At 44.7% G+C, this 70,982-nt stretch overlaps 3 protein-coding genes across 17 annotated transcripts in view; all 3 read left to right on the top strand.

Annotated features, from left to right (window-relative positions):
• LOC103558255 (extracellular calcium-sensing receptor-like) overlaps positions 1-3,094 on the top strand; it is a 7,390-nt gene extending 4,296 nt beyond the window's left edge. Inside the window, exon 4 of the mRNA XM_070558822.1 lies at positions 1,170-3,094. Within this exon, the coding sequence (XP_070414923.1) occupies positions 1,170-2,140 (971 nt within the window). The 3' untranslated portion in view covers positions 2,141-3,094. The remainder of the gene's footprint in view (positions 1-1,169) is intronic.
• A 1,913-nt stretch (positions 3,095-5,007) lies between these two features.
• Positions 5,008-9,112, top strand: LOC103558254 (zinc finger protein 8-like). The gene is made up of 4 exons (XM_070558821.1): positions 5,008-5,269; positions 6,156-6,282; positions 6,422-6,517; positions 8,488-9,112. Exons 1-4 carry the CDS (start codon positions 5,234-5,236, stop codon positions 8,490-8,492), a joined length of 264 nt encoding a protein of 87 aa, XP_070414922.1. The 5' UTR covers positions 5,008-5,233; the 3' UTR covers positions 8,493-9,112.
• Positions 9,113-20,204: 11,092 nt separating this feature from the next.
• Positions 20,205-50,775, top strand: ZNF606 (zinc finger protein 606). 15 transcript variants are annotated; one of them, XR_011522487.1, is made up of 9 exons: positions 20,205-24,730; positions 25,029-25,136; positions 25,308-25,456; positions 26,077-26,184; positions 26,952-27,110; positions 27,530-27,618; positions 36,180-36,306; positions 36,552-36,647; positions 49,722-50,775. XR_011522487.1 is itself a non-coding variant. In XM_070558804.1 (9 exons), exons 4-9 carry the CDS (start codon positions 26,995-26,997, stop codon positions 44,286-44,288), a joined length of 2,379 nt encoding a protein of 792 aa, XP_070414905.1. In that variant the 5' UTR covers positions 24,705-24,730; positions 25,029-25,136; positions 26,077-26,184; positions 26,952-26,994; the 3' UTR covers positions 44,289-46,298. The 15 variants fall into 15 exon arrangements, 14 of the variants coding, with proteins under 14 accessions (XP_070414907.1, XP_070414898.1, XP_070414903.1 ...); XM_070558804.1 differs by lacking the exons at positions 25,308-25,456; positions 49,722-50,775 and adding exons at positions 28,231-28,304; positions 42,310-46,298 and having other exon boundaries at positions 24,705-24,730; positions 26,952-27,008; XM_070558799.1 differs by lacking the exons at positions 25,308-25,456; positions 49,722-50,775 and adding exons at positions 28,231-28,304; positions 42,310-46,298 and having other exon boundaries at positions 24,705-24,730.
• The last annotated feature ends 20,207 nt before the right edge of the window (positions 50,776-70,982 follow it).

Here is a 70,982-nt window from a genome sequence, read left to right as displayed (position 1 = left end):
CCCTCCCCTCCTCCCAACTTTTAAGGGCTCATGTGATGATTTTGGACCCCTTTGGATAATCCAGGATAGTCTCCCCATCTCAAGATCCTTAACTTAACCACCCCTGCAAAGCCTGCCTTGCCACATGCGGTAACATGTTCACAAGTTCCAGGGATCGGGGTGTGGACATCTTTGGGGGAAGGGGCATTATTCTTCCTCCCACCGTGACCATCCTCACCAGCCCTCTGGGTGTTGGGTCTTTTTATTTCAGCCATTCTGGGTGGGCATGTAGCGCTATCTCACTGTGGTTCAGAGCAGTAATTTTAAGTAATCTCCAAAGGAAGGGGGGCAGAATTGGTGAGAATTGCTGTATTAGTTCGCTGGGGCTGCTATAACAAAATACCACAGACCGGGTGGCTGAAACAACAGACATTTATTTTCTCACAGTTCTGGAGGCTAGAAGTCCAAGATCAAGGTGTTGGCAGGTTGGTTTCTCCTGAGGCCTCTCTACTTGGTCTGCAGATGGCTGTCTTCTCACACTGTGTCCTCACCTGGTCACCCCTCTGTGCATGCCTGTGTCCTAATCTCTTCTTATAAGGACACCAGTCATGTTGGACTAGGGCCCACCCTGCTGACTTTATTTTACCATAATGACCTCACCTCTGATTTACTATCTTCAAATACAGCCACATTCTGAGGTACTGGGGGTTAGGAGTTCAACATGGGAATTTTGGGGGATCTTAAGTCAGCTCATAACACTTGCTAATAAGAACAGTTACTGCTACTACCTGGAAAAAATTTAACTATTTAAAAAATAACATAACTCGTGTATAGGCGTGCATTTTTCCTTGTGCCTCTGGTGCTGACATGGCCCATCCCTGCACTGATGACTATGAATAATTCACAAATGTAGGGGATTTGGTGTAAGACAGGACGAGAATAGTTGATAGCACTGTATAAGTGAAATTTGCTAAGAGAGTAGAACTTAAACGTGGTCACCAAAAAAAGAAAAATATTCGAGGCGATGGATGTGTTAACTAGATTTCACAGTGTGTATGTATATCAAATCATCACGACGCAATATAGTAAATATCTTATAATTTATTTGCCAACTATATGTCATTAAAGCTGAAAAAAGGCAAAACTGCTTCCGCGGCAGTCACCTTGCACGCGGTCCTGTGTCCCCGCAGACATGGCGCGCTGCCTCCCGTGCCCCGGCGAGCAGGCGCCCAGCCCGGCGCGGGACGGCTGCCGGCCGCTGCCCGAGATTTTCCTGAGCTGGCGCGAGCCGCTGGGCCAGGCGCTGGCGGCGGGCGCGGTGGCGCTGGCGGCCGCGGCGCTGGGGACGCTGACGCTGTTCCTGCGGCGCCGGCGCGCACGCGCGGTTAGGGCGGCCCACGGCGCGCTCAGCCGGGCCCTGCTCGGCGCGCTGGCGCTCTGCTCCCTCAGCGCGCTGCTCTTCCTCGGCCCGCCGCGCGCCGCCACCTGCCTGCTCCGCCGGGCCGCCTTCGCCGTGGTCTTCGCCGTCGCCGTGTCCTGCGTCCTGGCCAAGACCCTGGCCGTCGTGCTGGCCTTCCGAGTCACCAGGCCAGACGACCCACTCCGCGTGTGCCTGGGCCCCCGGGCCTCCGCCGCGGTCGTGCTGGGCGCCTCGTCGCTGCAGGTGCTGCTCTGCGGGCTCTGGCTGAGCATCTCCCCGCCGGTCCCGCAGAGGGACACGGCCTCCGAGCCCGGCCACGTGGTCGTGCGGTGCCAGGAGGGCTCCGGCGCCGCCTTCTACTGCATGCTGGGCTACCTGGGCCTCCTGGCGGCGGTCACCCTCTCCGTGGCCTTCCTGGCCAGGCGTCTGCCCGCTGCCTTCAACGAGACCAAGCTGCTCACCCTCAGCATGCTGCTCTTCTGCAGCGTCTGGACGGCCTTCCTGCCCCTGTACCACAGTGCGCGCGGCAAGGCCACCGTGGCCGTGGAGGTCTTCTCCATCCTGGCCTCCACCGCAGGGCTGCTGGGCTGCATCTTCCTCCCCAAGTGCTACATCATCCTGCGGAGGCGCGAGCAGAACGTCCCGGCCCGGTTATGGCGTGGATGCGGGCCAAGCGGGGAAGGCAGAGCCAGGAGCTCCCGGGCAGCTGTGTCCCCAGGCCCCTGCCACAAACCCTCCTGAGCCTGTCCTCGCTGAAGAAGCCAGGGCCACAGGATCTGGACTCATTGTTTTTCTGCCGCTTAAAAGAGATTAAGAGATGAAGCACAGAAAGCGGGATGTTAATGACTGCTAGATCAAGATGTGAGCAAGTGGATGGTCACCGCCTATTCTCTTTGTCTATATTGTTTAAATTATCCACAACTTAAAAAGTTTGAAAAAAGCCTATGATGCAATAATGATAATCTTAAAGATAATAACAAGTGTTGGTGAGGATGTGGGGAAGTTGAAACCCTCATCCACTGCTGGTGGGAACGTCAAATGGTGCAGCTGCTTTGGAAAACAGTCAGCACTTCTCCAAAAGGGTCCAGGTAGAATTAGCATATGACCGAGTAATTCCACTCTTAGATGGGCAGACGAGAGAAATGAAAACGTACGTCCCCACAAAAACTTGTGCACAAATGTTAAGAGCAGCCAAAAAGTAGAAACAACTCAAATGTCTGTCAACTGATGAATGGGTAAACACAATATGCCACATCCATACAATAGGATGTTATTTGACAACAAAAAGGAATGAAGTACCAACACAGGCTATACCAAGGATGAACCTTAGAAATATGCAAGTGAAGGAGGCCTGTCACAAAAGACCATACACTGTATGCTTTCATTTATATGAAATGTCCCAAAGAGGCGAATCCATACAGTTGGTGGGTGGTTGCCTAGGCCTCGGGGGAGGAGGGATTGGTTGGTGATGGCTAAGAGTGCAACCTTTCTTTTTGGCATGAAGAAATAATCTAACATTGATTGTGGTTTATGGTTGCACAACTGTCTGAATATGCTAAAACCCACTGAATTTACACTTTAGGTGAATTTTGTGGTATGTGAATTATATCTCAATAAAGCTGTTACCAAAAAACAAAAAGAGGATCAATTACAAAGTGTGGTCTTTCGTTATATCCTAATTTTTAAAAAGATGAAACTATTAAAAAAATTGAGATAATTATAAGTTGGAATACTGAAGATTCAATGGAGTAAAGAAATTATTTTTCTAAAATTTTAATGGGATTATGCTTATGTTAGAAAACAGTCCTTATCTTTTGGAACTATGTATTGTAGTTCAAATGGTATAGTGTTTGGGGTTTGCTTGCAAATGATACAAAATGGCAGAGTGACTGGGGGAACACTAGCCCTAGGTGGATGGTCATTGGGACTACATTATGGAGACCTAGAGGCTCAATGTTCTCCGCTGTCTGCTTTTGTGTGTGTCCAAAATTCTCTATAATAAATGGTTTTGAAAATTCCTTAAAGAACCACAAAGAAGAGCATAGAGAACACGGATTGGTGAATCCACCTTGTACAGAAAATGGCTGTACAAATGCATGGGATCCACAGTCATGCAGGGTGTGAAAAGTGTGTGGGAACCATCTCCCTTGAAGCACTAGGTTCAGACTCAGAGCTCTGGGAGACGCCCCATTCTGAGCAGAAGAAATGCCTCACTTCCAGCACATACGCCCAGCCCAGAGGGGCTCCTGCTCAGAGACGTGAGAACAGGCCTACAAGAAAAGGTAGTCCAAGGCTCCATCTCCAAATCCGTTCCCAAATCTAGATTTTGCTTTCAGAATTGTATTGACAGTTCTAGTTGTTAGCAGAGGAAAGTTCTCCAAATTTAATCATCATCATCCAAGAAAAAAGTGACCCAAGCAAGGTTATCCAATTTTACATTATTGCCAAGAGAACATAAATGATGTGAAAATCTCGATTATAACAACATAATTAGTGATTTGGCTGGAAAACCCCATAAATTACATTTTACGGAAGAAATATCTGATGATTTATGAATGATGCCTGCTGTCACCACCCACCCAAGAAACAGAAACACCCGGACGTGGACATAACATTTAAGTACCGTCTTTGTCCCATATAAAAAGCACATCGCGTGGGGGGCCAGCCCGGTGGTGTAGTGGTTACGTTGGAGTCCTCCAATTCGGTTCGCAGGTTTGGGCACCCCGGTGTGGACATACACACCGCTCACCAACCCACGCTGTGGCGGTGTCCCATATACAAAATAGAGGAAGATTGGTACAGATGTTAGCCCAGCGACAATCTTCCTCACCAAAAAAGAAAAGCACATCGCGACCTTTACTCTTATTTCATCCCCAGGAACGTGTACTGTGAATGAAGCATCTTTGACAGCAGCGCGGACGACCGGTGCCCTCAGATGCCCCACGCGCTGCTGCAGAGCCTTCTGAGAGGTGTAGTCCCCACCTCCAGCGCAGGACACTCCCAGGGCCTGGGGACATGGACTACAGCTCCCAGAAGATCTTGTTCCTAGGCAACGCCGACTTTCTGGGGCCTCCCACTGCTTCCCTCCATCGGCCGGAGAACCGCACCGCGGAGCCTTCTGGGAGATGTAGTACTAGGCTCTAGATGTCCAAGCGCGCCGCCCGCTGGACACGACTAGCGTAACTCTAAATCCCTTTAAGTCCTAGAATTCTCATCCCGAGGCTTCCTGGATTCTTGGAACCGCCGACCGCGCGCTTCTGGAGGTCAGGACGGCCGCTCAACGGTAATTTCTTGGAATCATAGTGAGATAAATCTACCTGAGCCCAGCATAGGCCAGGCCGGGGACCCTGCACTACAATGTAGTCCCGGAAGGCCCCGTCCCCAGAACTGGCCCAGTTGCGCACGCCCATTGGAAGGCCACCCTCACCGCCGCGCCTTCTGGGAAATGTAGTCTGGCTCCTCCGGCCCTCAGTGGCTGGACAGATCTAGGGCTCGGGCCGTAGGTCTACAACTCCCAGAACCGCCACCGCGGCTGCGTCCCCACGCTCCAGGCTTCTCGCCGCGCACTCCCATTGGTCAGAAGGCCGCGCCACGGGGCCTTCTGGTCACGGTAGTTCCGCTTCCCGCTCGGCACGGGGATCCGGCGGAGAGGCTTCGCTAGGTCAGGACCATCGGTTCTGTCCGAAGGCGACGTGCCCCGGGTCTCGCTCCAGGTCCGCCAGGAGAGCTGCGGGCTCCAGGCCGCGCCAAGCTGCGGAGACGCTGGACCGCTGCGGGTCGGGCCGTTCCTACGCGCCCTCCAGGCCTGCCTTGGGCGCGACGGGGCGGGCGGAGATGACAGCCGCGGGGCCAATGGCACCGCGCCACCCGGTGAGTGGCGCTCCCCCTCCGCCGAGCGGGTTCGCGTCTCCTCCATGCCGGGCGCGGTGACTCCTCCACCCGTGAGCCTGGGGCCGACATCGCGCCTTCCTCCAAGCTTCCCCCCGGCCCGCCGTCTGTCCCAGGAGGGACGCAGACGAGGGGAGACCTGCCTGGGCCTGCGACCCTCAGTGGATCAGTCAAGTCCCGCAACCACTAAAGGTCCCATCACAGACCTCCGGGCAAGAAAGTGCCTGGCCTGGACGGCTTCAGCCGCCACGCCGGCAGGGACATGGTTCCGGCCGCGACGGCGTCCGAAGCGGTTGCCTCTAGCAGGGAGCACCTCTCAGTTGGTTCTAAGGGAGACGGCACGCTGCTCCGAGCTCAGCTGCCTCATGTGAAAATCCAAAAAGCAGACCCCGGGAGGTGGGAACCGCTTCCTGACTGTGGTGAGGATTCAGCGAACTTCCGTGAGGCAGAGAGCTTAGTACCGTTCCCGGCCAGCCAGGGAAACCCGGGGCAAACGTTAACGTGGTTAGCGGCAGATGTTAACATTTTCATCCTTTTGTTCCTGGTGGTGTAAAAAGGAAGGGGTATCCCAAAGGGGACTGTAGGTGTCCATCTTATGGAAGATAAGTAGGTGATCAAGAAATGGGCGGGATTCTTAGGGGGTAAACATTTTGAGGTTATGGTGGCTCCTGTCTGAAACGGCTGATGCAGACCCCCGGTGGCCCCAGGAAGGCTCAAGTGTATCCCTCGGGAGCCAGAACCCTTTCACGACGTCTCCCTGCACACCTGGGCCTGTGCTCAAGTTCTTTGTGGGCCCCTCTCCCTGCGCCTGCGGGAGCTTTGCGGACATAACGGTCTTGGCTCAGCAGTTAGGGGGCTGACATTTCAGGAGCAGGTAATCTTCGATGACGTGGCTGTGGACTTCACCCAGGAGGAGTGGAGGCTGCTGGGCCCCGCCCAGAGGACCCTGTACCACGAAGTGATGCTGGAGACCTTTAGGCACCTGGTCGCTGTGGGTGAGGCTGGGACCTGTGTGGAATTCTGTCTGCTTGGGGTCTCTGCAGAGTGGGTCTGACCTGGCTGGGAGCGTGGGATCACTGAACCCTAGGAGGACTTCTCCTCCAAACCTGACGGCCTGATCTCTCACTTGGACAGGGCCTGGGATCCCCAAGCCACATATCGTTGCCCAGCTGGAGCTCGGGGTAGAGCCATGGAGGATGGACAGAGGACTCTCTCAAGATCCCTGCCCGGGTGAGATGGGGAAAGGAGCTTTACAGTCAGTGTTTATATTTTCCTTCTTCTCTGCCCTTCCTTGTACTTTTCATTGCCTTTGGCATTTCTGTAATTCCATCTGGGATCATTTTCCTTTTGCCTGAAGAGCTCCCTGTATCATTTCGTTTAGAGTGACAAAATTCCCCCACTTTGTGTTTGCCTGAAAATGACTTTGTTTCCTCATCATTTTGGAAAGACACTTTAAGCAGAGAATTTTAGGTTGGCAGTTGTTTCTTTTTTCAGCACTTGCCACCATGCTGTTGTCTTCTGGGCTCCATGTTTTCTGTTGAGAAGTCAACCCTCCATCTTGTTATTGTGGCTTTTTATTTTTTTGCTAACACAACTTTCTTAAATGCACAAATTTTAAGTGTACAATCAAAAACTTTTGACAACTGTATACACATGTATCATTGTCACCCAAATCAAGCGTGAGGACATTTTCATTATCTCACAAAGTTCCTTTGTTACTTCTTTGCCTTTAACAAAGGCAACTACTGTTCACATTTTTTTTTCCACCATAGACTACTTTGGCCTCTTCTAGACCTTCATATAAAGAGAATCATACATTATTTCTCTTGTGTAAGGCTTACCTTAACATTTCTGAGATTCATCTGTGTTATTGTATGCATTATAAGCCTGTTCCTTTTTACTGCTGAATAAAATTCCACTTTTCGTGGGGTTTTTTTGGTTTTTTGTTTGAGGAAGATTAGCCCTGAGCTAACTACTGCCAATCCTCCTCTTTTTGCTGAGAAACACTGGCCCTGAGCTAACATCCGTGCCCATCTTCGTCTACTTTATATATGGGACACCTGCTACAGCATGGCTTTTGCCAAGCAGTGCCATGTCCGCACCTGGGATTGGAACTGGTGAACCCTGGGTTGCCAAGAAGCGGAACATGCGAAGTTAACCCCTGTGCCACTGGGCCGGCCCCCTCTGTGGATTTCTTACACAATCATATCATCTGCAAATAAAGATTGTTTTTCTTCTCTAATGTTATTATACTGGCTAGGATCTCCAGTACTTAAAAAAAATTAATTTGTAATTAACATACAGTGAAACCTGATGTTCTTAAGAGCAGTCCAATGAAGATTTATAAATGTATATATTCGTGTGACCCATCCTCCAATCCACACGCAGAATATTGCCATTTTCCCATATGTTTCCTTTGGGTCCCTTTCCAGTTAATACCCTGCCATGTGGCAACCATTGTTCTGATATCTGTCACCCTTGACTATCCAGTACAGTATTGACTAAAAGTGATGCGAGTGGACATCCTTGCCTTGCTCCTGGTATTAGGTGATAGCATTCAATACTTCACCATTAAGTATGATCTGATGCCCTTTATCAGAGTGAGGAACTTCTATTCCTAATTTGCTGAGTTTTTTTCATGAATGGGTGTTAAAATATAACATCAAATGCTCTATTTGCTTCTATTAGCATGATTGTATTTTTTTTTTCGTTGTTCCATTGGTTTCCGCTCTTTCTAATTTCCTTTCCTTGTCTTGGTTTAATTTGCTTTCCTTTTGTCTGGCTTCCTGAGGTAAAAGCTTAGGTCATTAATTTTAATCCTTTCTTTCTAATATTTGCAATTATAGCTGTGCATTTTCCTTTCAGCCTTAATTGCATCCTGCCCATTTTTGAACTGAACAATAATGAAAATACAACACATGAAACTGATTTCTTCTTTGGTTTGTGAAGTGCATTGTTTAATTTGATTTCTTTTATTGATGTCTAGATTAATTCCATTGTGGTTGAAGGACATATTCTGGATGAATTCAGTCTTTTTAAATTTATTGAGAAATGTTTTTATCACACCACATATGGTCTATTTTGGTGAATGTGTATTCTGCTCTTATTGGGTGTGGCATTAGGTAAATGTCAATTAAGTCAAGGTGCTTAATTGTGTTGCATACACTTTATTCTTTTTTTTTTTTTTTTTTTTGAGGAAGATTAGCCCTGAGCTAACTACTGCCAGTCCTCCTCTTTTTTGCTGAGGAATCCTGGCCTTGAGCTAACATCCGTGCCCATCTTCCTCTACTTTATACGTGGGACTCCTACCACAGCATGGCGTGCCAAGCGGTGCCAAGTCTGCACCCGGGATCCGAACCAGCGAACCCCGGGCCGCTGAGAAGTGGAACATGCAAACTTAACCGCTGCGCCACCGGGCCAGCCCCCATACACTTTATTCTTATGGATTTTCTTGTGTGCTTCTTCTATCAGCTACTCAAAGAAGTGTTAAATCTCCAACTATGACTGGATTTGTTTATGGGTTTTTTTAAAGTCAGTTTTTGCTTCGTGTATTTTGAAGCAATGTTACTGGGATTAATGACAAGTCAGGTTGTTATGTCTTCCTGTTGAATATACTCTCTTATCACTGTGAAATGTCCTTCTTTTCCTCTGGTAATATCTCCTGTCTTGATGTTTACTTTACTTGATCTTAATATAGCCAACTGGCTTTCTTGTAGTCAATGTACTGCATTATATGTCTTTTTCTGTATTTTTAGTTTTGGCTTATCTGTAGAAATGTTAAAGTAAGTCTCTTGTAAACAGCACTTAATTGAGTTTTGTTTGTAATCCGTTTTGTCTGTCTTATTCTTTAATATGACAGTTTAGTAAATGTCTGTTTAGTGTATAATTACTGATATGTTTGGGTGTATGTGTACCACCTTGTTATTCTCTACTTGTCTCAGCTGGTCTTTATACCTTGGTTTTTCCATTCTACCTTCTTTTGGATTAATTGGATATTATTTAATATTCCATTTCCCCTTTTTTCCTCCTTTCTTAGCTTTATGTCTGGTAATAGAGTCATGCGCCACTTAATGACGTTGCAGTCAACAACAGACGGTATATACAATAGTGGCCCCATAAGATTAGCACCATATAGCCTAGGGGTGTAGTAGGCTAAACCATCTAGGTTTGTGTAAGTACACTCCACGATGTTTGCACAATGACAAAATCACCTAACGACACGTTTCTCAAAATGTATCCCAGTTGTTAAGGAACACATGACTGTATTGTGTAATCTTATATCTTACTTGCTCTAAGGTTAACAATACAAATCTTTGACTTATCAAAGTCTACCTGGAATTAGTATTATGCCACTTAGTGTACAATGTAAGAGTTGCAGTTTTCCCTGTTGCCATGTATTTCACTTCTACATATTATATAAGGCCCATTATGCGTTGTTGTTATTCTTGTTTTATACAGTCAACAGCATTTTAAAGGAATTTAAAAGTAATTCTGTCTAATATTTTTTCCTAATTAATTAGTTTTTGCATTGTTCTTGATTCTTTTCTGCAGATCCAGGCTTCTATCTTTGATCATTTCCATTCAGTCTAAAAAACACCTTTCCTACAGAGCCTCTCAGATAACGTCTGTCATCATTTTAAAGTCTTGGCTCCTTTTGGACTTTCTTCTTCTGTCATTCTTGCCTGGATGAGGCTCCCATGTGTGTTTCAGTGCTGCCTCCAAGGCAGGTCAGTTCACAGACTGTTCTTCAGACAGCACAGAAGATAGACAGGGAACAAATGAATGAAATTAGAACTCATGGTTAAGTTCCCTTGTTCCTTTTTAGTAAGTCTTTAATATGTGCTCGATAAAAAAGTTACATTTTAAAAATTGGAATTGGTTTTCATGTATATCTTTCCCCCAGAGACAGTCGTTTAGAGTGCTTTACTAGCCCTCTTTATCATAACATTGAAGTATGTACTGAAATATTTTAAAAATATGATAACCAATGTCAAAATCATAAGATTTTCTCTATAGGTCGTGCCTTGAACACTAAGTATCTGTTAGGATGAGGTCTGCATTATCACCATTTCTGGCTTCTCTATTGTCAGTTCGCATTACTAACTTGGTAAATATTTATTATGTGCTGAGTTACACATGTCTAACAGATGTAACAGGCGAGATTTCAGTGCTTCACAAATACCGCTACCCACCTTACTCCTCTTAGTAATCGTTCTTGTGCTGATTAGGTTCTAGCTTTCTTACTTAACATCACATATCAGTAATTTCTTCCCAAGACCAGACCCCCATTATCCAGGTTGAGTTTGAGGCAGACAGTTACAATAATTGACACTTTACTTATACACATGGTGAGTGTCAACCATTATGTGTTGATTTTACTAGATGAGCTCTCAGAGGGTGACCTTATTCTAAAGTTTTGAGGTTACCTTACTGTCACCATAGAGTATTAGCAACAGAAATTGCCTGTAGATAAAAAATTAATATTGAAGGTGGTTGATTCAAGAACTGGAAGAATTTTTTTTTGAAAGATAATAAAATTAAAAAGTTAACGTTATAAATTTCAGACCTTAGGGATAGAATATTTGCTAGGAAATACACGTACATACCTACACTCCTGCTATTACAGTTGGTCTGTTATGAAGGATAATGGTGGGTGGGGAGAGGCTTCCAGTTAGACATGTAATATTTTAAAATCCAGGTTATGCAGACGTTTGATAGAAGCCAGCAATAGTAAGAGATATTGGCCAAAAAGATAGAGGGTCAAGGGTTAAAAGACTTAACATCAACTCATGGCTTTTCCACTGGTTAGTTAAATGATCTTTGGTTTCAGGTACCTGCTCCATTGTTCAGTTTCATCATCGGAATGATCTTAGTTACCTCTCAGTTCTAATGTTATTTCATGTGAGTATAGAGTAGAGCAATAGGGAATGAAATACTCAATGTAAAAAAAACACACTGTGGTATTTCTTGTAGTACACTCAGATGGTGAAAAACTCTCTCCACTTTTTTTGGCCTAAAAACGTCTTTTTTTTAGCTTTCCTTTTGGAAGGCTTTTTTCCTGGATATAGAATTTTAGGTTTTTCTCTTTCAGCCTTGAAGATGCTAGTCTCTTGTCTTCTTGCTTCCATTGTTTCTCTTGGGAAGTTAGCTGTTTTTCTTTTTGTTGTTCCATGAATGTAATCTCTTGTTTTTTTCTCATCACTTTTAGGATTTTTGCTTTATATTTGGTTTTCAACAGAGTGATTATGATGTTTTACGTGAGGTCTTCTTTGAAATGATTCTGCTTAGAGTTTGCTGAACTTCTTGGATCTGAAGGATGTTGCCTGTAATCAATCTAGGAAAATTCTCTGCCATTATATCTTCAAATATGTCTTCTGCTGCTCTCTATCTCCTCTCCTGTAACTCTAGCTACACCTTAGTCCAGTTGTCAGATGTTATGTTTTTACATTCTTTTCTCTCTTTTTGTATCATGACAACGTTTCCTTTTACCTGCCTTTGAATCACAGATCCTTTCTTCTCCTGTGTCCAGCCTACTGTTAAGTCCATTCATGGTTTACTTCAGATACTGTATTTTTATTTAGTTTTAGAATTTTCATTTGGCTCTTTTTTCAGTTTTCGATGAAATTATTTATCATGTTTGTAATAGTAATTTTAAAATCTTTTTCTGTTACTTCTGATGTTTGGTATGTCTGTTTTTGTTGACTTTTTTTTCTTGATTATGAGTCATATTTTCCTGGTTCTTTACATGTCTGGTCTTTTTTTTTTTTTTTTTTTTTTTTTGAGGAAGATTAGCCCTGAGCTAATATCCGCCACCGATCCTCTTTTTGCTGAGGAAGACTGGTCCTGAGCCAACATCCGTGCCCATCTTCCTCTGCTTTATATGTAGGATGCCCACCACAGCATGGTGTGCCAACTGGTGCCATGTCCGCACCCGGGATCCAAACTGGTGAACCCCAGGCCACCGAAGTGGAACGTGCACACTCAACCGCTGCACTACCAGGCCGGCCCCATAGTCATTTTTTTATATACTTGACACTGCAGATGATACGTTGTAGAGACTAAGGCTTGTTATCTTCTACCAAAGGGTGTGAATTTTGTTCTGGGTGGCAGTTAAATTACTATGAATCACTCTAATCCTGATGAGGTATGGTTTGAGGATTTAAGTTGGTTTATGGCATGGTTTGAGGATTTAAGTTGGGGTTATTTGGTTTTCCTCTAGTCCTTGGATGTGGCCCTTATTCTTAGGCATGGCCTTTCCTCTTAAGGTGTAGCTTTCTAGGGTCTCAGCTGAAGGCCTGGGGTGCTTACTGAAGTCTTTCTGCCCTAGCTGGGCCTCATGCCTCCCAAGACTGCATAGCTTCTGAAGCCTGTGCCCAGGACTGTAGCAGCTGTTCCTTGCCAGGTCTCAGAGAGCTTTCCCCTGTGCATTTGCAGTTAGGGTCCAGCTAAGGACTCAAAAGAAACCCTCTGCAGATTTCTGGATCTTCTTCTTTGCCCTGCTTGACATTGCAAAGCCCTTCTCCTAGTCAATTCCATAGCCTTCTCCCCATGGTGGGAAACTTAAGGCCTCCCCACCTGGTGGGAGTCAGGCTGCTGGTGAACATGATCAAGTACCCAGTCTGTCAACCTCACAGACGAGTCCCAAGCACTCACAGTGCTCCAGGTGCTGTGCTGGGCACTGAGGACACACTGTAAACAGGACTGATGAGGTCCCTGCCTCTGTGGAGCCTGAGGCCTCTAGCATGTGGTCTGGGGAAGGGCAGAAAATATAGAACCAAAAGAACAAGGTGATGACAAATAGCACCAAACAGTGCTGGGAGGCAAATAGAACAATGATGATGTGGAAAGTGAGGAGGAGCCCATATTGGCTGGGAGGTCTGGGAGGGTCTCTCCGAGGCAGTGACCTGGAGTTGTGACTGGAATGATGAGAAGAAGGGGAAGGGTGTTGACACCTAAGACCTTGGGGATCAAAGGAAGGTTGTCAAGCACCCCAGAACTGTGTATTAATGGGGGAAATGGTCACACACAATGAGAATTAAAGAAACCCAGAAGGAAAAGGGACAAGCATAGCTGTAGTAGTTTGACTCTGATTCTGGGCGCGAGGGGGGCTGGATGGATCTAAAGAGGTGTTCTCTTGGCATTATGAAACTGGTTTGTTGGGAAGATTAATTCGGTGTCAATTACAGGAGGAATGGATGTTAAGTGGGGAGATAGTTCAGAATTTGGAGATATCTAAGCATTCAAGAAAGGTGAATGTGTTATCTTTGGAAATGTCTTCTTATTCTGTGATCTTTCCCCTAATGCTGTCCCCTACGCCTGCTTTGCTGATCACTCGTTTTGTTGATCAGTCTTCCTGTGGATTCCTCTTGTTCTGTGTAGACATTTTGTGGCTTCTCCTCTCACAATCCCATCTCTTCCCTTAGTTGATATTTAAAAACATCTACTCGTGTCATGTACATCTTGTTGCTTTTATCTTGTAATTCTCACTGGAGGAGTTTTTTTCCAAGCACCAAACTGTTTTACTTTCCTTCCAGAATCAAAGAACAGACTTAAAAGCCAAGAGTCACCATCAACAGAGGCCATTTCTGGTGAGGACCTACCCTGCAGCATGAACCTACCAACATCCACAATGGGTGATTCCTGGCACTCTACTGTAGGTGGTGACTGGGAATCTCAGAATGAAGCAGAAAAGCAGAAGACACACAACGGCATTGTGGGGCCAATGGAATGTAAACAAGAGCAAGTAGTGACCTGGGATGAGGATTGGGAAAATGCTAAAGTTGTGGGAAAATGCAGCCTCAGTTCAAACTTGGTTTCTTCACAGAGATTTCTTATCAAAGAACAGTTCTGTCAAATTGACTTAGGAGTTCAAAGCTTACAGCATAATTTTGTTTTAAAAGATCATCAGGAAGTCTTGGTAGGAAAGAAACCTTGTAAAGGCAATCCATGTGGAAAAGCTTTAGAAAAACTGTATAAATTGAATGAGCACGGTAAATATACCAACCAGAACATATACCTTTCTACACATGAGATAATTAGTACAGGAGAGAAATTTTATGGATGTAAAGAAAGTGGGGATTTTTTTACCCAAAGCTCACACCTCTCTCAGGTCATGAGAACTCATAGTGGGGAGAAAGCCTATGAATGTGATGAATGTGGGAAAGCCTTTAAGAAGCTTTCATCTCTTACTCACCATCTGAGAAATCACAGTAGAGAGAAAGCCTATGAATGTAATGAATGTGGGAAGTCTTTCTGGCAGAGCCTTCACCTCATTTTGCACCAGAGAATTCACACCGGGGAGAAACCTTATGAATGTAATAAATGTGGAAAATCTTTTAGCCAGAATTCTCACCTGAATGTACATCAGAGAACTCATACTGGAGAGAAGCCCTATAATTGTGATGAATGTGGAAAATCCTTCAGTGGAAGGTCTAATCTTAATGTGCATAAGAGAACACATACTGGAGAGAAACCCTACAAATGTGAGGAATGTGGGAGAGCCTTCAGTGACCGCTCATCATACACACAACATGAAAGGACGCACACTGGAGAGAAACCCTACAAATGTAATGAGTGTGGAAAAGCCTTTAGCCACAGCTCTCACCTTACAGTTCACAAGAGAATCCATACTGGTGAGAAACCATATAAATGTAATGAATGTGGGAAAACTTTCAGTTTTCATTTATCCTTCACTCAACATAAGAGAACACACACTGGAGAGAAACCCTATAAATGTCATCAGTGTGGGAAAGCTTTCAGTCAAGGTTCTAATTTTATTGGGCACCAAAGAACTCATACCAGAGGGAAAAAACTACATATTTCATTTTAATGTATAAGAGCTATGCGAATATATTTAGATTTTTGACCCATTCCCAGAGAAGGGCTGAGCCTGGGTGGCATTTGATACCTAGGGAAACTGCCAATGAGAAACAATTAGTAAGATCAAAACTCCCTTCAATGATACTAGTTAATACAGTCAACCAGTGTGGGAAAGGCTGTTGCTGAGAATTCAAAATAGGTTGATAATATTAAATGAAAGTACTGTTCCAAAGAGCCAGAGTGCCATTACTTATTTCATTGTTTCCCCACTGCTAGAAAGTTAGACTGCTTCTAATTTGTTTCAAGAAGTTGCTATAGGGGCCACCCCGGTGGCCGAGTGGTTAAGTTCGTGCACTCTGGGTTTCGCCAGTTGGATCCTGGGCATGGACATGGCACTACTCATCGAGCTACGCTGAGGTGGTGTCCCACATGCCGCAGCTAGGACCCACAACTAAAAATACACAACTGTGTACCGTGGGGCTTTGAGGAGAAAAAGGAAAGATAAAAAAAATATTGAAAAAAAAAAAGTTGCTATATGCTGTAATTATGAACACTGTGTAGAAACATGGAAAATGCCTATAATGTGTAGCGAAAGGTGCAGAATTATTGTGGCTAAGATGCCTTGTGTGTGCATTTGGACCAGGGCTTGGAAGGAAACACAGAAATGAACATAGCTAATAAGAGTCTTGGAATATTGAGTGACTTTCTTTTTTTCTAATGTTTCTCTCAAAATTGCTACAATTTTACAATAAACAAAAAGGTGAGAAGAGAGAAGTAGGTCAAATGTGAGTCTGAATCATTGGAGAGAAATGGGTGCACTAAAGTAGCAAAAAGAAGAAGAAATGGAAATAAATTTAGTGGTCAACACAAAAAGTTAGAAAAAGAAATTGTTTCTAATCAAAGCAGAAAGAAGGATGTAATAAAGATAAAAGCAGGAAATACATGGTAAAAGGTGACTGTGAGAAAAAAACACTGTAATTTCCAAACTAACATGATCAAGAACAATGACACACAGATTTGCAACATAGGGAATGAAAAAGGAAATAGAGAAAATAATATCAAAAAGTTTGTACATTTTTGTCTACAGTTGAAAATTTGCAAGGATGCAAATAACAATGATAAAAGTATATACTAGAGCAGCTGTTACAGAGTAGACAATATCCCAAGCACTCAGTCTACATAACCTCCTTTAATAGAAAAGTCTTAGTGAGGGAGATTTTATCTCCATTTTACAGACGCAGAAAATGCAGTCTAAAGAGGCTAAGTGGCAGGTAAAGATTGGCAAAGATTTAAAGACTGTTGGACATAGGCAAAAATAGTGGGGAAGTGGACCCTATTATTCAGCACCCATGCACGGTTATCTGGGTGCACTCTCTTTGTAGGATGTCCAGATGTAAAGGATGCTCTCAAGTTGATTCAGCAATCTCACCTTTGCAGTTCACTCTTGGAGATAACGGCCCACGTATGCAAGCATGCAACACAGGACCTTTGTTACAGCATAGTTCACAACAGCAAGATACTAAAGGCTCATCAACAGCAGAATGTTTAAGTAATTATGGTGCATAAATTAAATGGCAAATTTCTGGGGGACAAAATTAGGTTCATAAAACTATAAATCTCTCCCAGGGGAATTCTGTGGAAGAATGTCACCCACATGTTAACATTGCTTATGGGTGATGCGATTTTAAGCAATATTTGCTCTTTACCTCTTCCAAAATGATTTTAGTTTCTGTATAATGAATGTGTATCATGTGAATTGAAAAGAAAGTTATTTTCATCCAGAAATAATATTAAGATTGTGGAATCTAAAATTTTCATTATCACATGTTACTGGGTGGGAAATGGAATACAAGTCATTTATGTGTGTGTAGCCAGAGATGTGATCAGTGCTAGTATGGTGAGAGGTTGACCCAATATATAGAAACTGGTACATGTGTGTACATGAGAGATAGGGAGAGAGCGAGAGAGATTAAAAGTGAAAATGATTTGGGTCTGGCCTGGAGGTCTAGTGGTTAAGTTCGCACACTCTGCTTTGGTGGCCCAGGGTTTGCAGGTTTGGATCCCAGGCGCAGACCTACACATCACTCATCAGGCTATGCTGTGGCAGCGTCCCACATACAAAGTAGAGGAAGATGGGCACAGATGTTAGCTCAGGGACCATCTTCCTCAAGTAAAAAGAGGAAGATTAGCAGCAGTTGTTAGGTCAGGGCCAATCTTCCTCACCAAAAAAAAAAAAAAAAAAAAAGCCAACACCATACTTCTGTTTCCAATTAAGATATAGGAGTATGTGAATGACCATAGCACCCAAAGTAACAGAGAAAAGCAAGGCAAAATTTTTAAATCATATTCTTTTATGGTACACTGCTGGAGAGGTGGAATCAAGGAAGCCTTGATGAATTCCAAAGAGAGATGTTCCCTTCCCAGGAGAGCATGCTGGGGACAAACACCTGGTTTGGGCGCAGGTGGGCATCGAGTTGGCTGGCCATTGATGGAACTACACTGCACAGTGGAGGAGAGAGCAGCAGAGCCTTTGACAACAGTGGGCAGGCAGGACTCCAAATACAAAAGTTGTTTTCTCATCCTAAGAATCCCCTCAGTCCAGAATTTTGCTGAGAATCCAGAACAGTGAAATGCTCATATCTTAGCACCATTACATCATTTTTGACAAGTGTGTATCAAGACAGAACATTTCCATTACCTGGTAAAGTTCTTTCGTGCCCCTTACCAGACAGTTCCTCCCTATACACCCAAAAGCAAAGGGTGATTTCCATCACCATGGGTTATTTTTGCTGATTCTAGAATTTCATTAGGTGAGATCATAATCATATATTTTGTGCACTTTTGTGTCTGTTTTTTTCCCTCAGCAAAATAGTTTTGAGATTCATCTATATCATTGCATGCATCACTGGTTCATTCTTTTTATTACTGAGTAGTATTCCATTGTATGAATATAGCACAGTTTATCCATTCTCAGGTTGATGGAAATCTGAGCTGTTTCCAGTTCTTGGTTACCAGGAATAAAGCTGCTGTGAACATATTTATCAAGGTTCGCTTTTGTTTTTGTGGGCATATGTTTTCAATTCTCTTGGATAAATTCCTAGAAGTGAAATGGCTGGGTTATAGAGTAGATGCATGCTCAGCTTTTTAAGAAATTGTCCGTTCTCCAAAGTGGTTGTAAGACTTCATGTACATATCAGCCATGTATGAGAATTCCTGCTGCTGCACATCCTCACCAACATTTGCTATTGTCCATCTTTTTCATTTTGGCCTTTCTAGTGAGTGTATAGTGATAACTCATTGTGGCATGATGACTAATGACGTTGAACACTTTTTCATGTGCTCATTGGCCACTTGGCATGTGTTCTTTTGTGAATCGTTTATTCAAGCCTCTTGCCCATTTGTTGTTGGGTTGTCATTTTTATTATTGACTTGTAGGAGCTGTGTATATATTCTGGATACAAGTCCTTTGTTAAGCGTATGTGTTACAAAAATTTTATAAACAAAATTTTAGCAATCCAATTGAATACTGAATCCAATATTATTGAATCCAATAATATAATAAAATAATTTTAAAATAAGAAGTCATGACCAAGTGGGGTTTATCTCAGGAATGCATGGTTGGTTTAACAAAAATCAGTAAATATAATTCACTGTATTAACAAGCTAAAAAAAAAGTATATGATTACCTCAATACATGCAGAAAAAAATTTGACAAAATCCAACATCCATTCCTGATTTAAAAAACAAAAAACCAACTTTCATCAAACTTGGAATAGAAGGGATTGTTCTCAACATGATAAAGGACATCTACAAAAACCTACAGGTAATATCATACTCAGTGGTAAAAAGCTGAATGCTTTACCCCTAAGATCAGAACTTGGCAAGGATGTCTGATCTCACCGCTTCTATTCAACATTGTAATGGAGGTTCTAGCTAAGGCAGTTGGCAAGAAAATGAAATAAAAGGAATCTATATTGGAAAGGAAGAAGTAAAAACTCTCGTTATTCACAGATTACATGATCTTCAATGTAGAAAATCTGATGGAATTGATCAAAAAAACTATTAGAATAAGTGAATTTAGCAAGGTTGCAGGATACAAGATCAATATACAAAAATCAATTGCATTTCTATATACTTGCAATGAACAATTGGAAATTGAAATTTTTTTAAATATTTACCACAGCATCAGAAAATACAAAATACTTAGGGATAAATGTGACAAAAGATGTGAAGAATCTGTACATTGAAAACAAAATATCGCTGAGAGAAATTAAAGAAGACCTAAATAAATCAAGAAATATACTTGTTCATATGTCAGAAGACTCAATATTGTTAGGATGTCAATTATCCTCAAATCTATAGATTCAGTGCAATCCCAATCAAAATCCCAGCAAGACTTTTTGTAAACATGGAATCATACGGAAATGCAAAGGATTTAGAATAATCAAAACAACTCTGAAAAGAAAAAGTTGGAGAATTAACGCTATCTGATTTCAAGAATTATTATAAACCTACAGAATTCAAAACATTATAGTATTGGTATAAAGATAGACGAATAGATCAATGGAACAATATATACTCTGGAAATAAACCCATACACATACAGATAACTGATTTTTTTTTTACACAGGCACACAAGGCAATGCAGTGGAGAAAGGATAGCCTTTTCAACAAATAGTACTTACTTGGAACAAGATATCTATATCCAAAAAAAAAAAAAGGACTTTGATCCTTACCTCACAGCATATACAAAAACTAAATAAAAATGGATCATAAATCTACACGCAAAATCTAAAACTATAAAATTTATAAAAGATTGGAGGAAAAGCTTTGTGACCTTGGACTAAGCAAAGACTTTTGAGATATGACACCAAAAACACCATCCCTAAAAAACCAAACTGATAAATTGGACTTCATCAAAATTAAAAACTTCTGTGCTTCAAAAGACATGGTTAGGTGAATGAAAAGTCACAGACTGGGAGAAAATATTTGCAACACATATATCTGACAAGGGACTTGTTTCCAGTATATATAAAGAACTGTCAAAACTCAACAATAAGCACATAACCCAATTTTTAAAAACCAGGCAAAATATTTTCTTTTTCTTTCTTTTTTTCTTTTTTGAGGAAGATTAGCCCTGAGCTAACTACTGCCAGTCCTCCTCTTTTTTTGCTGAGGAGCCTGACCCTGAGCTAACATGCATGCCCATCTTCCTCTACTTTATATGTGGGACGCCTACCACAGCATGGTGTGCCAAGTGGTGCCATGTCCGCACCTGGGATCTCAACCAGTGAACCCCGGGCTGCTGAGAAGCGGAACTGTGCACTTAACTGCTGCGCCACCGGGCCGGCCCTGCAAAATATTTTCACCAAAAAAAATATGCAAATAGCAAACAAGCACATGATAAGATCTTAACCTCATTAGTAATTAGGGAAATGTAAACTAAAATCACAATGAAATACCAATACACATCTATTAGAATTGTAAAAATCAAAAAGACTAACAATACCAAGTGTTGTCAAGGATGTAGAGGAACTGGAACTCTCATACATTGCTGGTGGGAATGTGAAATGGTGCAACCACTTTGAAAAACAAATTGGTTGAATTTATACCTACCATATGATCCTGTGATTCTATTCCTAGACATTTACCCCAAAGAAAAGGAAATATATGTCCATACAAAGATTTGTACACTACACTAATGTTCATAGCAGCTTTATTTGTAATAGCCCCAAACTGGAAACAACCCAAACGTTCATCGACAGATGACTGGATAAACAAATTGTGGTAGATCCATAAAATGGAATACTACTCAGCAATAAAATGGAATGGCCTATTGATATATGCAACATGGATGAATCTCAATTAGGCTGAGTAAAATAAGCCAGACCAAAAAAATGTACACAACGTATAATTGCATTTATATACAACTATAGAAAATTCAAACTAATATATAGTGACAGAAAGCAGACCTGTGGTTGCTTGGGAATAGAGGGATGGGGAAGGGTGTGGAGAGGCAAGAGGGAGGGACTTCATGGGGTGTGAAGAAACTTGTGGGAGTGGTGGATATGTTCATTCTCTTGATTTTGGTGATGGTTTTACAGGTTTAAACATGTCAAAACTTATGAAATTGTACATTTTAAATATGTGCAGTTTATTATATATCAGTTATACTACAATTAAGCTGATTTTTAAACTTGTAGGAGAAAAATATAGGATACTGTTTTTAGGACCTGAATGTAGTTTGGATTTTGAAATTGACATAAAACACAAACTATGGGAAAAAAAGTCATTTAAAAAGAATCCTCCTTTTCTTCAAAAGATACCATAAACAACGTGAAAGGTAAGTTACAATTTGGAAAGGATGTATTACTAATAAAAGATTAATGTTAAATTTATGTAAAGAATTTCTACAAACCAGTAAGAAAAAGACAAACAACCTAATAGAAAAATGCGCGAAGGAAATGAGAAGGTACCTCAAGGAGAGAAGACACAAATGGCTTAAAAACTATGAAAAGATGCTGAATGTCGCTAATAAGAGAAGTGCATACATCTCACAATGAACTACCATTTCCTATCCATGCATTTGGCAAAAATTTAAAAAGCAGACACTACCAAGCATTGGTGAGGACATGGAGCAAGTGGAACTCCTAGACATTGCTAGTGAGAGTATAAAAAGATGCAATCCTTTTGGAAATGGAGACATATCTGCCAATGTTGGATATAAATATTCATACCCTATGACCCCTCAGTCCCACTCTGAGGGCTTACCCCAGAGAAACCCTGCATGTGTCCATAAGGAGACCTGTGTATGAATGTTCATAGCAACATCATTTGTGGTAGCAAAAACTGGAAGCCCTTTCCTTGATGCTCTTCCCCCAGATAGCTACATGGCTGGCTTCCTCCCTGCCTCGGGTCTTTGCTCAAATGCTGCCTTCTCAGTGAGGCCTTCTGATCCTCCACCTTAAAATTGCAACCAACCCCTCCAGCATTCCCTGCCCCCTTTCCCTACTTGGCTTTTAGCAGTTATCCTCATCTGACATGTCCGATATTCTACATATTTTTATATTGTGTATTCTCCTCTAGAACATAAGCTCCATGAGGGCAGTGGTTTTGAAATTTTTATTCACTACTTTATTCCTATTTCCTTGATAGTAGGTGCTTTAATGAGTATTTATTGAATGAACCTAAGTGGTCATCAAAAGTAGACATGATAAACAAATTGTGGTATACTCATTCACAATTTTGGAAACTGGACAGCAGTGAAAATAAATGAAACAGAGCTTCATGTATCAAAAAGGATAAATCTTGCAATGACAAATACACGGAGCAAAAAATGCAAGTTGCAGATAAAATCTTACCATATAATAGCATTTATATGAATGCAAAATGTGCAAGACATTTGTGGTGCTCTGGAATACACACATGTCAAGCTTCAGGAAATACATGGAGTGATCCACATTTCATTTAGGATAGTGGCTGCCTCTGGAGGAAGGGGGTGCTTCTACTGGAGAGGGGAACACAGGGGTTTCAACTGCATGGGTAATGCTCTATTTTTTTTCAGCTTAGTGCATTCATAGGGTTTCACTGAATTTCTTACAACTTTATTATGTTTTACATGTTTTTCTTAAAAGAAAAACGGGCAGACTGCTAACATTAAATTCCAGGGACATGAGAAATTGCAGGCTGAATGCTGAGCTGGTGGCAGAGGTACCAGAAGGAGCTGTGGCAGGGGGAGCTTCTGCATGGCCACCAGCAGTGGAGAAGCATGTTGACTTCCATGTGGGGGACCCAGAACCCCATAAGGTGTTGAAGTTAATAACTCCTGGGCTTTTTGCTGGCAAAGAAGAGTTTAATCCTAGGATTTGAGAGCATATGGTAACTTCCAGTCTAGCTCACTTGTGCTAGTTTACTATTGGTGACCCTACAACCCAGCTCATAAAAGGCCTAACTTGTTCCAAGTAATGTGCCCTAGACTCCCCTCCCTTTACCTTCCATTCTCATGACCTAGAATGAGGAAATGGAACCAGCTGGAGACCTTCACATGTCAAGAGGTGACCGCTCTTTGGGCGTCTCTCAGAGGAGGGGCACGTCCTGGGAGAACCTAGATTTTCCTACTGTTTCTGGCTCCTCCCACTCAGAATCTCAGTGGAACCTCAGACACAGCTCAGAGTCCCATAATAGGGGCATCCAAGATGGCTGTGCAGCCCAGCCTTTGCCATCTCATAGCACAAGACAGGATATGGTACACCCAGAACACTGGGGTAACTGGAGTGGTAGAAGGCTTGGGTCAGAGGGCAGCAGTGTCTTCACACACCTGTAACCCACTGCCCACCTGACAAGGCCCTTGGTGAACAGCTCCATTCAGTGACCTTCTCTATGCCCTGCCTCCTTGTGGGTATTACAGGCTGGACTGCAGCCCATGATGCAAAACTTTGAACCTACTACCTGTTGGCTCTACCTTTAAAATACTAACGTGTCTGAAATCTGACCACTGATCACCACCACTCTGATCCAAGCTGCCATCATCTGCCACCTTGATTACTGCATTGGTTCCTCGGATCACTCTGCTCCTTCCCTCGCCCTCTTCGTCTAGTCTCCACAGAGGCCACAGCCCATCACTGCTCTGCTCAGAACCATGCCATGGCTCCCCCTTTCACTCAAAGCCAGAGACATCACGATGTCCCTAAGGCTCTCTGCAAATCCGGCCCCTCACTGCCTCTGACCATAGTGCTGTTCCAACTAAGGGCTCGAAACAGGTGGACAAACAGGCAAGGCGAGTAAGCAGCAAGGAGGGAGAGGCAGGGGAACCAGGAAGCTCTGGGCGAGGGTCACTCTAACACAGGTGAGGAGGCTCCGTGCGGGCTTAATGGGCTCTGCCGCAGGAGACTCCAGGGTCAGCTAGGGCTGGGCCGGGGGTCGTCGCCCAGGGGTGCTCCTGTGGGCGAGGGGCCTTTCGTCTCCCCGTCCGTGCTCTCGAATAGTGGCTTTGAACGGCAGCTGCCCAGGTTTCGTTAGCCTGTTCCCGCCCTATTCCTCAGCGCCGCTCAGGAATTGCTGACTTGACTGGGACAAAACCCCACAAAATAGGTCGACGAGAACTCACGCTCCCAGAAGGCTTCACCGCCTGAAAAGAGATCTGAGCAAGCCCTGATGTTCTCGGCAGGGCTGAGGGGAGGGCTTCACAGGCGAGGGGAGGCTCAAGATTAGCTTCTTCATCTGGAAAAGGGTATCATTAACAGCCACTTCCTCACAGACTTGTCACTATTGAATAGAACGATCCCTCGAAGGCGCTCAGACTTCACCAAGCTCCTGTCGCGCAGTGCAGCCACCGTGAGCCGCCATTTCGCGGGCGGGCAAACCGAGGCTCGCAGCGCCGCGAGTCACCCAGGCCCTCTACTTGGACAGCGGCGGCGGGAGAGGGCAGCCTGAGCCCGGACAGTACCGCAGCCCACGGGAGTCCCTGGTGCCGCGGGGGCGGGACTCGAGGAGGAGCAGCTCTGCCCACTGCCATGGTGGCACTTCCAAAGTCGGATCGCGCCGCCTGGAACTACAACTCCCAGCAGCCCGCGCGGCACGTCCTGGTCGACGCCGGGGGAGCGGCCGCCATTGTCCGCGGCGGAGGTGAGGCGGTCGCCGGGGTGGTGGGGCGGCTGCCGCCCGGAGGGCCCTAGGGTCGGGAGGAGACGCTGGGAGAGGCGGCGTCTGCCTTTGGTGCCGGCGCGGCGCCTGGGCCGGTCGAGCGCCTGCCCTCTCCGTGCCGGCTTCGCGCCCCCGTTTCCCTCAGCCCTCCGACCCCCGCCTCCCGCCTCCCGCCCGGCCTCGCGGCCGCGCTGGGTTGCCTGGGCGGCCCCGGGGAGCCCCGCACGCCCGGCCTGGGGTCGGGTCGCGGCCGCCGGCCCAGCGCGTCTTTGTCTCTCAGGCCGCGCGGGGCTCCCAGGCGCACCGCAGGGCCGAGCCTCGGCGCAGAACAAAAGCCCCGGCGCGTGCCGAGTGGCCTGCGGAGAGCGGGGCCGGGAGCCGCGGGCAGGTAAGGCCTGCGCGCTGGGCGCCGCGTCCGCCCCGGGGGCCGGGCGGGCTGGCTGTAGGCCCTGGTGGCGGCCACCGGCTCCCAGTCCCCGGCGGCGTTTCCGTCCGAGCCCGTCGCGTGAGCGCCGGAGGGCGTCCGGCGAGGGCTGGGAACGGCCCCGGTTCTCTGCAGACGCGCAGTGGCGGCAGGACAGGGCCCAGCGGAGACGTCGGTGCGGAATACGGCCTGCCTGCTTCGGGTTGGGCGCAGGCCCGGCGCCCCGGAGGCCTGGCGGGCGTCCCAGAGCTTCGTACACGCTCCCGGAACCCGAGAGCCTGCCGGTGGGCGCGGGGCCCCTCGGGGAGGGCGCGGGCCGGCCCGGGGACCGGGGAGGCGGGGTGTGGGCCCCACACCCGGCGGAGACGGGCAGGCGTGGGCCTGGTAGGTCTTGCAGTTGGGTTTTTTCTTTTTAGGTAAAATTTACATAACAAATTAGCGCGCAGTCCAGTCGTTTCCTTATGTGTTGAGGAAGTTGTGCGATCGTCATCACTGATTCCAAAACATTTTCATCGTCCCCCCGAAGAAACCCCTGCGCCTACTAAGCAGCCCTTCCCCATTCCTCACTCCCCCTGCTCTAGGCAACCGCTTACCTGTGAGGGTTGCAGGCAGATTTTAGGATAGTTGTTGCCAAATCAACCGAACAGTTACCTCGACGTTGTGACTCGCTGTGGGGACCCTTTGGCAATTTCCGCCCCCTCGTCCGGGATAGTGCTCTTGGCTTTGCTTATTCAGGTCGCCACTTCTCTCCAGGAGGTCTGTTGTGTTTTTGACACGTAAAATCTGCTTTCTTACAACGCTCCCCAGGAGTCTCTTGATGCTTCCGTGGATGGGTCCTCTTCTTTGTTCCTGCAGGATCTTCTGTGAGAAGGACCACTTTTCTCTTTTTCACCTCCGTCACTAGGTTGTATTGCAGTTGCTCTCTGCGCATCACCGAATTCATTGTTGCTGGGCAGGTGCCTGTTTGGTTAATCCTGTGGGATGGCGGCCATCAACCCGTGGGCCTCCTGGGGTGAGTCCAAATCCGGTTTCTTCTGGGCCTTCCCAGCAGTGACTTGCTGAAGCCAGGGGTTAGAGTTGGGGAGGGGGTGAGGGCCTTTGAGGATTGGAGGGGGGTCTGTCTTGGTACAGAATTAGACCTAAGATTAAAAAAAAGAAAAATTATTTGGTTGTTGGTGAAAGGGTAAACTTAGTGTAAAAGACAATGTAACTTTTGTTTATTTTCAGTCATCTCCTAAGATGTCTCACTAGTTCTAAGAGATTTTCTGGTGACTTGTGGGATTCTTTAGAAGACTGTTATACATGCAATCAGAATTTCTATACCACTCTTATATTTTTAATTTTATTGTTGTTTTTCACTTATATAGCATTGATTTGTAATTAAAAAGCAATGTGAAATTGTAGTGTGATGTCAGTGGTGTGTTCTCCCTTTAAATGAAGTTTCATGTGTCCATCACTAAAGACATGGATGTTATCTTTCTAATAATATTTTGTAAAAGTTAGGTAACGTTAAACACTTTATCAGATACCTTTTCAGCCACGTAAGGGGTTCTGTTCTTGTTCTGTGGTTATATTATATCTTTAAATTGCCTGACAGTGACCTACCTGTGCATTTCTGGTATAAACCTAGCTTATTACGTTGGGATTTTTCACATGCCTTTGGGCTCTGTTTCTGCCTAGTAGTGAGAGAGAGCTCCTCTTCCATTTTGTTGCCTTTAGTTGCCAGAATTGGTGTTACAGTGCCTCTTTTCCTTGTCCTGACCTGATCTTCTGGTGCAGGTGTCCTTACAGATGAGTCCTGGGGGATGGCAGCTGTCGACCCATGGGTGTCCTGGGGTGAGTCAAGAGCCTGTGTCCCCATTGGCCACATTGGCTGCCATGTCGTGGCCTCTCCCAGCAGTGATCTGCCATTGCCATGGATCAGAGCCAGGGAACCAGGTGGGTTTTTAGGGCAGGGGGGTTCTGGTCCACCTCTGTCTCTGTGCAGAGCTGGAACAAGGAGGGATCAGAACACTCCTCTGGGGGATAAAATGATGTGACATCTCTAGGACAGAGTGTATGAGAATGAATGTGTGGCCACTTAGGATTCAGGCCCAGAAAGGCCGAACAGACACTGCTTCTCAGAGATGGTACCTCAGAGTGAAGGAGGATAGTGCAGGGTTCTCATGTTTAGGCACATTCCTTATCTTCTCAGAGCCTCATTTCCTTCATCAATAACATAAGGTGGTAGGTCTCTTCCTTTGCCCAAGGCGGAGGGCCAGGGTCTGGTTCTCCCTAAACCCCGCAGAAGGAAGGACTTATGTAGTCACGCTTATAGCGGGGAGAGCTACCTCTGTGACTTCACTTTCTTCCCCCAGCTCTGTGCCCTCAAGACACTGCGTGGCGTGTGGAGGAAACTCCCGAGGAAGGGAGGAAGGCTACCGGGCTCCTGACTGCCCAGGTCCAGGTGAGATGGGCTTCTCCTTTTTCCTGGATGGCTGCCCTATTCCCTAAGATGTCCAGATTGTCCCTGACCATCCCAGTCCATGTGATTTCTCAGTTTATATCAGCTAGAGTTTGGGTAGAGAAAGAATCAACCAGAAGTTTGTCACTTTCTGAGTGCAGACAGGGAGAATTCAGTTTTCCATGTCTCAGAGCCTCACTATCCACCAGCCTGTTCCCAGTCCTAACCCGGGCCGTTCTGTGTGGGTTGTCTTGGTGGATGAGGGACAACCCCCTTGGCTGGAGCCCCCTCTTCTTTCTTCTTCCCGCCTTCCCTCACATACTCAGTGCCTGATTCAGCTTCATGCTGTCTTGTGAGCTCTGTGCTTGTCAAGAGGGGAACAAGGACAAATCCGAGCCCTTGCCCTGAGGAGCTCCCAGGGTGGTTCACTCAGCTACTGAGGCCTCATGGCCTGTGTGGTGCAGCACATGTAGTTTGGGACACAAGAAGCTTGAGACACTTAGAGAGGCCCCAAGTCCTGGAGGGGTTGAGCCCAGCTGATGCCTTGGGAGGTGGGACAGTCTGCATAGAGGTCAGGGGACACAGAACAGCTGGGGTCCTTTCACTGTGGAAAAGGAGGCTGTCCAGGAGACACGACGCATCTGAGTCAAGAGGTGAAGGAGACACATCAGCCGAATGGGCACGGCCTGGTGAGCAGGGTCTGGCCTCCTATAGCACCAGGGGTGGTGGTGAGGGCACACTGCATGACCAGGGTCTGGGTGAAGACTGACCCCATTTAGGTGTTAGGCTGGAGAGGCCAGGATGAACTGAGCCAGGTCCTGAGTGCCAACTGCAGAGCCAGGGCTCCATCCTGGTGATAATAAGGAGCCTTAAGTGTTGGGAGCAGGAGGTGCCAGGGCCCACAGTGTGGCTGGAAGGGTGCCCCTGGCATGGGTATGGGGAGAAAGGGGGCTGTGGGAAGCAGGCTGGCATTTCAAGCTTCAGTCTGACCAGGGCCTGGGAGCAAGATCTGAGGTACTAGGGAGCCGAAGCAGGAGGACTTTGTGACTGTAGGGGCATGATGGTGGCTCCTGAGAAAAAAGGATAGCAAAGTTGTGTTGGAGAGGTGTCATCTCCACCTCTGCCTCCCTCAGCCATCTCACTCAAGGCAACCACTTCAGAAAAGAAAATTTTTGTAACAGCTTTATTAAAATATTATTCATATACCATAAATCTCAGCTTTTTAAATGGTACAGTTCAGTGGTTTTTACTATGTTCGCAGACTTGGGCAACCATCACCAGTATCTAATTCTAGAACATTTTCGTCACCTCAAAAAGAAACTCTGTCCTCATGAGTAGTCACTCTCCATTCCCCTACCCCTAGCCCCTGGCAACCACTAATCTGCTTTATGTGTTTGCCTATTCTGGATATTTCCTGTAAAGGGAATCATACAATATATGGCCTTTGTGTCTGGCTTCTGTCACTTAGCATGTTTTTGAGGGTCACCTATATTGCAGCATGTATCAGTATTTTATTTATTTTCATGACTCAGGCGGCCATTTTTAACTTCCTGTTTTCTCTTTCTTAGGGTTATATCCATATTTCTACATGAGAGGTTTTTTTCCCTAGTTTATCAAATTTACATTTACTTTATTGACTCCTTGCTATGCAAAACAAAAAAATAGTTTCATTACTGTATTTAGGTCTTTCATTTCTAAGTTAAAGTAATGAGTCAAGCAAATGAGAGATACTTGATATAAAAATATTAATAATGTCTCTACTTAACTTTATGTCTCCCCCCAAATTAAAAAAAAATTAACGAAACCTCCCACAGTTTCAAAGCTGACTGGTGAAGTGTATCGTAAGTATGCTGTCCCCCCATGGCAACGCTACTGTCCCGGGAGGCAGAAGGGCCTGCACCCGGATGATGCAGGGTGGTGGTTGTCTGGCATCAGAACTTGGGGGACTGTGGTGTTCGCTGCTGTTAATAATGTGCGCTCATTTTTACATCCTGTAACAGTCAGCAGTGGAGCTAGGCTAGACTGAAAGATGGGCCCTGAATCAGTCGCTTGGGAACAGAAGTTAGCTGTAATAAAATGCTATGAAGAGGCCCTAATAACCACAGTGCTGCACTCTGCTGTCAATTTAGGGGAGGATTTCTGAGCATTATTAGAGTTAACGCTGAGAAAATAAAACAGATATTTAAAATAACACCACCTTCCAATGTCTGAAGAGTTGTGATTTCTGAGAACGTGCCCCTGGCCCCCTCCCCACACTTTGGATTTTTCCCCATGGGAAATGCAAGATTGAATCATGTGAGTTTTGTATTAAGTGAGGTCTTCAGGAACACAAATAAGAGCCCCATATCCCTCTCTCATTCCCTCTAAATTAAGCATTTACTGAAATAAAGCATTCACCTGGTGAAAACGTGCAGTACTGTCATCCCTTGTTATCTGACTAGTCCATGCTTGGAAACATGTTGGATAGTGAAGTTTCAGCCAGCTGGAGCCTAAATCCCATTATTTTGAGGAATAGGGAAAATAATAATAATGTCCCAGCCCATTTAAAAACCCCAGCCAGCCTCCTCAAATATGGAAATTCTCAACCCCCTTTGTAACAGTCCACCACCGATTTCTGCATGATAAACATTGTGCACATAAAACACCAATAATCTAATGCTCTGCACCATCCTTGGTTGTCTTGAGGATGTACACAGTCTAGTTATATTTTCCTTCTTTGCAAAGAGGTTGCACTAAAATTTAATAATGAAATTCTGAAGATGTCAGAGAAGGTGTCTGAATTTCCCCAGGTTCTATGAACAGGCCAGCTGTCAGAGAATTCAGAAAATGCAGGAGCAGTTGGATGAGATCCTGTCAGGCAAACAGCTGAGCCCCGGCTCAGTAGCCTCTGCATCTTCCCGCAGACCCTCCCATGACTTAAACGTGTGGCCGATGTGTTAGAAGATTCCATAAGAAGTGCCTTAGAATGCCTAGATAAATTCTTATATGTACGTACAAAGTGATATGTGCAAGAGTGTTTACAAGAATTTGGGTGAAACCTCTTTGCAAGATCCTAGCAGATGGTTGTGAAGGCCAGGTTCAGGTAAGGCTTACCCACGGAATGGAAGGGCTCACTCCTCCCTGGGAATGAGGCACTTGTCTGTGCTGCCCCCTCATCTAGAGGGGTCAGGTAACAGTGAAATCTGTGTTTCTCTTCCCAGCCAGGAGGGTCCCTCTTGTCTCCACAGCTGGTGGGACTAGGTGCTCTTCTGTTTCATCTCCAGCCTCGTTTTTGCATTTTCCTGTGCATCCCTGAGGCGTCCCTTAATTGTGGACTCCAACATGGGGGCTATATTCAGCTGAAGGTCTTTTTTCCTTCCTGTTTGGCAGTCCATGGGCCGTTCTAGGTTGATAATGTCTCCTTCGATTCTGGAAATGTTTTTATTTAAAATTTTATTTTGACAAATTCCATAATTACAGAAAAGTATAAAAATTAAGCACAGTCCCCATCACTCTGAGATAACAGTTGTTAATGTTTTGTCGTATTTGTTTTCCTTTTTTTATGTAGTCCCCAATCACAGTCTCTTCCTACCCTTCTTCAGAACAGCCACTCAGGATGTGTACGCAGCTAATCCATTTTCATACTCATAAACTACATAGCCATGCCATAGGTAATAATATTGTTATATATATTTTTAAACAATGCCTTTTCTGTTTGTAGCTTTTCTACAGTTTTCTTTGCACATTTGAGGTCCATCCATATGATAGATACAGGTCAAGTTCATTCCCTTTGCCCCATCAAAGAAGTGTACTTGATTCATCTCTTCTGTGGATAGGCTTGTCAGGCTCTCCTCCCCCCACGATATTTCCTATTTCAACCAAAGGTGTGTGGATGGTCTTGTTTCACTTTGTGCACACATAGAAGTATTTACGCTTATACCTAGAAGCGTAATTTTGCTGAATTTTAGGGTGTGTGTGTTTTCAATATGACTAGCACTGCCATGTGGCTCTAAGGGGCCAAAGCCACTTGTCACTGCTCTGGGAGAAAGCACCCGTTTCCCACATCTTTGCTACCACTTGACCATATCGAGTCTTTTCAATTTGTGCTTACCTCAAGACCAACAAGGTGTAGTGTGTTATTTTAATTTGCGTTTCCTTGATTGCTACTGAGGTTGAATATCTTTTCATGTTGTTATTGGCTATCTGTATTTCCTTCTCTCTCAGTCTCTCCTATCCCTCAATCTCTGTACAAGTCTGGCTTACTGATAGGCATTTTACATACATTCTGGATCCTGATTCTTTGCCACATGTGAATTATCTTCTCCCAGTCTGTAGTTTGTCTTAACTCTGTGGTGTCTTTTCTCAGTCAAGTGTTTTTTGGTATATATTTGTCACACATATCTGTCTTGGTTTGTGGCTAGTGTTTTTGTGTCTTTTTTTAAGAAGTCCTATATTTAAAAAAAAAGTTCCCTCCTGTCTTTCTCCTTTGTATTCTTTTTCTGAGGTCTTCTGTTGGTGGGTGTCCTGATGGACTCCTGTGTCTCTGATCTCACATTCCAGGTCCTTTTCTTGGTAGGGTGTAGGGAGCCCAGCCATCATATTCTCACCCCCACAGAACTCTTTTTGGGCCCTTCTGTTACATGGTAGGCCTCCTGAAGCAATTGCTGCGTCTTCTCTCTCCTTCATAGTCTGAATTCTTTCCTTTTCTCTCAGCCTCTCTTGTATCCTTGTGTCCTATTTTATACCAAGATCTCTCCAAGCTGAGAATTGGAATTACAGCTTATTGAAAGTTGGATGCGGCTGCTGCCTGGATTCTGTGTCCTCTTGGCTGCTGAGTTCAGGCGCTACCTGAGCAGCAGGTATTCCTCAAGTATCCATGGTTCTCTGGCATGTCCATGCTTATCAGGACAGCTGTTGAGGCTGTGTTTGAGAGTCCTGCTTTGCTGCACCTCAACAGGTCTAGTGGTCTTGTTCCCGATTGGCTGGCCTCTCTCCTTGTGTCTGTCTCTGTCTCTCCTGGCCTGGGTGGGCCAGGGTCACCAGGTTGGTTCTGCTTCCAGTTTCCTGGGTATGCAGCTGACTGTCAGACCACGGACTTCTGTCCCCTCTCCCTGTGTTGGGCTGAAGAGGTCTCAACTCCATGTTGCCACTCACCCAGGCAGCCTGAGAACCCACTCGAGTCTGAGAAGGGTCTGGGGAGCTTTGCCTGAGTGTAAGTGCAGGGCTAGTGGTAGTGTTGCCTACAAGGCAGGGTGGCTGGTGGGGAGACGGGCAACTGGCAAAGCTGTCCCAAATACAGACCCTCATTTCAGCTGTTTTCAGCCTGACTCTCACGCCTGCCTTCACTGTTGTGTAAGCTCAGAGCCTCTCCTGGAGTCCTGCTTCCACTGCCGCATCTGCCAGCGTGGGGCTGGGATCTCTGCTCTGATCTTGGTCAGCCACACTTCCATCTGCTCCCCACCTTGCAGCAATTTGTGGAACACCATGTGCCGATGGCCTCTTCACCGGCTGGGATATTTCTTTTACGTTTTTTTTTTTAAAAAGAAACTTTTTTCCTTTTACATTTAGAAGATTTTTTTAAACCCAGAGGTGGAACGTGAATCCTGTGTTAGTTTCCTGTTGCTGCTGTAACAGATTACCACAAACTTAGTGACTTAGAACAGCATGAATTTATTCTCTTGTCCTGGGTGCAGAAGTCTAAAATGGGTCTTTGGGGCTGTGTTCCTTCTGGAGGCTCCAGCGGGGAATTGCTTTCTTGGTTTTTCCAGCTTCTAGAGGTGCCTGCCTTTCTTGGCTCATGGCCCCTCCTCCATCTTCAGAGTGCATCACTCCAGCCTCTGCTTCGGTGGTCACATCTTCTCTGACCCTCCTGCCTCCATCTTTCACTTATAAGGACCCTTGTGATTACACTGAGCTCGCCTGGATAATCCAAGATAATGCTATCTCAACATCCTTAGTCACAGCACTGCAAAGTCCCTTTGGTCGTATTAAGGTAACAGTCACAGGTTCTAGGGATTAGGACATGGACATCTTTGGGGTACCCGTTATTCAGCTGACCGCAGACACCTATATTCACCAGCTTCAGCAACTGTCAGCTTTCATCTTTCTGCCTTTCTTTTCATCTATTCCAATACACAACCTTTTTTTGGAAAACAAGTATTTAAAGCAAATCTCAGATATTGTTTCACCTGTAGACGCTTCTGTGTGTATATCTAAAAGATGCATACCTTCTGGAAGATAACCACAGTATCTTTTTTACACCCAACAAAAATAACAGTAATCCCTTAGCTTTACCTAATACCCAGTCCATGTTCAGTTTTCTCCACTTGTCCCAAAAATGTCTTTTTACAACTGGCTTGTTCAAATCAGTTCGAACCAAGACCACACATTGCATGTGCTTCATGTGCTGAAGAAACTACGTCAGCTGTCTTGGTTTGCCTGGTTTTACCCTTGGGATGTCATTGGATGAGTTCCTCATCCCTTTGTCTCCTGTAAGCTGGTAGTTGGGCTAGAGGCTGAAATAGATTCAGGTTGTGTCTTTGGCAAGAGTACCTCATGGGTGGTTTTGGGTCCTTCCTCCTGTGTTTCAGCAGTGGGCACAGGCTGTCTGGTTGTCCCATTTTCAGATGATACAATGGATTAATGAGTGCAGGTATTGTCAGCCTCCGTCATGAGTTCCCTGTCTTCCTTCCACCAGTGGTTAGCAGTCATTGGTGATCATTGCTGGTGTCTGCTCTTTTATTAGGGTTGCAGAATCACTCTCTAATAATTTCGTTCCTCCTGTGTCTATTAGATGTGGTTCTTCTAGTCCTTTTTAAAAGTGTGTTTGGGGATTCCACTGGGGTCTTGGGAGGAGTGGGAGGTGAGCTCTTGGCTCTGTCCATCAGCTTGACAGCTGCCAGGGTGTAGGTTTGAACCGTGTTGAGTATAGGTGAATTTTGAAGCCATCTAAGTAGATGCCGCCCTCCAGGGAGATTAGGTAGTATGAAATGAGCACAGGTCCAAGGGCATCCTGGGCAGTAAGCACAGCCTCCCAGCTGGGCCCCTGGGCGTGATCACTTTGAAAGTGCATTGAGCTTATGATTTGTGTGCTTTCTGTCCGAATGTTACATTTAAATTAAAAAGTTTGCATTACTCAAAAACATAGCAGCAGCAGCAGCAGCCATTGAGGAAACTGAGGCCTGGGCAGGTCTGTAAGAGGAAAATCTGGAAATTGGCATCAAGTCCAGGGTTGGGGAGGGTTTCACCAAGGCAGCTTGTGATCAGCGGTTTTAAATGCTTTCAGAATAAGGGAATCAGTTCTGATTCCCACTTCTGGAGCAGAATCAGTTCTGTGTTTTAAGCCAGTCGTGTGAAGGTGGAAGGGGAGCGGTTCAGACCGACAGAGTAAAAGTCAGTACACTGAAGACACAGCAGCGAGAGCTGGCCCTGACCAGAGTTGATAAGCTGAGTTTATAAGCCATGACTAGCAGGGACAAAAAGGAAGGCTGTGGGAAAGGCTGCATGTGGGTATAAGAGAAGTGAGGTCACAGGCTGTGAAGGGGTGGGTTGAGGTTCACAGGACTCTCAGAGCGGAAACGCGCTGCACTGCACGCACCTCGGCTCAGCAGGTGTGTGTCTTGGGTGGATTTCGCACTGATATGGAGGTAGACCAGAATGCTCCTTGCCAGATGGTGGCGAGGACTGTAGTGCACAGACAGGCCAAGATGGGGGCCTACACCCCATCAGGGGCTGTAGGGTTTGTAGCACCTTACCTGTGACACACAGCTCACTGCCTTCCACCACCACAAGGGAAGGCAGGCCCCCTCCTCACCCTGGAAATGCCACATACCTGAGGCTCATGCCAATGGCTTACAAGGATTGTAAGGGCTGGATTCATTGAAAAAAATCAGACTTGGGTGATAACTCATCTTCCCCTCTAGCTGTGCAGTGAGTATTCCTGGTTGTATTTTTCCTAAAAACATAGCTTGAACTTTCTAAAACTCAAATGCTTTTGACGGCAACTGTAACTGATTCTCCTTGGCCTGGGCTGCTCTGCTAAATCCTGTCTGACTCTTAGCTCCAGTCTTTGGGATGGAGATGATCTGGGAATGGAAACGTCCCTGCTGTGGCCAGGAAGACAGCCTGTGAATGTTCACATCACTCTTCAGGTCCCAGCTCCACATGCTGAGCAAAGGTTCCAACCCCAAGGTCTCTGGTGTGTGACCAGTGCTTACCATCTGTGTCCATCCTGGTCCTGGCCTTATTAAGTGTCTGTATCTCCAGAGAAAAAGGGGGCATTGCCCTGGTGGGACTCGTGTCCACACTAGCCAGTGTTACTAGAGTTGGGCAGACATCTCAGGAGAGACCTGCTCATCTTTGTTGTGGTTACTGTGGGCCCAGGTATCTAATTCCCTAAGACTGTATTCCCAAATGCAGGGCCCTGGGTGGCTCCCAGTGAGACCTGACCAACATCAGTCAGAATATTGAACATACCCAGTTCCTCTATGTCCTGTCTCCTCCCAGGGATGTCACCCTCACTCCATCCCCAGAAAACATTGCAGGGGGTGGCCCCAGGCTGAGGAGGAACATGTGTGCTCTTTTAGGAACCAGTGACCTTCAAGGACGTGGCTGTGGACTTCACCCAAGAAGAGTGGGGGCAGCTGGACCCTGTTCAGAGGACCCTGTACCGGGACGTGATGCTGGAGACCTATGGGCACCTGCTCTCTGTGGGTAAGGCGGGTGCTGCCCAAGTAAATGGAGCTATTCCCATTGCAGTACTGTCTGCTACTCCGTGTTAAAGCTCATGGGGGCCTCAGGAGGGCTGAGATGATCTTGAGCCCTGAGGTTCAAGGATGAAATTCCTCATGCTTATGAGGCATGAAGTGGGAGGAACCGTACTTATACTGCCCAAGGGAGAAGTCAGAGAGGAACAGGCAATGGAAGCTCACAAGCCCACGTTTTTCCTTTGCATGCAGGGAATCAGATCCCCAAGCCTGAGGTCATCTCCCTGTTGGAGCAAGGAGAAGAGCCATGGTCAGTGGAGCAAGCATATCCTCAAAGCACTTGTCCAGGTGAGAGCAGGCTCCAGGAGGGAGTGAGGAACTTTCCCCCCAGCCCTCCTTGTTTGAGAAATGGGCTGAGGCCAGGAGGAGTTACCCTCCTCAGGGACCTTCACAATTTCCTCTAAGAGCTTTATCCCTTGTATGACTCTTTTGCTGCTCTTGATCTAGAGCAAAGATGCCCATCCTATTAACAAGGTAACAGTTTTTGTATGCTACACTTTCGCTCCTCACTATCCACTCTCCTGATGCCTCTCATATTCTCTGCTGTCCCCTTCTCTAAGATGACTTCTTGTTCACTTACCTGCTTTTTAATTATTCCTTAATTCCTTTATTGCCAAATTTGTAGCCTGTAGCCACAGATTCTTTTAAAAAATAGGTTTTTTATATAGGTAATATATTCGCATGTTCAGAAAACTCAAAGTTACATAAAATGTGTAAGCTGAAAAATCTTTTTTATACTCCTTGCCCTTATCCACCTTATTCTTAACCACCCCCCACACACACAGAGTGGAGACGCACACACACACACAGCACACACATACACACAGTGCACACAGGTAACCATTTATCTTTTACTTTTAATTTTTGGGATATTTTCTTAGTGGTTGCCCTGGGGATTATAGTTAACATCTTAATTATAACAGTCTAGTTTGGATAAATACCAATTTAATTTTGATAGTATACAGAAACTTTGATTCTGTATAGCTCTGTTCTCCGTTTATGCTGTTATTGTCACAAATTACATCTAGACATTGTGTGTCCCTCAACATAGATTTATACTTATTGCTTTATTTAGTTGTCTTTTAAATCAGGAAAAAAAAGAGTTACAAACAAAAAAAATGCGTTTATACAGTCTTGTTATATTTACCTATGTAGTTATCTTTAATGGTATTCTGTATATCTAGTTACTGTCTAGTGTCCTTTCATTTCAACCTAACAACTCCCTTAAGCATTTCTTATAAGGCAGGTTTGCTAGCAGCAAACTCTCTCAGGTTTTGTTTATCTGGGAATGTCTTGATTTCTCCTTCATTTTTTTTTTTTAAGATTTTATTTTTTCCTTTTTCTCCCCAAAGCCCCCCAGTACATAGTTGTGTATTCTTTGTTGTGGGTCCTTCTAGTTGTGGTATGTGGGATGCTGCCTCAGCGTGGCTTGATGAGCAGTGCCATGTCCGCGCCCAGGATTCGAACCAACGAAACACTGGGCCACCTGCAGCAGAGCGCGCGAACTTAACCACTTGGCCACGGGGCCAGCCCCGATTTCTCCTTCATTTTTGAAGGATGGTTTTGCCAGATATAGAATTTGTGATTGACAGTTTTCTTCTTTCTGGCCTCTATGGTTTCTGATGAGAAACAAGCTGTTAGTCTTTTGGTGAAGTTCCCTTGCATGTGATGAGTTGCTTCTCTCTTGCTGCTTTCGGGATTCTCTCTTTGGCTTTGGCTTTTGACAGCTTAATTGTGATGTGTATGCATGTGGCTGTCTAGATTCCCAGGAATATGTCAGAACTTTTCAAACCCCCATGGACATTTCGCTCTTCAGCTTTTTCCTTTCATCTTTTTGGTTTGTGTGTTGTTCACCCCAACTGTTTTCCATCATCTCAGACAGCAGCAAATTTAAAACATTGCCTGTAAATGTTTGACAAATACCTGCTCCTTAGAGGCTTTTAGCACTGTGCAAGTGCCCAACAAGCCTTTTGAGTAGGATCTTGCAGGGAACCACTAAGCAGGTCCAGTAATGACTGTTCTTTGCGAATGAGGCTTTGAAAAAGCTCCAAGCTTTGTCAGCTCCCTCTAGCACCAGAAATATGGGCTGTTATTTTCCAAGGATTTTGCTGAGTTAGGGAGCCAGGGATAGAACTAGGGTAAGTTAAAATGCCACAAAGCTCACTGTTCTTACTTAAATTAAGCTGTTTTTTTAAAATAGACTCTCCCTAGGTTGCTGCAAGGCTTTGGTTAATTTATAGAATTCTGGAAAAATAGATTCTGACAGTTTTCACATCTTTTTGGTTTTATGGAGCAGTGAAATTTCAGAGGTCCTTGTTTTGCCATTTTCACTGACCTCTTGCTCCAGGTGATCACTTTCAGTAATTTCTGTTATATGTTTCCAGAGTTTCTTTATGCAACTACAAGGATTTAGGAATATGTAGTTACTTTTCACCTTTCCAAAAGTAGATTAGGGTACATACTGTTCTGGTTGTTCTGGTAAATCCTTGCTGGTTTTAACAGTGTACTCTTCTGAAATCCTGAAGGTGGACATCTTCCCATTCATTCTAATGAAGTGGGCTTTTGTGGATTCTAACCAGTTGCCCCCTATTCAGATGTGAAACCTTCCTCCAGAGGCTCATGAATTCCTGTAATTTTAACTCTCCCACCTCAGTGCTGACTATTCTAAGTCACCATCCTGAGCCCTGTGATTCTGCCACCTCCAACCTTACTCTTCCACCATCCTGCAAATCATCTCAACTGTCTCCTTGTTTTTGATAGAACCAAGAATCTTGTCTCTTCCTTCTAGATTATGTTTCCCCATCTTCCTGGTGTATATCCCTGGTACCAGGCTTCCATGAGTCCCCAAAGCTGAAAATTGAGAAGTTATCTTGATTTCCTGCTCTTTCCTCTCCAAGAAGTAGTCTTTCTTCTAATTCTTGAGATGTTCTTCCTTTGAAATGTCAGCTATATCATTCAGCTTTTACCAACCTCACTCTCAGGTTCCCTTGCTCATAAACTTCCAGCTTAAATTGATGAGTAAATTCTTGTTATTAGCTAACTCAAGTGTTATTTCTAGATTTATCTCCCTGAAATCTCCCATTATGAGATCTCTGTCAGTAAACCTGCCTTGATTAGAATTGCCTTTTTGGGGCCAGCCCAGTGTCGCAGCAATTAAGTTTGCACGTTCTGCTTTGGCGGCCTGGGGTTTGCCGGTTTGGATCCCGGGCATGGACCTACACACCGCATGTCAAGCACAATTGTGGCAAGCATCCCACATATAAAGAAGAGGACGATGGGCATGGATGTTAGCTCAGGGCCTGTCTTCCTCAGCAAAAAGAGGAAGATTGGCAGCAGATGTTAGCTCAGGGCTAATCTTTCAAAAAAGAATTGCCTTTTAAATAACTCTGACCAGATTTGAAGACCTTCCAGTTTTTTCTATTATTTTTCTCATTTTCTGACTAGTTCTGCAGTTTACTCAGCTGGCATCTATCATGTCCTGTTTACATATCAGTCACATTACGCATGCCTTTGCTCAGACTAGCAGTCTGTCTGCATTCAAGCCATGTTTGAAGGCTTACTTCATGTCGTTTCTTTTGTGTGAACCCTTCCTTGATTGCTTCCGTCAGTGCTGATCTCCTTTTCCCACCTTCCAGCCACTTAGCATCTACAGCCTCAGTGGTATATTGTGTATATTGTTCATAACTGTTTGGTATGTCCTCTCATCAGATAGATTCTAACTTCCAGCTGGGAGACTGTACTTTCTTGTCTCTGGTGCTGGACTATTCAGGCCACAAGTACTGAGTGAGTATAAAGTTGGACAAGAATTGTTCATTTGATCAGTGAGTTGGTCAGCTACCATTTTTTAAAGTTTCTACTGGAAGGATTCAAAAGCTATATGAAGATCATTCCCTAACTTCTAGGAGCTAATCTTGAAATTGGTAATAAATGCCAGTTCTTGAGCTGAATAGAGCCTTTGTTGTAAGGGACTTGGGTAGTAAAATGGGCAAATGGTGTATAGTGAAGAGAGAAAAACCTAGAGAAAGAGGACAAGGGTCTAGGTCTTGTTGAGTCCTGGGGCTTTAGACCCTGTAGTAGGCTGAATAATGACCCCCTTCCTCCCAAGTGTTCCCCATCCTAATCCCTGGAACTTGTGAATATGCTACTTTATATGACAAAAGGGACTTTTAAGATGTGAAGAAATTAAGGATCTTGAGATGGAGAGTTCACTTTTGGATTATCTAGGTGGGCCCATTGTAATCACAAGGTCCTTAAAAGAGTGAGGCAGAAGCGTCCGAGACACAGAGAGGAGATGTGATTGACAGAAGCAGAGATTGGAGTGATATGCTTTGAAGACAGAGGAAGGAGCAACAAGCCAAAGCATGCAGGCAGCTTCCAGAAGCAGGAAAAAGCGAGGATACTGATCTTCCCTAGAGCTTCCAGAGGGAAGCTACCTTGATTTTAGCTTGGTGAAAACTATTTGGACTTCTGACTTCCAGAGCTGTAAGATAATTTGTGTTATTTTAAGCCACTGCAGGTGTTGTGATTTGTTATAGCAGTAATAGAAAACTAATACAGACTTCTTCAGTTGTTGGAGGACTGCTCCTTCAGCAGGTAGCTTCCATATATTGAATTTGCCAGTCATTTCATGTATTCACAATCTCACTTAATCATCAGAAAAGTCCTCTAAGGATAGTGGCAGAGCCAATGTTTAAATACAGATTATCAGGCTATAATTCCTGTGTCTGTTTCATCACAATATGCTGTCTTTCAAGTCTGTCTCTTGTGTCATTGCTCTACAATTGATTCTCTAGTCATTAGAACAATTGTAACTTTAGAGGTATCCTAAAACCATGATAATTTTTTGCCCTTTGGGGTGATGAATTTTGTGTCATTGACTGAACTTTGTGGAATAGGAAGTAATGTGAATGCCTGTTATCCTAGAAAACATCCTGGCATGAAGGCTCTGTTGGTGATACTTTCCCTTAACCCACCTCCTCCTTTTCCTGGCAGGTTTCAAAATAGGGGAGCAAGAAGGATTTTATAACAGAAATGCATTAGGACAATTTAATAATTTAAACAGTGGTTGCTCATCTATCTTTTAAGCCATTGAATATTTCTTATTTTTCACCTTAATAGCACTCAGTGTGTCCTTTTGTCAGGGATCCCCAGACCAGCCTGAGCTTCAGTGATTCACTAGAGGAACTCACAGAGCTCGGGAGTCATTATGCTCAGGGGGTTTATTACAGGGAGAGGATACACAGCACCATCAGCAGAGGGAAGAGATGCATGGAGCTAAGTTTAGAGGAAGCAAAGAGCAGCTGTCAGTAGTGCTTTCCCAGAGGGCATGCAGAGGACATATTTAATTCCTTCAGCAGTGAGCTGTGATGGCATGTGTGAAGAGTCATCTACTGGGAAGCTTGTCGGAGCCTAGGAGTCCAGGGTGTTTATTGGAGTTGGTCCAGGCACTGACTGCAGGTACTCCAGAACCTAGAGGAAAACAGGTCGTCACCTAAATGACACTGTTTGCACAAACTCTGTAGAGAAATTGGTACAGTGTGCTTCAGGGCCTCAAGCATGCAGAACACTTACCAGCCAAACCATTCCAAGACCTCAGTTCCTAGGAGTTGGCCACAGGCCGATCAGCAAACAGGCCTTGTTGGGAATGTGCAAAGTTTGAGCATCTCAGGCTTCCTGCATGCCCTTATTCTGGTCCTCATTTTCCTGGGAAAAACACTCCTTCCTGGGTTTTACTAGTTTTCAGGACACACTTTGTACCCTGGTTAACTGTTTTTGTTCACATTTCACTGTTCTCTCTTCCCTGTGGTGACCTTTCTCTGGGTCACGAGTCACTTGAACACAAGTTCACACTTGTCTTTTCAGTAATATGGACAACAAATCACACCTTTTCCACACTATTCTTAGAAGTTCTTTCTCTATGCTCTCATGGTTTTTTTTCTGTTTATTTCAGAATGGATGAGAATTCTTGAAAGCAAAGTGTTGATCCCAACACAGAGCATTTTTGAAGAACAATCCCATAGCATGAAGTTGGAAAGGTACATATGGGATGATCCTTGGTTCTCTAGGTTAGAAGTGTTGGGATGTAGAGACCAATTAGAAATGTACCACATGAACCAGAGTACAGCCATGAGGCAAATGGTCTTCATGCAAAAGCAAGTATTGTCTCAGAGAGGCTCTGAGTTCTGTCAACTTGGGGCAGAGTGTAACCAGAGCTTTGTCCCATCTCAGAGAGTTTCTCAAATAGAACACTTCTATAAGCCTGATACAAATGCTGAAAGCTGGAGATGTAACTCAGCCATAATGTATGCAGATAAGATTACCTGTGAAAATAATGATTATGACAAAGCCTTCTACCAGTCAGTGCAACCTATCCACCCTGCAAGGGTGCAAACTGGGGATAATCTTTTCAAATGTACTGATGCTGTTCAGTCTTTCAATCATATACTACATTTTGGTGATCATAAGGGAAGTCATACAGGAGAAAAACTCTATGAATATAAGGAATGCCATCAAATCTTTAACCAAAGCCCACCATTTAATGAACATCCAAGACTTCATATTGGAGAAAACCAGTATGATTACAAAGAATTTGAGAATATCTTTTACTTCTCGTCCTTTATGGAACATCAAAAAGTTGGTACTATAGAGAAAGCTTATAAATACAATGAATGGGAGAAAGTCTTTGGGTATGACTCATTCCTTACTCAACATACAAGCACTTACACTGCAGAGAAACCCTATGAATATAATGAATGTGGGACATCTTTCATCTGGAGCTCTTACCTTATCCAACATAAGAAAACTCATACCGGAGAGAAACCCTATGAATGTGATAAATGTGGGAAAGTTTTTAGGAATCGTTCAGCCCTTACTAAACATGAACGGACTCACACTGGAATAAAACCCTACGAATGTAATAAATGTGGGAAAGCCTTCAGCTGGAATTCTCATCTTATTGTACATAAGAGAATTCATACAGGAGAGAAACCTTATGTATGTAATGAATGTGGGAAATCTTTCAACTGGAACTCTCATCTCATTGGACATCAGAGAACTCACACTGGAGAGAAACCTTTTGAATGTACTGAATGTGGAAAATCTTTCAGCTGGAGCTCCCATCTTATTGCCCATATGAGAATGCATACTGGAGAGAAGCCCTTTAAATGTGATGAATGTGAAAAGGCTTTTAGGGATTACTCAGCCCTGAGTAAACATGAAAGAACTCACTCTGGAGCAAAACCATATAAATGTACTGAATGTGGAAAATCTTTCAGCTGGAGTTCCCATCTTATTGCTCATCAGAGAACTCACACAGGAGAGAAACCCTATAACTGTCAGGAATGTGGCAAAGCATTCAGAGAACGCTCAGCTCTCACTAAACACGAAATAATTCATTCTGGAATTAAGCCTTATGAATGTAATAAATGTGGAAAATCTTGCAGTCAGATGGCTCACCTTGTTAGACATCAAAGGACTCATACTGGAGAAAAGCCCTATGAATGCAATAAATGTGGAAAATCCTTCAGCCAGAGCTGTCACCTTGTTGCTCATCGGAGAATTCACACTGGTGAGAAACCCTATAAATGTAATCAATGTGAAAGATCCTTTAACTGTAGCTCTCACCTTATTGCACACCGGAGAACTCATACGGGAGAGAAACCATATAGATGTAATGAATGTGGGAAAGCATTTAATGAGAGTTCTTCCCTTATTGTACATCTGAGAAATCATACTGGAGAAAAACCCTACAAATGTAATCATTGTGAGAAAGCTTTCTGTAAGAATTCTTCTCTTATTATTCATCAGAGAATGCATAGTGGAGAGAAACGCTTTATATGCAGCGACTGCGGAAAAGCCTTTAGTGGTCACTCAGCCCTACTTCAACACCAGAGAAATCACAGTGAAGAGAAACTCTGTGAATTGAATTGATGAGAGACTTTTCTTTTGTTGTACATTTGATAATACATTGAAGGAAATCTCTATCAGTATAATCAAGAGAAATTTATTAGTAAGAGTTTAGTAGGACTTCTCCCCTTATTATTGAATAGAAAATATCTTCTTAGAAGAAACCTGTGAATGAAAAGAATAGGGAAAAGCTTTCAGCAGTTATGTAGCCCTTATTTAACAACAAATTATTACAGTGAAGAAAACTTGAAACTCCCCTCATGGTCCACTGGGAATCCTACTTGAGTAACATGAACATGGGAAATGAGACATCTTTTAGTAAGAGATCTTGACAACTTGTGGATCAGAGGGTATAGTGAAGGGAAAAACCTTATGCTAGGAAAAGTGTTTCAACTGGAAATACACTTTTGCATCAAGCTGGAGTGTTGGATGGGAATCTTTATAATAACATTTTGTGCATAATTATGGAAATACAGATTTTGCTATTATAAGGGGAGGGTCTGAGTGCCCTTTAAGGAATAGAATATGGAATACTAAATCTGAATTTAAGAAAAAAGTAGTATTGAATGGGATATTTACTGTTGATCAAGATTAACCTTAGAAAAGATTAGTAAATGAGATTAGTAATGGTGGAAAGGTTATTGCCTAGAAGAATGAGACTGATGTTTTGAAACAAAAGGTGATACGTATTAACCCTGTGTGTCAGTGACCCTGGTTTACTCATTACTGCATTGTTGGACAATTAGTTTGTAATTTGTTTTAGGCAATCACCATAAGTTATAATTATGGACACTACATCAATATACATAACATGAAGGAATAAGGAGGAGACAGAATTGTATATACATATCTACTATACCATCTAGAAAAATGTATATGGATAAGGACTGGAAAGACCCATGGAGAAATTAACCCAGTTAATTTGATTTTTTTTTAAGTGTCACAAACCTAGCACTTAGCGTGTACTAGGCTTTGTTTTCAGTGCTTTTCAACTATTAACTTGTTCAATCCCCTTAATTCTATGAGCTAGATACTATTATTATCCCAGTTTTACAAATAGAGAAACTGAGGCAGAGATGTTGTGAAACCTACCTAAGGACACACAGCTAGAAAGGTTTGGAGCTGGGATTGTCTCCAGAGTTCATGTTTTTAACTACTACGTTATGCTGCCTCTCCAGTGATTTTTTTCCCTAATGTTTTTTTCTTTTATTCAGTGTTTCTATAGTAGATATTTGATAATAAAAATCGAGAAATTCCTAAACAACAAGAAATAAAGTTACCTGGCTTTCTGTCCTGAAGGATTTCTGGTAACATGAGAGCTAAGATCCCTTTGGAATATGAAGTCTGGACTGGACATTCAGAACCACTGCATTTTCTGGGACCTGAGTTTGCTAGAATTTCACCACCCACAACCCTGAGGATTACAGCATAGCAGGGGCTGGGGGACTCACTGGAGGTTTGGGCAAGTCTGAGGAATGCCCTTCATGGGTTTAGAATGCCTCTCAGGGGGCAGAGGGCAAGAGACACTACTGCACATGGGAGCACCTTTTCTCAAGGTCTCCCTTGAATTCAGTGTTTATATTTTCTTTATATTCTACAGATGAAAAGATTGCTTGATAGAAGGGAGGATTCAGAAGGGAATCTAGTCCATCACATAAGAGTGAGGAAGTCTCTCTGAGTGCTCACAGGGGGAAGGGAGCGAGAGGGGTAGGAGGACTTTGGACGCTTCTCTCCAGTTCACACGTATTTCCTGTATTTCCCTAAACAAGGGCTATAATTAGGGGCAACAATCCTTCCTGGATAGGCTTCAAGGGTATTGGTTAGAAATCTAGGTACAAAAGATTCATCAGGTTCTCGAGGGGTCCATAACTCCCCTAGTGGTTGAGAACCAGTGGCCTACTCATATCATGGGAAGGCTGTGTTCACCATGTGACTCCTGTGGCTGGAGCTCAAATAGGTATGTAGTATCTGATTCCCTACTTTTCAGGGCTTAATGCATAGTCATCACCCAATAAATGTTGCAGGAGTAAATTAGTTGAATGGATTTCTGATGTGATTTGTGCCAAAACCCTTGGAGAGAATAGAGTTAGCAGTATTAGCGCTGTAAGAGAAAGCGGCCTAATGTATCAAGTCATACTGCCAGTATACAGATACTGTATTTTAATACCCAAAGACACACATTGAGTGAATCCAGAGTCTCTGATTTAGGGACTCAGGGATTTCATAAATCATACACAATATTCCACAAGCATCCTGGTAAGTTATTCTATAACTATATATTACCAAGCCTAATATCTCTTAAGAACTGTTTCTAAAAGGGCCTGCTGTGGCGCAGTTCACATCACGAGTTGAGAAAATCCCAGACTTCTTCCTCTTGGAAGGATTCCCTGCCCCTTCATCCCCTATCATACACAGCCTTTATACACAATGTGCCCTTGATGTCCACAACTCCCAGGTCCCCTCTTAGCTTGCTATTCTACATTGACATGGCTCAGGTCATTGTCCTTTTTGACCTCACCTTCCACCCCTCTCCAACTCTGAAAGTTTCTGCTGGGCCCAGTTGGAACTCTCTTTTAGCCATAAGCTCCCTTTTCACGTCCTTGCTGTGACTGAAACTTGGGTCTCCCCTGTGCCTGGGGTCTCTTACTCTTCCAACGGGTGGCTGCTTTCTCTCCTACTCTTCTCATTTGCTGCCTCTTGATTGTTGCCGTTCCCTTCTCTAAAACAGCCCCGACTCTTGACTCTCGTGGTACCAGACTATCATTTCAGGCTCACCTTGCTGCAGTCATCTATCAACAGGTCATTCATCCACATATGAAAGATTTCAGCTCCTGCCTCATTGCATATAAAATCACCCCCATCATACTTCTTCCTGATTCCACTGTCCATGTAGTTGATCTTCCTGTGTCCTGACCTCACAGTTCTTTGACCTTTCTGCTCATGGTTTTGTCAACCACTCTGCCACAACCAGGCACTCCCATTGTCATCCCTAGGACCATTCCATTACCAGTGACTGGAACCTCCACCATCTGTTTTAAGCATCTCTTCCTAAGCTAGTTGGCTATTTAGTACCAAGATTCCAACAGTGCCTTGATTGAACCTTCCCTCATGCTCAGCGCCATCAGATGACTTTGCTTCCTATTTCCCTGAGAAAATAGAAGCAATCAGCAGAGGCCTTCCAAACACCTCTCCACCTCCATCCACCTTCCAGTGCCAGTGCCTTCCTGCTTTCCAGTGCCTGTATATGACCTAGCTGGGTTGGCACCAGAGTCTGTCCCCTCTCCACTACTCAAGGACATTGCTCCAGCAAGTTCCCCTATCTTGCATCAGCTGCTTTTCTCTGTTTACTGGATTATTCCCATCAACATGCAAACATGCTTAAAAAAAAAAAAAAGAAAGAAAACTCTTGATACCACATGCCCTTCTAGCTCCTTCATTTCTCTGCTTTGTTTTAGAAAGCAAAACTTCTCAAGAGTTGTCTGTTCTTGCTGTCTCCACTTCCTTTCCATTTTTACTTGAACCTGCTTCAAACCTACCTCCTGGCTACCAGATGACTTCCACATTGCTAAATCCAGTGGTCAACTGTTTTTGCTTCTTGTCAGCAGCATTTCATTTATTTTTGGTGAGGAAGGTTGGCCTTGAGCTAACATCTATGCCCATCTTCCTCTATTTTTTTGTATGTGGGACACTGCCACAGCATGGCTTGGTGAGTAGGTCTGCACCTGGAATCTGAATCTGAGAACCCAGACCCCTGAAGTAGAGCGTGATGAACTTCACTATTGCGACTGGGATGGCCCCAGAAGCATTTTAGATAACAGATCATTTCCTCCATGAAACATGTTCTTCACCTGGCTTTCAGGACTTGCCTCCTGCTTCTGGCCTTCCTTTCAGGCCTCCTTTGGTGTTTCCTCCCACCTGCATTACCTCTTACAGTCAGGCGGCCCATTTCCTATCTGCTCACACTCTCGATCTCATCCAGTCTCAAGCCTTTAAACATCACTGGTATGCTGATAACTTTCCTTTTAAGGCTAGTTTGATGAGTTTTGAAAAAAAGGTCTACATCCTTTTAACCAGCACTACAATCAAAATAGAATATTTTCACTTCTTCAAAAAGTTCCTTCATGTCTATTTGCAGTTAATTCCACCTACCTGTCTGCTTTGTCACTACGTATTAGAATTTTTTCGAGTTTTATACAGACTCATACAGATTCTCTTCCTCCACTATCTTTTGTATCCCAATTCTTAGCTTAACATAATGTTTTTTGAGGCTCATCTGTGTTGCAGCATGATCAGTAGATTACTCCTTTTTCCGCTGAGTAGTGCTCCATGATGTGGATGTGCTCTGTTAGTCATCCTGTTCACCTCTTGATGGACATTGTTTCCAGTTCTTGGCTGCTGTAAACATAGCTACCATGGACATTCTTCTACAAGGCTTGTTGTGTATACAAGTTTCCCGTTATCTTGGATAAAAACCTGGGGGTAGAAGAACTGGGTTGTATGGTAAGTGTAGTTTAACTTCCTAAGACTGTCTATGGGCCTTTTAATCTGACATTTTTAATCTTTTACATCCCAGGAAATTTCTGTTGTTTTTTAATATTTCATCCTTTCCATTTAAAAAAGTTTCTGTTTTTAGGCCACTGTTATTCAGATGTTAGCATGTCTGTCATTTGTATTTCTTAACTTTTATGTTTCTAATTCCTTTTCCTTTCTTATTTTTGTCTGATCATTTCCTCAGCTGCTCTTCCAGTTTGCTAACTTCTCAGCTGTCCATTTGTCTACTTATTTCCTCTATTGTGTCTTCATTTCAACAATTGTTTTACATACTGAATATTTCCACTTGGTTCTTTTATTCGTTATTCTCGTTTCCTATTGCTAATACCATGCCTTGTCTCTTTAAATGTATTTAATAGACTATTTAAAAATTTTGGCCCATCTGTTCTAATATATCTCCTTCTAATGGAATCTGTAATCCAATGTGTTGTTTTTTTCCTTCTGAAAGAGTTATGCTAAGAAAATTGCTTCTTACCTTGGCCAGAGACTGCATTTCCCTTGGGGTCATGGGCTGCTCCATCAGTTGTTATGCATACATGTGACAGGATCAGTTCCTGGTCCCTATAAACCCCATTAGTTCAGGGATGGGGGAATGGATCCTGGGATGGGGAGGTTGAAGCATCAGAAGGCCAGACAATGACTCTTCATCCCACAAGATAACTCCTTGGAATATTATTCATCAGCCCAGGGCTTTGAGGAGGCAGGGTGGAGAAACATATGCCTGAGATAAGAGGGTCTCCGCCTGTTTCCCTGCTACGTCTAAGCACAGGCTACTGCCCTGCTTGACTGCACTCCCCAGGAAGCCTGGGTTACTGCAGCTGTGGGGAGAGACTGTTGTTCCAAGACAAAGGCAAGGGAGAAGCAACAGCAAACTCCAGAAGTTCCTTTTCTATTTTATTCTTAGAGCTGAGCTGTGCTGCCTCCTGTCCCAGCCACCCAGCCCAGCACACTAGTTCAAATCAAGTATCAACCCAGGTCTTTCCAACAGTTTCTGGTATTCCCTGATGTGGGTTTATCTCAAGTACGACCTGTGGTTGAGCTGGCTTGTAGGAACCAGAGTTGGAATCTCAGTTGTGAATCTTGAGTGGATTGTCTCAACATGAAGTCTGTGGAAAGGTCTTGAGACCACATCTCTTATCCTGTCAACATCTCCACAGGGGCAGCACACAACACAGGCAGCTCCAAGGCCAACAGGCCCTATTTAAAATGGTGGACCTCCCATCCTTGGTTCCCTTACCCATACTACTCCTGTAGTTTACACATTCATAACACACATCAGCTTCAAGCACACTGTACAGTCAACTTACTATTTCCTTTTATTGCCTGTCTTACTCTGAACTAGACACAAGCTCCACGAGGGGAGGGTTTTCATTGTTTAGTGCAGTACCCAGGACCTGGAAGAGTGCCTGACACACAGCAGGTTCTCAACAACTATCTGTTGGATAAATGGCCAAAACAGCATTAGGGTTATTCCCAAAGCACCAAACTCAGACTCTAAACACCCTCCCATGTTATCATGACAATGGAAGAGTTCTAATAGACTCCAGGGAGGGCAACCCAGACCAAAGGGAAGATCTTGGGGGTGGATCTGTGCAGAGCATATAGACGGGACAATGGGTGAGATTGATCTGGGGTTTGGATGATTGGAAAGACAAGCCTCCATGCTTAAGAACTTCCTGGGTGCTGTGCTTGCTCCATTTTACTTACTGGAGGTTCCTGTCCAGTGAAAAAACTGGCTGGACTAGGAGGCCGTGAACTCATTCTTTTGGAGCTTGGAGTAAACTGGGTGGGGACTGCCAAATGGCCACTTAGTGCCTCAGTGGATCTTCCAGTGCCTCACCACTGCCAGGGGGTGTAAACACCCCAAATAGAGGGTAGAGAGATCTTCCACAATTGACATTTTATGTAAATGCAGGCAAGTCTTTTAAGGTCATGATATAAACAGCCCAGTTACTCACAATCATCCTAACTCTAGAGATCCTCATTTCCAGTACACTTATGGGACTAAGCTCATTCAGACATAAGTTGCGTATGTACTAGCTATTACAGAGCATAACCCACTTCACCATTAGAAACAGTGAAAGGGATATGGGGCTGGGGGAAGGGTAGTGATTGCCACGCTCTTTCAGAAATCAGCTCTGAGGACAGTGATGACGCATAGGTGATGCCACTGGGCACTGACTGCACTTCACGGCTGCAACTTGGGGAAAGTTACACATGCAGAACAGAAACAGGTGAATCTGAAGTGTGGATGACTACATTTGTGTCACCATGACAGGGAAAGAGTGCACTGGAAAACAGCGCATGTGCTTGTTCGTTCGTTTGTGCATTTAGCAAACCCTCCTGGAGGGGCTGATGTATGTGGAGCCCTGGGCTGGGCTCTGTGATGCCCTCAAGGAGCCACAGTCCCACAGGTGAGGTATTGGGTACATCACTGAGGACAGGGCAGATGTCGGGGCCAGAACAGGGCATGAACAGGTGTGGTAGGAACGCCAATGAAGGCAGCAGACAGACCGGGGATAAGGGAGGGCCTTCTGGGGAGATAAAACCACTCCTATTTCTGTCCATGGCCAGAAAATGGCAATGAAACCAACAGCCATTTCCTTTGCTCTGGGATTTTTCTTTGAGAGAGGAAAAGAAAACACACACGCCTTTCAGTTCAGAACAGGAGACTCAAGGTTTTGTTCAACAAAAAGTGAAAAGCACACATCTACATTTTGGACACTCTGCTATCAAAGCAGCAAAGGGTGGGTGGCCCTAAGCAGGAGAACAAAGAGAAAGTTGGGGAGACAGACTGGGAGCAAGAGACAGAAGAGGTAACGTGGGGCAGGGAGAGGGAGGTCATGCAGCAAGCTGTCCCTGGCTTGAGAACCCACGCAGCCAGCTTTGGTTCCAGCCTGTCACGGAGACTCCTCCTTCATCAGCCCCACAGTCAGCCCACATGATGCGGTCTTGCTTCCTCACAGCTCTCCCTCCCTCCTCCGGCTACTCTACAGGCCACTGCCTTCCCTCCACCCCATTCTATGTCAGCAGGAACCACTAGGAGGGTGGCTGCTCCTTCTCAGTATGGCATAGACAGGGTTCATCCTTTTGTTCATCCCTTCAACAAATGTTTACAGAATGCCTCCTATGTGCCAGGCATTGTGTGAGGCCCTGCGACACAGCAGTAACAAAATATCACCTTTGCTTTCATGCAGCCGAGTTTGGTGAGGGTAGTCAAACAAACAAACAAAACATATATATATATATATATATATATACATATATATATATTTAAAGTGATAAGTACTCTGAAGAGAAATGAAATAGAATATTAAGGAAAGAGATGGAGCCATGAGAATGGAAAAAAGGAAGTAAAATACACGAAGATGAGATTCCACAGAAAAACTGTTCCTTAAAGAGACAGGCATTAGCAGAACATGCAAAGTGCAGGTTAGCAGTGAGAATGCAAGACCAGGAGTGCTATCGTCAATAGAGAATGGGACATTGACTTAAGAGAGGAGCCTCGTGTCTCTGAGGCTGAAGGCGTGTGTGAAAGAGATGATGGTGGTGAAACAGAAAGAACTGAAAGCCTCTGAGGTGGCCCCACAAAAGGGGCTGGCCGCATCCTCAGAATGGGGGGCTCTGAAGAGAATGTCCAGACCTGAATGTCTGAAGACCCTGCCTCAGAAGCAACATTTGAAGAGATAATGGCTGGAAATTTCTCCAGAGGAAAGACATCAAATCAGCTATAGAAACAAATCAAAGAAACTCCTCCCCCCCGCGAGTAGATCATAGACAAGCTGCTAAAAACCAATGCGATCACCTTGAAAAGAGCCAAAGAAAAAAGACCCATGAACTTCAAAGAAACAGCTATATGAATGCTAACAATGGAAGCCAGTGGCAATGGATGATAGAGCTCGGGTGCTGAAAGAAAATAAATGCCTCAACATCACTAATCATTAGGGAGATACAAATCAAAACTACAATGAGATATCACCTCACACCTGTCAGAATGGCTATAATTAACAAGACAAAAAAACAACAGAATCATCCCACTTGCAACCACATGGATGGACCTTGAGGGTATTATGTTCAGCGAAATAAGCCAGACAAAGAAAGACAAGACAAAGACAAACACGGTATGATTTAACTCATATGTGGAAGATAAACACAAGGATAAGGAGAACAGATTAGTGGTTACCAGAGGGGAAGGGGGGGAGCAAAAGGGGTAAAGGGGCACATATATATGGTGATGCAAAAAACTAGAATATTAGGGGTGAGCAAGATGCAGTCTATACAGAAACTGATATATAATAATGTACACCTGAAATTTCACAATGTTATAAACCATTATGACCTCAATAATTTAAATAAATGAATGCCAACTTCATAATCTTTACCCATCAAAACTATCCTTCAAAAGTGAAGATGAAAGACATTCAGATGCATCAAAGTGACGGAATTTTTACCAGTGGACCAGCACTAAAATAAATACTTTAGGCAAAGGACAATCGTTCAAGACAGAAACATGAAAACTCAGGGGCATGAAGAGGAAAAACTGATGATCTTATAATATTTGCTGGGGCTGACGCTTCCCCTTCTTGTCACTTGGGTGTCAACTCCCAGGTTATATCCGAGACATTCCCTGACCTCCCAGCCAACACAGGCTTCTCACTTTCAGTCTCATCACCCTTTTTCCTTGTAGCAGATGTCACTATGTAACATCGCTTTGTTCATTTTTTCCTTCTTTATTGTCCACTCCTTCTCCCACCACCACACACTGGGCTGTGAGCTGCGGGGGGTTGGGACCTCACTGGTCCTGTTCATGCTGGGTCCCTAGTGCCCAGCACAGCACCTGTAGCACAGTGAGTGTTTGGAACATACCAGTGTGTGTGTGTGTGGCAGGGGTTGGGGGGAGGTATTTGACTGTGCTTCCCGGCAGCCTGACCTCATCAGGTGGGGAAACCATGGGTTTCTCCTGGGTCTCCTGACCATGGAGAAGACACTGTAGGGTTGACTGTGAGGTGGTGGCCACAGGGAGAAGTGCTTTGCAGTGGTAAGCAGATGGCCAAAGACCCCACTATGTGGGAAGACTAGTCAGGGTGCTCAACCATAGAATGGGGGGGGGGGGAGGGGGCAGGATCAAGGAGTCAGTTAATTCAGAGAAGCAACGAATGAGCCTTACCTTGTGGACAGATGAAAGAAGTAGAAGGGGAATGTGGGCAGAGTTTGAGTTACACAGGTCAGGGTTCATCCCAGCCTCCTCTGCAGATGACACTCTGTCTACCCTTGCAACGGGCCTGCCTTGTGGTGTCACAGAGACAAAATCCCTTTACAGATGGAGTAAGCAGAATTTAATGGGGAGCACCTGTGCTCAAGGTGGGTCCTCTTGGTGGGAAGAACTGGAGAGGAATCTAGAGAGGTATTTGTGCCCCGAGGGAGGATCCCTAGGTAGAGAATTGGGGTCCTGAATCACAGGAAACCTGCTCAGATTTTCCAGTGAGAAATCACCAAGTTTGGTCATGCTTCCCAAATTCCTGATCCTAAAAGTCACTAGGGGGCTTCTTAAAAATACAGACCGCTCTGGGCCAGTCCCGTGGCTGAGTGGTGAAGTTCACGAGCTCTGCTTCGGTGGCCCAGGGTTTCACCAGTTTGGATCCTGGGCGTGGACCTAGCACCACTCATCAGGCCATGCTGAGGTGGCATCCCATATAGCACAACGAGAGGCACTCAACTAGAATATACAACAATGTACTGGGGGGGCTTTTGGGAGAAGAAGAAGAAAAAAAAGATTGGCAACAGATGTTAGCCCAGGTGCCCAGCTTAAAAAAAAAAACACAGACCCCTGGCCCCAACCCAGATCCACTAGACCCAGAAATCTATATTTTCAACAAATGCTCTGGAGCTTCTTGTCATCCTGGGAGCAGACGTCCTGTGGGGTCTGACACAGTTTACACCACAAAGGAAAGAAGCCAGCTGGGCCGGGGCCCAAGCAAGGCTGCCAGGGCTCAAACCAAGCCCCATGCCATGATGATACAAGGAGAAGAAGGTGGTAGTGGAGGCTTCATGTGGTCTCGAGAGGCACTCCCAAGATCCTCCTCCAGGGGCTTTGGATGTGAGAGGTGACAGTGTTGAACTTTACCTCTCAGCTCCTGGAAAACAGCAACAGTTAAATCTGTCCAACCTTTTGTGCTCTGGGAAATGGCTTACTGCAAAGGACCACTCTTCCCAACAGGACAGGTAAGACTCTCGATGACCCCCTTTTTTACGTAGGATAAGGCCAGATACAGACTGTCCACATTCCGTTGTCTCATAAATGATTTCCTAAACTGTTTGTCCACACTGATCAATCAGAACAGAAGGCTGTTGACTTCATTAAACTTTAGTTAAGCTTCTTCCCTCCCCCAAAACCCCTGACCTCTGACTCGCTCCTTAGGTTAAACAAGTATTAAAGGCCCCTTTCAAGAGATCTCCTGCCCCTCTGCCCCGCTCCACACCTGGTTCTTTCCAGCCTTATTTACTCCCCTCTGTGACCTGTGAGATGCCTGCAGATCCTACTGTCAGAGTGTTCTTCTATTGCAACAGTCCCTCTCCTTACTGCAAAAGTCTTTCCTTACGTAAGACTGACTTTTGTGGTTTTTTGGTAGATGTTGGCCCCAGGTCCTGGTTCTGGGTCTGGTCAGAACACAGTAGGACCCTGACTTCTCATAAGGTCTGCGGAACTGCCCGCAACCATGCACGAAGGCCGTGTTTCTGTATTGGGATGATACTTTCGGGGCACTGGGAACCACCCAGCAGCTTTAACCAGGAAGGACAGAAAATGCTTTTTTAAAAACAAACAAAGCGTAAAAAGGTCCCTCTGGCTGCTGCGTGACTAACGGCGGCAGCCGTCTGAGCAGAAGCGCAGAGGCTGCGGAGAGAAGTGAGCACACACATCAACCCACAGATTCCGAGCCCCGCGAACTGCAGGCCGGGTTAACAGAATGGGAGCCAAGTCCCGGCGAAGTACTGCGGCCACAAGAAATCGAAGAGCGGCAGAAGGTGGTGGTCATGGCGGAGGCTCGGCTCGGACTCACATTCCCGCCAAGAACAAGGAAAACGCCTAACCTCGAGAGAAAAGGTTAAGGCACCTCGAGAAGCACCCAGCGGGTAGGGCATGCGGCGCCGTCCCCTCCCCCGGGGCCTCGCAGCCCGACCTGACCTGCCCCGCTGCGCGCGCGCTCTCCCGCCCGCCGGCCCGGTCCCGCCTCCCCTGCAAGCCCCGCTCCGGCCCCTCGCCGCTCGGGCACCGTCCAGCCTTTCCTGCCGCAGGGGCGTCTCTCCCGCCGGTCGCGCCGCGCTGCACTTTCCTGCCCTCGCGGCGCTGCGGCGAGGCGCACTCAGAGCCCACCAGCCTGGGTTTGGGCCGGCGCCGCGGGACTCGGGAGGCCTCGCTCCCGACCCCGCCCTGCTCGGAAGGGCCGCCAGGACGACCGGGGCTTGCGGCGCTGCCTGCGGCGCGGCGGCCGGTTTAGGGGTGTAGCGGACGGCTTGGAGATTTCGGTTACCGAGGAGACGCGGCTGGGCTGCGCGGCCTTCTGGGACTTGTAGTCCACCGGCCCGCGTCCTATTCGCGTCCGGAAGCGGGGCGGGCTGGGTGGGGTCTGGTGCTAGGACTGCAACTCCCAGAAGGCAGCTCGGCGTGCCCCCGACCAGTGGAAACGCGCCATGGGTGGCCCGAGCAGTGGGGAACACGTTGGAGACTGCGATGCCTTCTGGGCATTGTAGTTCATTAGCCCCGTCCTGGCGTCGTCCGGCAGCGGAGCACCAGGGAGGCTCGGACTACAACATCCAGAAGGCATCGCGGTGTGCCTCCGACCAATGGGCCCGTGGGCGGCCCGGGTTGGCAGGCCCGTTCCCTGCTCTTTCGCCGCTTCACTATTGTCCCCGGCACCGCTTGAGGTTCGTTACCGGAGGGGACTGTTCATCCCGCGGTGTCAATAAAGGCAGCTGGCTCCTGGGCAGCGGTTGTAACTCAGATCCGGGCCTTCCACCTGGCCATAAGGGCGTTGGACGTGGGTCGCTGCACCCGGGATAGCCCAGGCGGTGGTTTGCAAATATTTAAACAAGGCTGCTATATGCCAGCCGTAGACTGGATATATAACGGAGGAATACCATTTTACAAACTCACAAGAATTTCAACGTTGTAGGAAAAAACAAAATTAATCAAAACCTATCGCGGTATTTACAAACATTACCAAGCAACAAAAATGAAAATGTGAATGATTAAGAGACACAATCCTAGTTGTTCCTTCATGAGTAGAACCAGTAAGATGGAAATGTGAGTTTTCCGTAAATTAATCCATACACTTAAGAACCTCAAGACTCAATGGCTCTTTTCACTTTTTAAAAATAACAGCTTTTAAAAAGAAATGAGCCGTCAAGCCATGAAAAGACATGCAGGAACCTTATGAAACTGGCAAATAGCCATTGATGATTAAGTAGCTAGTAACTAAACTTCTTTTTTCATTTTGCAATTATTGATTATAGTTACGTTGCTCCCCCCCCCCCCCGCCCCCATTGTTAACTGTGGGGGCTTAGGCAATATGCTGATTCCCACTAGCTTCCTACAGATAACATCTGCCTGGCGCCTGGGTCACCTTGGTAATGGGTATTTGAGCTGTTTTTAGGAATTAAAACCCCTTGTCCACTTCAGGCGGGTTAAGACCACTAATCCATCAACTGGACCAGTGCAGATGTCCAATTAGGGATCTTTTGATGTCAAGAGGCTAAATCTCCTCCCTCAGATCATGCTAACGCCGTCATTTTGTGAACATGGGTCCTGTGAAGAGGCATGAAGTCTGACTGTGCTTGCGCAGATTGTCAATTACCTCACCTCTCCTCACCTCCAATCATCTATCCCCACATTTCAGACCACCTTGCCCCTATCCCATAAATATCCCTGAGTCCCTGAAGCGGATTTGAGACTCATTCTCCCCTTTCCCCTCTTGGGTGCCTTGTGATTAAATCCTCTCTCTGTTGGAATCTTGTCATCTTGGTGTTTAGCTTTCTGGGCAACAGGCAAAAACGAACCTGGTTCTTTAACAGTTATATACATATTGCTAAGTGAAAGCAGATCAGCTGAAAAGGCTACACACTGTATGAGTCCAACTATATGACATTTTGGAAAAGGCAAAACTTTTTATAGTAGGGACTATAAAAGTCCATGGTTGCCAGGGGCTGAGGGGAGGGAGGGATGACTAGATGGAGCATACAGGATTTTTAGAGCGGTGCAACTGTGCTATATGATACTATAAAGTTGGATACATGTCGTGATAACATTTGTCAAAACCCATAGAATCTATAACACCCATAATCAACCCTAATATAAACTATGGCCTTTGAGTATGACGTGTCAATGTAGATGCATCGACTCTAACAGGTATACCTCTCTGGTGTGGAATGTTGATAATGGAGGAGACTGTGGGCAGACGGAAGGTATATGGGAACTCTTTGCTGTGAACCAAAAGCTGCTCCAAAAAAATAGTCTACATAAAAAACAACACCTTTGTTGAGATATTCACACACCATAACATTAACCTTTTTAAAGTGATTTTTCATATATTGACAAAGTAGTGCATTGATCACCACTAAGTCCAGAACATTTCATCATTCCAAAAAGAAACCCCATTAGCAGTTTCTCTACTCCCTATTCCTTCCTCCCTCCAGCCCTTGGCAACCAGTAATGTAAATTCTGTCTCTATGGATTTGCCTATTTTGGACATTTCATATAAATGGAATGCTATAATATGTGGCCTTTTGCTTCTGGCTTCTTTCATTTAGCATAATGTTTTCATGGTTCATCAGTGTTGTAGCCTGTGTCATTACTTCGCCCCTTTTTATGCATGAATAATATTCCATCATATGGATAGACCACCTTTCATTTATCCATTCGTCAGCTGATGGACATTTGAGTTCCTTCCACTTTTTGGTTATCATAAATAATGTTATGAACACTCTTCTGTGTTCTTTTAGGTGATGGTCAGTCAGGTGTGGCCACAAGAGTGGACACAGAGAGGCCTAGGAAGACAAAGTTTGTTTGAGACAGAGTCACTGCACACCAGAGGCTCCACAAAGGAGGAGTGCCAAGGGCGTGGGCTCATCCGAGCAGGTGGGAGGACCCCCGGGTGAGTGCTTTTATTGGGGATCAGGGTGGAGTACACAGGAGTAGGCGTGAGGGGATATCACTGGTGCATTTGAATGTCACTAGGTCATGTTTGGGGGACGGCAAAAGGGAAGCCCCTTGTGTCGGGGACAGACTTATCACTCAGGTCACCTGGGTGGGGTGCTCACAGCCTGTTTGTGGGGATGTTGAGGCAGCAGGAAAATATGAAGTTTCAAAATTTATAATACAACTGACCCTGTAGTGACTCAACATCATTAACAATACTAATTGGGATGGATGATGTTTACCACCTGGATTGCGACCGAGATGGCTTGACTTAGCCACTCAAGGCAAACTTTGATAAAGGTGACAATGAGGAAGAGTCCTTTGAGTGTATGAAGAGGGTTTGGAACCCAGTTCGCAAGCAGGCACCCCGCTTTGTTGGGGAAAGCCAAGAGAACAGGTCAGGCACCTCTGGATTTAAGGGAATCTGGTGGAAGGTTTTGGTTATGCTATGAAAGATTTTTACCTCTTGACCTAGTCATCGTAGTCTGGCCTGTAGCTGTCCAGAAGTATTAATGTATGTACAGCAAGAAGTGCCCTGAATGGCATAGATGCCTCCTTTCCTGGCTAGTAAATAGTCAAAACCACTCTGTTATCCATGACCATTTGGGCTTAGAGACCCGTGGGCATGTTGCATAAGGGAGAACATTTTGTAACCACTGTTTCACTCGGGAAATGTTTGGGGGAGTCAGCAAGGAAAAATATACGAGGTGCTGTGCCCATGAGTTGGGCTCAAAGATGCTGTTATTCAGAGCATAATACACCCATGGGGATGTTTTCCTAAAGAGGGTGAAGGCCCCAGTGTAGGGAACTGGTCATGTGTAGTTGGCTCCTGGGCACAAACAATAAGCATGAAGGGGTGACTTGATTATAATGGGCAGTCGTCCCGGCTGAGTACCGTCAGGAATGAAAGCACTCGGTGTATTTAAGCGAATGGAGGCTTTGGGAGTTTTCATTGGAAGCCATGATAGAAGTTGGCAGAGCACAGTATCAGCAGAGAGGATGTGGAGGTGGGATCCCAGGTCTAGAGGCACTTGGTGGCAGGCCCAGCAGTTGTGAAGCGCTGGGGCCATGGCCGAAACTTCGGCAGCCTGTACATATATGTTGGAGGTCTTGGTCTGTCGCCAGGATGGCATGGCGGTGGTTGTAATACAGGTGAGAGGAAGACAGAAAGTGGAGGTGTTTTTGGGAGTGGTGTGTGTGAGTATCTGTTCCTGGGCACCAGCCTCAGGAGTGCTAGGATGTGTGGGTGGCCCTACTGTGGCTGGTGATGCAGGGGAATAAATCATGGGAAATCTTTAGAAAGGCACATAAGAATGGCAAATCTGGGGGTTAAAGGCTAGACATGGCACAGAAGACTTTTGTTTTGAGGAGGGACTCCCTGCTGGGTGGCATTTAAGATGCAATGCTTTGCATCCCACAGAGGGTTAATGTGCCCTATGGCTGCTCTGCACTCACGGGGTTATGAGCTCCCAATTTCACAGGCAGTTTCCAGCCGAGCAGGACCCAGGGGTAAACAATAAACAATCTAAGGGCAATAGTACTCATACATGGTCATACATGAATAAAATGTCCAAACTCATTGGGATCAGCCAGGGGTGGCAGAGGAATTAACACTGAGCACCGAGGAGGGGTAGTTCTTTAAAAGGTAAGCGTCCAAACCCGAGTCCACATGTGGAGAAGAGGCAGTTGTCTGAGGCAAAGTCACCTCCATCAGTGATGTCTTGGTCTGGGACAATGTCCTTTGAGGTGAAGTCATCTCTAACGGTAAGGTGGTGCGACGTCTTTTGATGTGAAATTGCCTCTGTCAGCAGAGTAATGGCTTGGGTGATGTCATCTGAGGAGATGTCACTTCTATTGATGAGTTCTTGGGCTGAGTCACTGTATTCTGAATCCAAATCACCTCCACTGGTGAGATATTGGGCTGCATTGATGTCTTCTGAAGTGAAGACAACTCTATCAGCGAGCTCCTGGACTGGCGTGATGTCTCCTGAGGCAAAGTCACCTCTATTGGCAACACAGTAGGCTGGGACAAAGTAGTAAGAGGTGAAGTTATCTTTATGAGCAACGTTTTTGGCTGGGGCAATGTCCCCTGAGGTGGAGTCACCTCCAAAGATGAGGTTTTGGGATTTGAGGATGTCTTCTGAGGTGAAGTCACCTTCACTGCAGCAAGGTCTTTGGCTGTGGCAATGTATTTGAGGTGACATTCCCTCTATCTATAAGTTCTAGCCCTACCCTAATCTCCTTAGACTGCTTTTTAGGTGAATTCACAGCCATTGGCAAAGTCTTGGATGGGGGCGATGTCTTCTGAGGCAAAGTCATCTCCATCACGGAGGTCTTGGGCTGAGGCATTGCCATCTCAAGAGAAGGCCGACATTATCATTCTGGGTCAACTGGTCACCTGGGCAAGATGCTCACAGCCTGTTTGTGGGCATATTGAAGCAGCAGGAAAATATGAAGTTTTAAAATTTACAATGTAAACATTTGTGTACACATTTTTGTGTGAACATATGTTTTCTTTTTTTTTTCTTCTGCTTTTTCTCCCCAAATCTCCCCAGTACATAGTTGTATATTGTAGTTGTGGGTCCTTCTAGTTGTGGCATGTGGGATACCACCTCAGCATGGCCTGATGAGCGGTATCATGTCTGCGCCTAGGATCCGAACCGGCGAAACTCTGGGCCACCAAAGCAGAGCACACGAACTTAACCACTTGGCCACAGGGCGGGCCCCTAAACATATGTTTTCGATTCTCTTGGATATACACCCAGCAGTGGAATTGCTGGGTCATATGGTAACTCTGTTTAACTTTTGGAGGAACTGCCAAACCATTTACCAAAGTCACTTCACCACTTTACATTCCCGTTAGCAATGTATCAGCATTCCAACTTCTCCATATCCTTGCCAACATGTGCTATTATCTGTCTTTTGATTATAGCCATCCTAGTGGATGTGAAGTGGTATCTCATTATGGTTTTGATTAACCTTTCCCTGATGGTAAATGATGTTGAGCATCTTTCATGTGCTTATTGGCCAACTTTATATCTTTAAAGATGTATTCAAATCCCTTTCCCATTTTCTGAATTGTTTGTACAACGCAAATACAATACAAGACCCTTACGTGTAAGGGTATAAGACCTTCACTTTTTTCTTGAGGTATAACTTGCATAAAGTAGGGTGTATCAGTCTCGTGAATTTTTTATGCATCCATCACCCAGATCAATATATAGCACATTTCTATCACCCAGAAGGCTCACTTTTGCCCCCTCCTAGTCAAAACCCTGCCGGCAGCCAATTTTCTGACTCTTATCATCATAAGGTCGTTTTGCTGTTCTAGAACTTCAAATACATGAAGTCATACAGCATATATCCTTCTGTATCTAGCCTCTTTTGCTAAACATTATATCTTTGTGATTCATCTGTGTTGTTGTGTGTAGCAGTAGTAGTTTTTTTATTATTGCTGCATAATATTCCATTGTTTGAATGGAACACAATTTCTTTTCCATTCTACTGTTGGTATATTTGGGAGTTGCTGCTAGTTTAGGGTTATTTTGCCTTGTGCTAATGTAAACATTCTTGCACATGTCTTTCGGGGGTCATATGCACTCATTTCTATTCATTATATTCCCAGGAGGGGAATTTCTGGGTCATGGGTCTATGAACATTACCTTTAAACAGTTTTCTGATGTGGTTTTTACCAATGTATACTTCCACAGTAATGTCACAGGATTCCAGTTGCTCTGTGTTCTTGTCAACACTTGGTACTGTCAGTCCTTTCATTTTTTTGCCTTTCTGGTGGAGGTGTAGTGTTTTCTATTTATGGGTTTGGTTTTAATTAAAAATAAATTCCCTTGTATTTGTCATAATCAAATTCCATATTCATTTTAGAAAAACTGAAAAATACAGATAACCAAATAAATAAAGGAACCCTCGTAATCCTACCATTGAGAATTACTAAAGCTACGGCAAGGCATTTTCTCTATTTATTATACATATGTAGTATGTCCACAGAGATGACATATTTAGTAACATTTTTTATCCAAATTAGATAAGAAGTACTTTGTAACTTAATATTACAACATTAATATATATCTTCATGTCAAATATTTAGCTACAAAAATTTATCATTGTAAAAGTTAAGTGAAATTCTATTTTATAGATTTACAACAATTTATGCAAACCTTGTTTTTCACATTTTATTTTCTTTCCAGATTTTTGTCATTATAACAGTTTTTGTTTGTTTGTTTTTGAGGAAGATTAGCCCTGAGATAACTGCTGCCAATCCTCCTCTTTTTTCTGAGGAAGACTGGCCCTGAGCTAACATCTGTGCCCATCTTCCTCTGCTTTATATGTGGGACGCCTATGACAGCATGGCTTGCCAAGCAGTGCCATGTCCGCACCTGGGATCCGAACCAGTGAACCCCAGGCCGCCAAAGCAGAACGTGCGAACTTAACCGCTGCTCCACAGGGCCAGCCCATATTATAACAGTTTTTGAATGGCCACACCTTTAAATAAATCTTTGTGCACATCTTTAACTATTTCCTTAGAAAAAATTCCTGAAAGTGAAATTGTCAGTGTTCACATATCTTTAAGGCTTTGAATAGAGATCGCTCCCCTAAAGGTTGTGAAAATCTCGCATTTGTAAAGTTGTAAAATCATGCCAGTTTTCCTTCCTTAACAAACCCAAAGAGAGAACATTGTTCTATTTATAAGGTTTTTAATTGCAGGTTCAATTTTCTTTACTAGAACTGGGACTATTCAGATGCTGTCTATCTTCTTGTGTCAGTTCCGTGAGTTGTGTTCTTCATGAAATCTGTCTCATCTAAATTGCCAAATGCATTTTTGGAGCCAGCCCGCCTGTGTTAGACCTTAGTCAGGGTACTTAAATCATCTTTGACCTTTGCTCATCTCTAAAAAGGAAAAAAAGATATTATTTACCTCTTAGTTTGTAAGTTATATGAATTAATGCTTTAAAAACATATAGAGTCTGCCATAGAGTAGACGCTCAATAAATTTTGTTGACTCTATCATTATCCTCCTCCTCTTCCACATTAAGGTCTTTCCAGTTCTTTCAAGCTCATGTAAATGCTTTGCCATCTCATTCCTCAGTGTCCTAGTCTCCTTGGATCACTCCTGTCTGAGAAATTTTTCAGCACTGTTTGGCATAATGTTTAGCATTTGATTATATACAGTTCTCTGTTAATTTTTTATTTGTACAACCAATGTCTCACACACAAGACTCAAAATTTCCAGTGGTTGATTGTCTCTCATGTTCTTTTTCCATCAGAGTAAAGGTCAAAATTAGGAACACAATACCTGCTCAGAAATGACTTTGCTTGAATCGGTCAGAACCCGATCACTACCATCACCAGCCTGCACACACCTCTCTGTCCCTCAGCCTGCACCCAAACAAAGGACTCTCCTCATGGCCATTTGGTGGGATGTTTTTACCACTTCATGAGGGGATTACATTCAAGCATGTGGCCATAGAATTCTCTCAGGAGGAGTAGCAACGCCTGGTCTCTGCTCCAAAAGATTTGTTAGGGATGTGATGTCGGAGAATGGAGGAATCTGTTCATTGGGGCTGGGACAAACTCTCTCCAGAATTCAGAATCTGTCTTAGCCCCCTGCATTATGGATCTCTTGGGAACATTTTCATTTCCTGACTGATTACCAGCATTCTGTTCTCAAATTTGGTTTGTGGATTTTGAAACAACCATCTTGACAACGCCGTGTGACCTTCACCTTCCCGTCTTCAGATGGTATTTATACCTCACTCTAGAGTAACAATGTCTCTTTAGCCTGAGTATGACGTAAATTTCATGGCCAACACAGTAAGCATTCCAAATTGGAGGCCCCACCCCTGTACTTTTGAACCAGTAGCAGTTGGAAGCAGGACCCAAGGATCTGCACATTTAAAATGTTTCCTAACCATTTTGAAAGAGGTAGACAGGGACAGTATCTGGAGGAATATTTTTCTAGTTCCTTTTATAATGTCCTTTCTCAGATCAGCACAAGACTGATTTGAAAGTGAAGAAAGCCACAGCATAGCCATGCCCCTTGTTCTGTTTTCATAAACAGGATTCTCACTTCCTGATTTGGATGTGATCTTTGTGGAGCAAGGGGAATAGCCCTTGTGGTAAGCAGAGTTCTCAGAGTCCTGGTCCCTGATATACACATTACCTACTCTCAGTTATTCACACAAAAACTAACCCAGGTACTGCTATAAGAGATTCTCAGATATGATTAAAGTACCAGATCAGTATGCTTTAAAATAGGGAGATAATCCTGGTCAGCATGACCTAGTCACCTGAGCCCTTTAAAGACTCAGAGAGTTTTCTCCAGCTGATGGAGAAGGATTTGATGTGCCATTGCTGGTTGAAGAGGAAGGGGCCACAAGGCAAGCAACGAAGGCAGCCTCTAGGAGGTGAGAGCAACCCTGGCTGACAGCCAGCAAGGAGGGGGGACCTCAGTCCTACAACCACAAGGAGCCGAATTCTGCTGGCAGCAAGAGTGAGCTTGGAAGAGGATTCTTCCCCAGAGCTTGCCAGCATGCCCCACGGATTCCAACAGAACTTGCCTACCTCATAATTGTATGAGCCAGTTTCTTGAAGTCAATTTTTTCCTGTGTATCTATATCAATGTCTTTGTCTATATCTAGATATAGCTATCCTCTTGGTTCTGTTTCTCTGGAGAATCCTGACTAATGCATATCCCTACCCTGAGAATCCCGTATCACTGATAGCCTAGAATTTATCTTATGTTTTATAATTTTGTATTCCCCATAGTACTTATCACCTTATAGTTTAATATAATTAACTTACTCATCGTTATTGTTTGTTGTCTATCTCCCTACCCGAGTGTGAGGCACTGAAAGTGGAGTTCCTGGTGTGTTCTTTCCCTGCGATGTCACGTAAGCCAGGAAAGCCTGCTGGCTCGCAGCAAATGTTCAATAAATAGAAGCAGTGAACACACTTCACATCACAGCTCCCCAGCTGATTTGCCCCATGATGGAAGCTCTTTCTAAATCTCCAATCTACCTCTAGCTTCAAATTTGTTATTATTCACGTTTGAAGAAATAAAAAAGAGCCTATTTTGGACGGACAGATCTCTCACTATACCCCAAGTCCCTCAGAGCCGTGTGCTCAGCTTCCTTCTCCCTGATTAGATTTCAGTCCCTTGGCTCACCTGCCCTGAGCTCTTCTTTTCCTGTTTGTGTCACAGGTAAGTTCTCCCCAGCTATTTCTGCCACTCCTGTTGGATAACTTTGTTATTCACTTTTACTAACTTTCAATAATTAGACATTTCACAGCTATTTTCCAGAGGTCATCTCCGGTCGCCTTGCAGACACTGTCCCTGCACCCACAGGTGAAGTCACTCCCCAGCAGGGAGGTGAGATCGTGGAACCAAACCTTTATCTCAGGCTGAGATGCCCACTCTCCACGCCTGCACGACCGCCGCCTCTCAACTCGTGGTCCTGACAGCAAACACCCATCAGGTAACCAGCTCTTCTTTCAGATTAAATTAAGATTCTTAGATGGGAAAAATATAAATCATAAACTCCAGGAAGACGTATTATGTGGAAAAACAATTCTGCTTGCTAGGGCTGGAACACAAATGCGGGTAGATAGGAGAAGGAGAAATGTTTTCTGAGGCGTCACCACACTTACCTGCCTGACGTCTTGACTCCACTTGTGTCACAGCTCTGTCTGAAATACCTTCCCCTACTCCCCGATAAAGTACTGAGCCCACACCCTTCCCTTAACAGAATCCCTCCTCGCCCGTGAGGAAGGCAATCGGATGTATTTGTCATCCTCTCTGTAGCCCTCTCGGTGTTGAAGTGGCAATTGCTGGCATATGCTTTCGATTTTTCTGGACTCTGGGAGCAGGTCATATTAATTGAGACTGTGATATTATGCCTCCAGAATCTTCTGCAATCAGTGAGAGAGGTTAAAACTCCCCTTACCGCCTCCCACTCCCCCTGTATAGAGAAGTGAAAGACTCAGTTTAGAGAAACGTGCTGCAAGATTGTGGTGGGTTTTAGTGGGCAGGATTCGACAGACCCATTGTCAGTCTTGAGATGTAAAACTTACACTGATACGAAATAGTTTTAAAGTGCTTGAAAATCCTAATTCTCTTATTATTATTTTTTAAAAGATTTTTTCTTTTTTCTCCCCAAAGCCCCCCACTACATAGTTGTACATTTTAGTTGTGGGTCCTTCTAGTTGTGGCATGTGGGATGCCACCTCAGCGTGGCCTGATGAGCCGTGCCATGTTCATGCCCAGGATCCGAACTGGGGAAACCCTGGGCCACTGAAGCAGAGCGTGCGAACTTAACCACTCGGCCACGGGGCTGGCCCCTAATTCTCTTATTAATGTGGCTCTCTGGTCTAAGGTCCATCAGTTCATAATTTGATTTTATGGGAGATCATTCACCCACCTGTCCAGCAACTAATCCGGAGACCAGACATGCTGCTTGTGGGCATTTTTATTCCCCAGTCTCTGAGATTTACTTTACTTAATTGAGACCCTAAATGTTTCTCCATAAAACCACTGTGCTAAATTCCTTCTCCAGTGAGTCCAGTTCTTACAAGGCAGGCGTGAACGACATCTGGACCAGGATTGGTTTCTGAGGCTCCTGTGCTGTCCCCACACTTCACACAAACTTAGCTCTCACAAAGAGTCCATTGACCGTCCCTTTTGCCCTCTGCCTTCATTTAGAGAGTTTGGTTTCAGCTGATTTCTGGTGCTCACTCTTTCTTCTTTCTCTTATTTTGCTCCATTAGTTAAATGTTGCTATGTGTAATAATTTTATTTTTCAAAGGATTTTCTATTAGTCCTTTAATTTTATTGGGTGTTAGAAAAATGATAATTTTCACATTTGAGTATAAAGTTAAAGAGAACATCCTAGTCTGATTCATTATTCCATTCTGCCCACACGCACACCTATAGCACAAGGAATAAGCATGATTATCCATTGCTGTGGGTTATACTGATACCGACCCTGATATCAGTTTCCCCACACTAAACCCAGCATATATGGGGTTAAAACCAAAACACTCATTCCCTGCTTACTCTCTGGCTTCCTGGCTCCAGAATCCACTATACTCCATGGAGACAGACACCATCAAGGACAACCACCTGGATTATCTCTTCCCCACAAAGAGATACAGACTGGTGGGAAAGCTGCTGACCAGCAAGGTCACAGGCTTCCTCCTCTCTGCAGGTGTCTCAAGGCCAAAGACAGGCTGGTGGGAAAGCTCCGACCAGCAAGGCCATATGCTCCCCTCCCCTACCTAAAACCCCAAATAAAAACCCTTCCTTTTAGCTTTTTGGGGAGTTTGGGATTTCAGCGTTAACTGCCCTCTCTTCTTGCTCAGCTTTGGGCAAAAATAAAATTCCTACTTTCTTCCACCACACCCGGTGTCAGAGATTGGCTTGCTGCACAATGGGTGAGCGAACTCACTTCAGGTTTGGTAACAATAGCATCTGTAGTTCCATCTTGAGGAAATGTGAACTTGGATTCTCTTGCCACCAAAACTCCACTTCTGCATGCTTTGCAAAGGATGAACAGGAAGTTCTTAAGTTTTTACTTGGTGGAGCTTCTGTGTTGCATGAATGTCTTATTCTCTTCTCCCAGGTACACCAGCTTGTCTAGCACCTGCCATTCTAGCTCTCATGCTGCCTAGGGGCAGGTGACACTACAGCTCTCAGTTGCTCAGGAGAAGCTAATATGTGGGCTAAACAGAACACTAGATGTCGTAGTTCAGAAATCCAAGCAGTGAGTCAATAAGTTTTCTTTAGACTTTAGGTGGTAGAAAGGTGTAGGAAAATGGAGAAAATCAGTGTGGACCTCTTCCATGCAAATGTTGGAGGTTGAAGCAAAGGAGAGGAAGGCACATTCTAAGGAGGAAGTGAGTGTCTATGTTGGAAATTTGAGTCTATTACACTTTAAGAAGAAGAGGGAGAAGACATTGAAAGGAAGACATATGTGGGCTCAGATTTTTCAGGGGTGGTTTGATGAAGGATGCAGTTGGGATCCCAGAGGGAAGGAGAATGTGACATCAGAATGGCCTCGGTTGGGGCTGCCCCCGTGGCCGAGTGGTTAAGTTCGCGCGCTCTGCTGCAGGTGGCCCAGTGTTTCGTTGGTTTGAATCCTGGGCGCAGACATGGCACTGCTCATCAAACCACGCTGAGGCAGCGTCCCACATGCCACAACTAGAAGGACCCACAACGAAGAATATACAACTATGTACCGGGGGGCTTTGGGGAGAAAAAGGAAAAAAGTAAAATCTTAAAAAAAAAAAAGAATGGCCTCCGTTATTTACCATACCTGAATACATAACTCTACCACCTCCACTTTCAAAAAGCTAAATCAACAAACATCAATTAATGACTGTCAATATATGGACCATAAATATGGCTGAATGTTTTGTATAGATGTATTTCATCCATTAAGAAAAATGCTAGGCTGTTCCCACCCTCCTCATAAAGTTGATACTAATATTGTTACACGATAAATACATAGCATAGTCTTGATCACACAGGCCCCCTTACTCCAAGTAACTGTCTCAGAATCCTTGTACAGTCCCACTACATAAATAGAAAGTAGGCAGTGGTTTACAAGAGAAATGGGCTTGAGAGAGTGCCGATGGGTAGTATAAATAATTCTACTAGATATATCTTGGTGAAATGGGGGGGGGGTATGATTTTGTCCCCTCAGTAATAAGTAAATGCTGGGTCAGATTTGGAGCTTGGTGATATAAAGCATATTGGCATCCACTGTAGAAAGACAGGCATAAAGGAGAGAGAGTTTGAAAACAAATAAAGAGGCTGCCTGGGGTTTTTTTAAGTAAAGTTTTGTCACAGTGATGATCAATCAGTTACGGGGCAGGAAGGCATCTGATTTCAGATGTTCCCACATGGGCCAGATCTGCCTGCCAGAGAAAAAAAAGACTGCTGCTGAGGCAATTTTCTGTGATTGATGGAAAGTGTATTATTTACTTATAGGAAGAAGAAAAAGTTACCCACTATGAGCCTAAAATCTTGCTAGTGAACTAACCCTCCTGAAGCAAAAGACATTGTCCCACTCAGGAAATGCTCCTCTATTCCTGTACGTCTTTCCTTTGGTTGCAGATAACAGAAAAATAATTCTTTATAATTTTAGCAAAGTAAAATTTAATAGTAGGATACTAAAATGCTTGCAGAAGTCACGAGAAGGATGACAGGCGGAGGTTTGGAAATGGGCAAACCCTAAGGCACATGAGGGACCTGGCTGCAGGAAGAGAGAAGGACGACTCTGCAAGTTATCTCTCTTCTCGAATTCAAATTCCTGAGAGCGAGAGTCCAAGGGAACCCATGTAAGTCCTGTTCTCTACCCTCGCTTAGGAGAGGGAGTGACATTTGTAATGATAGCTCTGCGGGATATGTCTAGTAGATGTAGACCCTGCATACCTCGGAAAACAACCAATGTGACAACAGTGCTGGAGAGAACAGAGCCCAAGAGAGAAAGAAAAATTATAATACCAGTTTCCCTGGTAGGTGTCAAGGATGGAGTTACTCCCCACTTGGCAGAAATGCAGGTGAAAAGGAAAAGAATCCTCTGAGGGGATGAGAGTGGTGTCAACTTAAAAAGCAAATTTGCCTGTTATTTTATCTCAAAATGAGTTTATTCCAGAATAGCCAAAAGAATTGTAATCCAGGATGTACATGCTGTGGTGAACCACAGGCAAATAAAGAAAACAAAGGAGGGGAGAGGGAGGGGCTGTGCTAAAGGAAAGCCCGTTGGGGAAAAGTGACAGTTCAGGGCGGCTATGGCTGCTCATTGGCTGGGCTGTGGCGTTTCTCACTGGCTGAGCTGTGGCGCTTCCCATCAGCTGAGCTGCGGCGTTTCTCATGGGCTGGGCTGTTGCTGGCGGGGCGGGAACAAAACTCTTCCTTCAGTGGTAAAGTAGCTGTCCTTCCTGTGGAGACGAAGCCA

This window comes from Equus przewalskii, chromosome 9 (assembly GCF_037783145.1).
Source record: "Equus przewalskii isolate Varuska chromosome 9, EquPr2, whole genome shotgun sequence".
In the NCBI taxonomy this organism is placed as follows: Eukaryota; Metazoa; Chordata; class Mammalia; order Perissodactyla; family Equidae; genus Equus; species Equus przewalskii.
The sequence above is the reverse complement of the archived record's forward strand: the minus strand, read 5'-3'. Positions and strand labels throughout refer to the sequence as shown.

Coding starts and splice junctions, on each gene's coding strand:
- ZNF606 (XM_070558797.1), top strand. CDS start 26,154: ATGGCGGCCATCAACCCGTGGGCCTCCTGGG. Junction 27,111..27,529: donor GATCAGAGCCAGGGAACCAG/GTGGGTTTTTAG, acceptor TTCTTCCCCCAG/CTCTGTGCCCTCAAGACACT. Junction 36,648..42,309: donor TCCTCAAAGCACTTGTCCAG/GTGAGAGCAGGC, acceptor TGTTTATTTCAG/AATGGATGAGAATTCTTGAA.
- LOC103558254 (XM_070558821.1), top strand. CDS start 5,234: ATGACAGCCGCGGGGCCAATGGCACCGCGCCACCCG. Junction 5,270..6,155: donor CAATGGCACCGCGCCACCCG/GTGAGTGGCGCT, acceptor CTGACATTTCAG/GAGCAGGTAATCTTCGATGA. Junction 6,283..6,421: donor TAGGCACCTGGTCGCTGTGG/GTGAGGCTGGGA, acceptor TCACTTGGACAG/GGCCTGGGATCCCCAAGCCA.